General features: G+C 45.3%; 4 protein-coding genes across 4 annotated transcripts in view; all 4 read left to right on the forward strand.

The window, feature by feature from the left end:
• LOC119461993 (excitatory amino acid transporter) overlaps nucleotides 1–16640 on the forward strand; it is a 41064-nt gene extending 24424 nt beyond the window's left edge. Inside the window, exons 4-9 of the mRNA XM_049672380.1 lie at nucleotides 247–561; nucleotides 10617–10803; nucleotides 12184–12417; nucleotides 13563–13757; nucleotides 15351–15485; nucleotides 16484–16640. Coding sequence (XP_049528337.1) covers nucleotides 247–561; nucleotides 10617–10803; nucleotides 12184–12417; nucleotides 13563–13757; nucleotides 15351–15485; nucleotides 16484–16640 — 1223 coding nt within the window. The remainder of the gene's footprint in view (nucleotides 1–246; nucleotides 562–10616; nucleotides 10804–12183; nucleotides 12418–13562; nucleotides 13758–15350; nucleotides 15486–16483) is intronic.
• Nucleotides 16641–29654: 13014 nt separating this feature from the next.
• On the forward strand, nucleotides 29655–45305 carry LOC119461994 (Down syndrome cell adhesion molecule-like protein Dscam2). The gene is made up of 12 exons (XM_049672382.1): nucleotides 29655–29748; nucleotides 29876–30172; nucleotides 32741–33022; nucleotides 36818–36931; nucleotides 37813–38005; nucleotides 38751–38899; nucleotides 38996–39127; nucleotides 40145–40309; nucleotides 40910–40980; nucleotides 42219–42456; nucleotides 43467–43565; nucleotides 45091–45305. The coding sequence occupies exons 1-12, from the start codon at nucleotides 29655–29657 to the stop codon at nucleotides 45303–45305; spliced, it is 2049 nt and encodes a 682-aa protein (XP_049528339.1).
• An 852-nt stretch (nucleotides 45306–46157) lies between these two features.
• Nucleotides 46158–48578, forward strand: LOC119460776 (uncharacterized). Its single transcript, XM_037721862.2, has 3 exons — nucleotides 46158–46332; nucleotides 47172–47359; nucleotides 47950–48578. The coding sequence occupies exons 1-3, from the start codon at nucleotides 46158–46160 to the stop codon at nucleotides 48019–48021; spliced, it is 435 nt and encodes a 144-aa protein (XP_037577790.1). The 3' UTR covers nucleotides 48022–48578.
• A 22990-nt stretch (nucleotides 48579–71568) lies between these two features.
• The window catches only part of LOC125947515 (MAM domain-containing glycosylphosphatidylinositol anchor protein 2-like), an 11364-nt gene continuing 10843 nt past the window's right edge, over nucleotides 71569–72089 (forward strand). Inside the window, exon 1 of the mRNA XM_049672383.1 lies at nucleotides 71569–71638. Coding sequence (XP_049528340.1) covers nucleotides 71569–71638 — 70 coding nt within the window. The remainder of the gene's footprint in view (nucleotides 71639–72089) is intronic.

Genomic DNA, 72089 nt, shown 5'->3' on the forward strand with positions numbered 1-72089 from the left:
TGATTGTGAGGCACGCCGAAGTGAGAGACTCCGGATTAATTTTGACCACCTGGGGTTCTTTAACGTGCACCCAATGCACAGTACACGGGCTTTTTTTTTTTTTTTTTTTTTTGCATTCCGCCCCCATCGAAATACGGCCGCCGTGGCCGGGATGTCGTCCCTCGACCTCGTGCTTATCAGCGCAACACAAAATCCACTAAGCTTCCACGGCGAGTCGCTAGCTCATTGCGATGAATGACATTTCAGGCGCGTGGACGCGCCGACACATCTCGTACATGGCGTTTCCGGGCGAGATCTTCCTGCGGCTGGCCGGCGTGGTGGTGATCCCGTTGCTGACAAGCATGCTGGTGGCCAGCATTGCCACCGCGGGGCTGGCCGCCGCGCGCCGTGTGGGCCTCCTGGCGTTCACCTTCTACGTCGTCAGCAAGGCAATGGCCATGGCCGTCGCATACGCGCTCGCCGTCTCCCTGAACCCGGGCAACCCTGCGCGCCGCATCGACGTCACCGACGTGAGGCCCACCCGCGGCAGGACGCACTACGTAAACATTGTCTTTGACGCCTGCAGGTTCGTAGGCTGTCGTCTGCTGCCGTAGACACGAGAGGCAGCGCGAAGGTCAATTTGCTCGCTGCCGCTAGCGCGCTTTCTCACTCCCGCGGTTTGACGAGTTTCATGTTTACCTGTGCGCGCGTAACACCGTGCTCGCTTGTTTAGTCAGTAAGCGAATATTTATAACTTTATACGGCAGATAAAACTACTATCCTTACTCCGTATAGCTGTCTACTAATTTGCTATCGCAATCGATGCTTCGCCTTTCGGGCAAAACTTTTTTTCTGAATTCATCTGCGAAGCTTTCCTTATGGGTTTTCCGTATGGGTTTTCTTCGTAGCTTCGTGCTGCAGGCAGGTGCAGGATGTTGCACCCAACATATTTCAGGTTTAGTTCGGGTTCAGGCTCAGCCTACTGAATATTTTCGGTTCGGTAAAGGTTCAGCTCCGGAGCAAAAACATAACGTTCGGTTCGAACAGGTATGAACAGGCTCGTACGGGTTCATAACGGGTTCAGCGTTAAGGAGAACCGGGAAAGTTTTCAGAAACGACGTTTCTGAGTCTCACCCGCCAATTTATTTAAGCAAAAAGCAGTTCATTTCTGCTCTTACTTGAGGAAGACCGATGTAACTCTGGTGTCTTGGATATTACACACCAAATCCAATACACTGTGACTGCAGGCGCACCGGCGTAATGTCATTTCTTTTCCTATACCCCCAGTAGCCAAAGCGCTGAAAGCACATTTAATTTCATTGTTGCTCCTGTAAGCTGGCGTACATCTACGGGCGCCTCGTCCATTTAGGTTGTAGGACCAGTGAGGGAATAATATGACTAATGAATAATATGACTAATATTAGTAGTGCCAATTTTCAAATCTGGCGTCCGCTCTGATCCCCTAAACTATAGACCCATTTCATTGACATGCACCTTCTCAAAGCTCCTTGAACATGTCATCCACACCCAGATCATTAATTATCTTGAAGATCACAACATCATATTTAAATATCAGCACGGTTTTCGCAAGGGATTCTCTTGCGACACTCAGCTTTCTGGATTTACTAACGACTTATTTACTTTAATAGACGCCGGGATTCAAGTCGACGCTTTGTTTCTCGATTTTTCTAAGGCATTTGATCGGGTCCCCCACCATAGATTACTACTCAAGTTATCGCATCTCAATATTAACCCTCAGGTTCTAGCATGGATTAAAGACTTCCTCTCATCTCGCGTTCAGTTCACCGCTGTTAATGGTTCTAACTCTTCAATGGCTCAAGTCACATCTGGTGTACCCCAGGGGAGCGTGCTTGGTCCCCTGCTCTTTCTAATATTTATTAATGATTTACCTAACTGTGTATCGTCCAAAATTAGACTGTTCGCTGACGACTGTGTTGTGTACAGAGCCATTAAAAGTGAAACTGACCACCAATATTTACAAACTGATCTCGATTCAATTAACACTTGGTGTTCATCGTGGCAAATGACTCTAAACCACTCTAAGACAAAGCTCGTCTCCTTTACAAGAAACTCTTGCCGCATTCCAACCAAATACACCATTAATGACGTAGCAGTTGAGGCAGCTTCTACTTACAAATATTTAGGTGTTCACCTACTGTCTGACTTAACCTGGAACTATCACATTGATCTGATTCTAGCAGCTGCTAGCCGTTCTCTTGGCTTATTAAAACGTAACCTTCGACATGCTCCTGCGCCTGTGCGTAAACTTGCTTATATCACCTTAATCCGACCTAAAATCGAATACGCTTCAGCCATATGGGACCCGGATCAAGCCTACATCATAGATAACATCGAATCCCTGCAAAACCGTGCTGCTCGTTTCATTTTTTCAGATTACTCACGTTTCACTAGCGTCACGGCGTTAAAAGCTCGTGCTGGTCTTGTTAACCTCTCCCATCGTCGCAAACTTGCTCGCTTAACTCTTTTTCACAAAATTTACCATCATCCGTTGCTTCATGACGATTTCTTTCAATCACCATCGGCCTTCTTTCCCCGCCGTGACCATCCTTTCAAGATCAAACGCATCATTTGCCGCACTTCATCTTTTGCGAACTCATTCATACCCAAAACCATTATTGAGTGGAACCAACTGCCTGGTACAATCGCAACTGAAATAAACACATCGAAATTTCAAGAACTTCTAAAAAATGAATGTGATAAGTAACTTTTCTTCTAGTTCTGTTCTGTTTACCGCAATGTTTGATTTTTCTTTTTTGTGTGTGTGTCTGTGTGTGTGTGTGTGTTCTGTTTATTATGTTGCGTTTTCTCATTATGGTTCCTTGATTGTTGCTGTGCTTCCACATTTTATTCTTCTTGCCTATTACTTCTCTAGATTGCCATACAATTTTTTTCACCCCCTATGTAATACCCTCGTTGTGAGGGCCTTTAGGGGTTTCTTGAAATAAATAAATAAATAAATAAATAAATAAATAAATAAATAAACAAATAAATAAATAAATAAATAAATAAATAAATAAATAAATAAATAAATAAATAAATAAATAAATAAATAAAATAAATAAATATAGTAAGGTTTGGTAACGACACAAGTCTTTGTGACAGGCATTGCTCTTAGAAGGATGTCTTGCTGTGCACAGCCTGCAACCGAGCTCTAACGACGCGACCATGCAAATTCCGTTATGTCAAAGGGCTGCGACTTAGACGTTATCACATTCTTTTATATACAGGGTGTTTCAGCGAACACTTTCAAAATTTCTTTAAGGTTGTCTGTGGCAGATATCCCAATTCTAGTTCATGAGCTGGTCTACTCGAGGAGGCGGACATTACTTCCACAAAAAATTTAAATGCATAATCGACTAATCAACAAAAATTCACTAATTAAGTTTTTAACTAATTACCTGATGGCCCATATTGCAATTTACAAATTGTAGCCGTGGAGTTCGCAAGGCGGATGCACCTGGAATTAATTCTCCGGATGACACCAGCTTCGAGATATTAATTCCCGAACTTTGCGGAGAAATGCATTGGCGTTCCAGTTAATTTTGTGCTTCAATGGATAAAGCGACGTTTTATTAACAAGCTAACTGGAACTCCAATGCATTTCACCGCAAAGTTCGGGAATTATTATGTCGAAGCTGGTGTCATCCGGAGAATTAATTCCAGGTGGATCCGCCTCGCGAACTCCACGGCTACAATTTGTAAATTGCAATATGGGCCATCAGGTAATTAGTTAAAAACTTAATTAGTGATTTTTTGGTAATTATTCGATTATGCAATTCAATTTCTTGTGTAAGTAATGTCCGCCTCCTCGAGTAGACCAGCTCATGAACTAGAATTGTGCTATCTGCTACAGGCAACCTTAAAGAATTTTTGAAAGTGTTCGCTGAAACACCCTGTATATGTGTGTGTGTTTGAACGCGCCTTTCACGTTGCGAGCTTTGCAAGATTTTGTAGTTAGCTGTATAGTAGAAGGAGATCAATTATTTTATGCTCATGTACACTCCAACCAGCCTTGGTTGCACAAAAATTTACATTAGTGTCAGAACTAAGCTGGGGTGACGTTATCCGAGTCACGCCTGTACCGTGAGAGTCGTTTGTCGATTACGGAAGATTTGGGGCTTTTTCTAACTCATCCCGTCTGACGTGCCCCAGCAGACGGTCCACAGCAGATAGTTAAATTTTACTCCAAGGTCACTAAAATTGTCGCTACATAACTTTAGCTAATTTTAAGAAGACACTAAAGCAAAACAATAAATCAGCTTAGACTGATAAAGTATTCTTTGAAAACTCTGCTGTCGGTAATTACACCGAAATAGGTCAATTATTAGAAGAGAAAACGAAGGTCAAAGTTTTTTTGTTTTTTTTCGCGCGGAAACCACAACGTCAGCATTTCAGTCTGACGTCACGGCTTCTAAAGTAACTTTTCGTATTAGGGCCACGTTGGCTCAGTAAATGTTAGCGAAACTTGCCATATTCAGTCTTGGGCTCCTTTAGAACACAACGTAGTCAATCTTTACCCCTAAAAAATTAACTGAGACCTAGAAAACGCTGTCAAAATCGATGACGTAATGGTGAGCTGGTGCCGGAACTTCAAGGTGGCATCGCCACTCGCCTCTGTGTTTTTCGTTTCTTTCTGGCTTACCAAGCGGCTTCTCGCGTTAAGAGTGGTGTTTTCGGTATTGTGGAAGGGTAATCTACTGATACAGAAGAAATAATTTTTCCCTTTAGTGGGCTTTTAAGTAACGTAGGCGTTTTGGAACACTATAATATATGCTAACGTGGAGTAAGTTATCTGCCAACACGTTTCACCTTTGCCTAGTGTCCATGCAAGTTAGTAATAAGTAATGGACTGACCAGCAAAATGTAGAGGACTTTTGTTTCACTGATATCGTTTACCTTCAGATTGTGAGGCTACAAATCCAGCCTGATTCCAATGAACACGAGTTATCTGAAGTTCCCAGCACGAAAAGGCACTTGGCCCACATTACGCCAGCACATTTTCTAGTCCTCGGCACTCCTGAAGGGAAAGCTAAATTCTGCGACACGCACTTGACCGCATGTTGACATAGGCAATGACAATTACGTGACATATATACAGGTCAGGTCCTGCACCTACGCTCTTTGATATAGATGAAAGCTCCGTGTGATAATGATTTGTCCAAAATCAATGAGAAAAAGAAGTGGTCTGTTCAGACTAGCGTGAACGATTCCAACCGTTCCGACATCTACGCCCTTGTAAAGTCGATCGGTCTTATTGTTCACCTACCGCTTTCTAAATCTCACCGTAAAATATGTTGCAATAGGTATAGTCAAACTTATTTGCCCCTACACCTGCAAATGTTCACCAATCGAACGCATGTATAGTGAACGTGCTCAACCCACAGCGTTATCTGACCCATTCAAACAGCTTTTGTAAGGACTTGAAAAAAAAAATTGTCAGCGCAATGTGAATCCGGTGAAGGCCACCGCGCTGTGAAGCAGTGTGACTACCACCAATGAAAAAACAACTTTTCTTTCATTATGGTCACAGAGATCACGCATCATACTGCCAATTTCGGCCGCTTAAATGTATATAGCTTTTGAATAATAAAAGTGCATGCTAAGGAAAGCGATTTTCAAAACATTTCTAACCTCAAGGTCGCTGAAATGTCGCAAGTTGTGCGGTCACGTCGATAAAAAAATCGCCGGTCACCTAATAGAAAAATTTGTCGTTAGGCAGACAAGTCGCTATGTTGAGTCAAGTCCATTAAGTTGTAAAACAAACAAAAGCACATAGTTAAATAAAACTACTCTCATACAACATGTACAAGTAGCAATGAGCAGACTTTTACAGACACAGGTAGCTCGGGAAGCCAGAAAACGATGCAAGACCGAGAGACAGGAGACGCCGAGTTAAGTGCAATGCTGGTGGAACACGTCTCCCAAAGATGCCCTGCGACACCAGAACTCACCCTATGCCCTCAAATTTCTTAATCCCGTAACTCTGTGTAGTGCTTAGCCTCGCTCTACTGCGTTTCCCTTCTGCTCGCACCTATTTTGTTATTATACATCATCAAGGATTACCTGTCCTATGCACTATATACATGACCTTTCCGCAAGTATACTGTAAAGCGGTTTGTAGAAACCGTCGCTAGGGCAGTTCTTCGACTTTGATCCAAATTAGAGGCTTGTTATGAGCGAAGTATTTGTTATAGACAAATCAAAGAACATGACGTCACAAAGGTGAAGCGGCAGAGCCCATAGTGCTGGTTTAGGCAAAATGTTCAAGTCCCACATGCATTTTTTTTTATATGGACAGACAAGAAAGCAGAGAACCAGTGTACGTACATTACAGAGAAACTGCTATTCAGAAATATAGCTTACGCAACGCCGGAGCCCACTGCTGTGAGTCTTCCCATTTCCCAGATATTATATTGCGCTTTAACAGTGTTTGAATAGTGGGTTCGTAGGGACTATATATTACTGGCCACACTGTACCTCAAGCACAATCACTCTGTGGACCTCCATCCTACAGAGCACACTCAAGTATATTATTTGCATAATCCGTCTACACTAACCGTACTGTGCATTTAAGTTATCTAAGACGAAGTTGTATACGTTTTAATTGTTTCCTTCATCACATTATTTATATTTATGTCAGTGAGTCGGTATTTTGATCTTATCAGCTATCATTGCATAATTTATTTTTGCTCCCTTTTTTTTGTGCTTTCCTTGAATCACCCCTTCACGCAATACTCCTTCGGGAGCCTGTGCGATAACTGAATAAATAGATCGATCTAGCGGTCAGGTCTTCTGCATTTGTCGGTGTTCAGCTGTATCTTTGCTCATGCGGCGTTAGTCTTCTCGTTTGAGTATAGGACCTGTGTCGCACACAATCCCTAAGCGGACGTTCTAATCTCATTGGGATTGTTAGTTGGTTTTGGCGCGCAAGACACACGCAAGGTGCACCGTTCGCCAACAGTCTTGTTTCTTCATTGAGCAGCAGTCCGAAACTATAAGCACTTACGAATAACGCCGACGACTCCAGCACACACATCTAATATAGAGCCATTAAATGTCAACAGATATTGCTGTAAAAGAACTATTCCTACCCTCTTTTTGCCCATGCCTCTGCTAGTCTAATCACGAGAGCTTAGATCTGGGCCAGTTGGAACAGATGCATGGTTGAACATACAACAAACAATGAAAATACACCGATCTACAATTGTACACAAGCAACAATACTTTTATTGGCCCCATACGTATGACGTCCGAATGATGGTATTGTAGTGAAGAAGCCGAGACAGACGCAAGCAGCACTGGGGAACTGTCATCGATATAGGTCTCGAGTGCAGATCGCGAGCTGCTGGTACCGAGGCTGTTGTTCTGTGGATGCTGCGCTGGTTTTTCGCCTGCCGCATCCCGTCAATAAATGCTAGGGGTGTGCGAATAGCGATTTCTGAGACAGAATCCAACACGAATCGAATTGTGCCAGAAGCGAATCGAATCGAATATCCAATAGATTTTGAATAATGGAGAGCCGTCGTCATAACACAAAACGATGTTTACATCTCAGTATTCTTCAAGTTAGCCCGTTTCTGTCATTACATAACACGTTATGAAGCCTTGTTTATTAAAAGCACAAATGGAGCATTAGGAGCAAACAAGTAGTTTCTTCGCATGCACAGGGCTCTTCAGTGAGTGCGAATGATCGCCGTATAGTCTGCAAGGTATGGCTACCTAAGCGACGTAGCCTGGTCTATCACGCAAGTTCTCATGTTTTATGTCTATACTATACCCACGGGGGTGAACATTTAACGTATTTCTGCTGCAGTTTTATGTTTATATCGATGCAGTTTGATGCTTTGAAATATTCGAAAGTATTCCAACATATCCACATTTACAAACAGTGACAATCGAATAGGACACTATTCGATTCGCTATTCACAAGTTCCGAATATTGATAAGGGGTGTTATTAAATCCACTTATGAATATCAATCAATGCTATTTCTTTCTCGGTTAAAGGGGTACTGACATATTTTCGACTATTCACTTTTTAGTCCGACAGTGAGCGTTCTAGAGCTCTAAACTCATATTTCTCGAAACTCATCAAACAAGCCTCAGAGCGCCGTACATAATGTAATATAACAGCTTTTCCACGGCCAGTTTCGGTTTCATTTCCCAGGAGAATACTGTGTCGTGACGTCACGACAATGTATGTGGTCACGTGGGAGCAGGACATTGCGACATTTTGATGCTCGTTCCGGCTCCCTCTGTCGCCTCGCATGCTCGTTGTGAGCACCGATGTAGCAGCATAGCGGACGCCCAAGCGCAGCGGAGAGAGTGTCCACATGCTGTGACGTGACGTCATGATACAGTATCCTACTCAAAAAGAAACCGAAAGTGGTTGTAGAAAAGCTATTATAATAAATGATTAACGGTAATCTAAGGTTTGTCAATGTCTTTTATAGGGTTTGTAGATGTAAGACTTTCATTTAACGCAAGAAATGAATAGTCTGAAATATCATGTTAAAGCATGTTTAAAGATGGACCGATGACATGTATGCATCTTTGTTCTTTTCAATACGATATGCTTCGACAATGACTGTAGATGGGTGCATTTTCTTTTCGTTACTGGTTGTATGCTTCTCTTCGTAAGTGTGATAATAAGTTTCTGTCTCCAATAAAAAGTTTACTTGTGAGCCAGCGACCAATGTGCGTCTTTTCATTCTGCTTTTGCGTCTGTGTGAAGGTGCGCTGTTATCCGTTACGTACACCCTCACCAGGTGCTGGAGCTTGTCGATAACTAGTGATGTAGACGATAATGGGAAAGTACGTTTAAACTAAGCGCAACCACGAGCAAACGGCAGGGCAGTTAGTAATGCGAAGTGCCTTGCTGCGAAGGCCGCGCACGTTGTATTCGAAATGCCCCCGGCAGAGAATAGGGACAGCTCCGTGGCGCCATCCATCGTTGAATGAAAGAACTAGAAAAGGGCGCGAGCAGCCTCCGAGCTTTCGGAGCTAGTTCGTCCGAAGGTCCGTTCGCATCAGCCAGACTAGCCAGACTATCACGGAGGTCAAGGCGCTTACATTCAAAGTTGGGGGTTGCTTTCAAAGTTGCGGGATATAGACACGGATGTTGTGGCGAAGATGCATTCTCAGTGCGCATTTATTCACAGCTAGAAACGCGCTGTCCGAATAGTTTTGAGAAACAGTGTCCACGTATAGGGCTCACCTTACACGTAATCTTTTTCGCAGAAACACGGTGCCGGGGAATTTAATGGAAGCGCTTATATTCACAGTAAGTACATGTATTGGTTATGCGGCAAACGCAAGAAAAAAAAATCTGTCAGTGTGTGTACTCATAACGCCAATGCATATTTATTTCTCTCTCTCTCTCTCTCTTTGCCTACAGCCGTACACTGTTGTCGAGATAAACAGCACGGGAAAAGAAACCAGTAAGCCCCATTGTTCGTTCATATACTAGCGAGGATGCATGCATGATAGAAACGCGTTACCTTTGATTGAAAAGGCGTCTATTGTGACAGGCGTTGTGTGTCCAGTAGCAATATACTATCGATATCAAAGTCATTCGTAAAGAGCAACATACCATCAAATCTAGACCCTACAGCGTCATGCTAAAATCGCAGTACTATCTGCAAGGAAGGTTCGGATCTGAAGGCGGAAATTCTAGAGCGGCCGTCATGTGCGCTTACAGTGAAGCACTGATTTGCAAAAGCAAACATTTCTCATTCATTCGATCACGGTGCCTCTGCCAATTTTGTATCATAGAAATACGCGGCGTCCGTGACATCATGTTAACAGCCTCGTGACTACCCAAGATGGAAGGTCACTGAGAAAGAGGCAGGTACAAAGTGTATGCGTCAAAACGGCGCTTTGTTTATAAGTGGTGCTCAAATCCAGCCCACAACGACCACTTGTTTGAAGTAACAGTGAAGTTTGAAGTTCAGTGAAATGATCATGAGTAATGTTCATTCACAATATGTGCATACTTAGGTAGGCTGGATACGTGGATGATATCCACCTTCGAGAGCACTGTTTTGACGTGGAATGCACTCAAGCTTTGAAAAAAAAAAAAAAAAAGTCATCTTTGATACTTCCTACCAGGATCAGTTGGTAAGTGAGGGCCGGAGTTGAATGCATTACGAAGATGGTATGGGGGCATTCTATTATTTTCGCATTCACATTCTTCTCCCAACCAACATCCTCGTATCGCTCTGAGGAAACGAAATCCAATGTAGAAACTGATAATAGAAAATTTGCGCAACCGCACATCTCGTGCGCAGTATAACGCAAACTTAAGTTTCGTTTGCAGGGCGCGTGCATGTCGTTGCAATTCCTCACCTTAATGAGGCAGAAGGCACACAATAAATATCAAGGCTTATTCGATCGTTGAGGACAGGTAAAAAGACACAAAATCGAAAGTCACCTAGCCCGACAGGTGTCAGAGGGACCTTCTCTACCGTACAGGCAGCAGCACTGGCTTCGCAGTCGAGAGCGCCTTTTTCTGCTACACTGTCCGTGGACAGTTTATATGTATTATCAGTTTATGTCCACAGAATAGATAAAACGTTCTTTTTTTTTTCAATGGCAGACATCAGCTTGGAGAGCCAGACGCCTGTGATACGACGCACGAACATCCCGAACTACATGGGCATGACCATAGTCAGCGTGCTGCTGGGCGCAGTCCTGGCCATCCTCTGTGAGAGCTGCCGCGGATTCATCGAGCTATTCGTGGCCGTCAACGACGTCATGCTTAACCTCGGACAGCTCATCATGTGGTACGGAGTGTAACGGAGCACATACACTAAACTAGCACGCATGCCACGGTTGTGCAAGCCGAAGAGCACCGAATATGGACGTTTTTAAAGCAATTATATAGTATGGTGCCAGAAACATGCTCCGCTTGTCACAGGTGTATGTTAATCCCGCAACTGCGTACTAAGTATACATACAATTACGGAGCTGAAGATAAGCGTCTCCTATTGGCCTGATAGAACATTTCGTAGCCCCGCTTATATGAATGGTACAGTAGCACATAGAATGTATCCCGCCCACCGATTGAAAACGATGCAGTAGCTCTTACACGAATGAATGTATTCAAGCTCACACCTGCAAAAAGCATTCGTGCCTACAACAAGCAGCGAACACCGCTAATTGTTCACTGACTGCTGCATGATGGCAGGCAGGAAACCAAATGACGTAAATTCACGTTATGGATGACGCTGACGCTGAACATGAATGTTGACAATTGAGACCACCTGACTATTGCGACATGTCTCCAACTTGCTCTGCTAGAAGTAGCTTATGGTGACAGTACTGATGACAAAGGGGACGCCCAACGACGTGCGTTTGTGCGTCATTCTTTCTGTTGCGTCTCGTCCTTGTGTGCGCTGTACGTGGTATAGGTCGCATCACCAACTCGCCCAAGCCGCCATTATAACCGATTCAAGCATATATGAGCGCGCAAACCATCTCATGACTGTCGAACGCAGCATCGTTACACAACTCTGTTCAAGCTGTTAAGGCTCAAGACAAAGAACATTTGCGACCCTCTTCCATTGCTAAAATGTCAGTTTCATCATGAGTACGTGCCCGCGTTTCTGGAGAAAAAGTAATACCATGTGCATCCTTCATGGAACACGCCTTGCTATCCTGTTGAGTGTTAGGTGTGTGTACGCAAGCGTAAATGGTTCGGAAATTTTCCTTTTTTAACTCGAAATGCTTTTTAGGCATTAATAACAGAGCTTGCAAAATCGATTACGTTAACTGTTAGTATAGGCGAGCACCACAGGGTAATATGACATACGACCACACTGCTTCATCCACTATTTTGTCGCTTTCCTAAGGCTTTGTCCTTAACAGGAGGAAAATGTGCACCATGCACTTAAGCTAAACGCCTAATCAGCCTTCTTTCATGGACAGGAAGAGTGCGAGGCATCTGCTGTCTACTCGTGGGGAACAAATCCAGCTGGTGCAAAACAAAACACACGCCGATAGAACTGGCACGCCACATTTTCCCATAATTTCTGGCTTTCACCTGTAACATTTTTCTTATATCACCTGGCAAAGATGATCGCACCTCATGGGAGGCCCGAGGTGCTGGGGAGCCAGCTCTCATAATATAGCTGACCGAATGGTTTCCCACGCTGTTTCTACAGGTACTTCCCCATCGGTATTTGCTTCCTGCTGACGTCGCAGACGCTGCGCTCCCACGAGTTCGTGTCCGAGACGCGCCAGCTCGAGACCTACTTTCTCAGCCTCGTCCTGGCGTTGGCCATTCACGGCATGCTGACACTTCCAGCGCTGCTGGTACTGTTCAGCCGCACGCACTACCGGAGCCTCTTCTCAAACATCGGGCTCACGCTGGTCACTGCCTTCGGGACGAGTTCCAGGTTGGCAGGAACGCCGCCCACGCACGGGCATGGTTATACCCAGTAAACCACAAATGTTTATGCGATGTAAGAATTAAGTCCAACACCGACCTCTGCTACACGTCATAAGTATACTCGTAGGTACATTTTCGCCAGAGAAATCCAGGACGTCTAGAATATGTTGCTGACTTGAGAAAAAGGCAGCCTATATGTTTTATCACATCACCTCTAATTTATGTTGACATATAGACCTTTTTAAGTCCACAGGTGAATAATTGTCCGCCAAAATGCTTTATTTTCCCGTTTCCCTGTGACAGCATTATATTTTATCATTTGTTCAAATTATACTTCGAAATTATCATGTTTGCAGCTCGTACGTGTGCATCTACTTCGAGTATTTTATCACACAATTTACTTCTAAAGCGATGGCTTATGCCACTTACGCCTGGTAGGAGGTCTAGAAGAATTAGTAGACGGCACTTCTTCGTGCGCATGCACGTGCGCGTACATGTGCATTCCATGTGTCTGTTATTACTGTGCGGGCGTTCTGCCCATTGCATGTATCACACACCGTGGATAAAAATTGGACGGAATGTCTAATAGATTTGTCTTAAGTACAGCCAAGAACAACTCGTGGATAGTATAGCGACTTCATGACTGCATTCATGGCGTTCATGTTGGCGTATTGTCCCAAAAACATCGCGACGGTCTCCTTTCAGCCACCAGTCCGGCGAATACCCGTTAGTAGCGACACCGCAACCCTTCAATAATTAACAGTGTCTAATCTGTCCTTCGATGAATTCCCATATTTGCATCCTCGTGCGCTTCGACTTATTTTCGAGCCCATCGTGTGAAACGCCACGCCGCCCATAGACCAATTTAGTCATTGCGATTCAATAACGGTCCTTGGCGAATCCAGCGATGAGGAGTAATAGTTCTAGAAGCACCCATTCATCCTATCATTAAGTTTAACTAGACGCCGGGAGTGCTTGATTACGAAGCTATATTATGTGAATCGCTGCGCAGCGTCACTGGAAAAACGTGACTACAATAGGTACAGGGGTCGCGCTACTTACCAATCTGCATAGTCGTGTATTAGCGTTGAGCCGAGGCGAGTCCGTGAATAGGGGTTGGCCGCCTCAAATTACCGATGTTGTGGGTTGCAGCAATATGACGCTGACCAGTACGGTGTCATCTCTGGAAGGCAAGGTGGGCCTCCACCCACTGGTCGTGCGCCTCGTCGCACCGTTGGGGGCCACGTTCAACAAGGACGGTACGGCCATCTACATGGCCATCAATACCGTATTCTTCGCACAGCGAAGCGGATACCACATAACGTTCTTCGACGTTCTCGCCACAAGGTAGGCGGGAGAGATGAAATCGTGGACATTTGCGTTTCCTGTGCTCCACCCATGCTAATTTCGCACGCATAGCACTCGTTGCCCAGCATTCAAGTGTACGAGGAACGTAGCTTCTATAGCAAAGCTTTGGTTCGTTTTCACTTAAACCGCTCTGAAGGGTAACGCGGCTTGCTCGGGGCTACAATGTACAAAGCTGATGAGATTTAGTTGAAATGAGACAAGATACGAAAATTTTAGCATAAACACTAAAGGCTGACCGATTGCATGTTCAAGACGTGTGCATACATTATGGACAGCAGTGGCTTGGTACGCCAGAAGACGACCTAGGAGCGAAATACGAATGGCAAGACTGCATATAGATTACGACACCACCGCTACGTGACGTCAGATGTTTGACAGAGCTAACTGTTTATGGATAAAAATGAAACGCATCCACCCAAAAAGAAAAGAATTCGATCTTGCAACTTTCTCAGACTTTTCACGCACGAATAGTTCTGAAATATGTAGGGGTAAGCGTATATTCGAAGTCTAGAATAACAATCAAATATTACACACACACACTAATTGTATTCGAAAATAAACTATACGGTATTTTCTAATTTCGAAGCTAACCAATTATTTCGCAGCAATTGACTGTTTTAATCAGGTTACTGTTCTCCGTCTGCTAAGCAAAATATCGCAAATTAGCAGAAGTGAAACAAGGACAAATGTTTTGTAATCAACGCACAAAGAAAATGGGTAATGCAAGCTTTGTTTTCGGTTTCGGGGCAGGAGCTTATATGAGAAACTGCGATTCTGGCTTTTATTTTGTTTCATCCAGTCAAGTCACGCAGCAATTTTATTTCTTACACCACAGCCAGTCATGTTTTCCTTGAAACGAGTCGTCTTGCATTTGTCCACGGCACACAAGTCCTTCAGTATTTTTTTTCTTTTATTATTCCACAGCCTACGATATTTTTTAACCACCATTTTCATTTATTTAACGTTCTTGAAAATCTAGTCATACTGCAGCTACTCATTCTTGTAAAGCTTGTTTGCAACCCGGCTCTAACGATGCTGAGAGGCTATTCGTGCAGTTATTTCCTGATAATTGACTCTTATTTTTTTTGCGAGTCAGCACAAGCATGGCGCCTAATTATACCGAAATAAATATTTCTGCTTTAACTATATATGTGTCTGCATTTGACGTCCCCGATACCGACTTCGTTCATTCACCGTTGTTCGGGCGTGAAATTTTCTCCGCTAGATACATTAGCCAGCAGTGTGCAAATTTTAACATGTCTGAAACAGTTGCGCAAATATAATCTGCACAAATGGTTTGATGTACAGTTTCTATTTAGCATTCCTATATGCTCCGCTATTCGTCGTGTATGTCCTCGTCGTAATACATAGTGGCTTATTGAGCTTGTTGGCAGCACATTAAGCAAAGGCAGTCACGCAGCCAAGCTAGACACTGTGGTATTTTGAAACTATAGAAATGGGCAGTGCTTTCGTGAACGAATTACATATACTTGACGGGACGTGTAGGTCCACGTCGTGATCACAAAGTCTAACGTAATTTTTGCCATGGCATTTCTTTCCTAATGTTGCCAGCACCGTGACCCTGATCATGAGCAGCGCCACTGCAGCCATGCCTGGCCAGAACGAGACGTGCATCGTTCTTACGACGCGCCTCCTGGGTCTGTCTTCGCAAAGCGTCGGCGTCCTCGTGCTCAGCGACTGGATCACGTAAACACCTGCTTATAATGCAGAGTGGCGAATTACAGCGCCAGCCTTTGGCAGACGATTCTTCTTGTCAACTAACCGACTACAAATCTGGCGTTGTAGGTGCCACATAGATACAAGCCTTATATATCGTTACGGGGAGATGATAGGTGGCGCATAACAGTATCTTCCATCAAATGTAGGTGAGCAGAGCACAGATATATAACAGCACTTGCTCAAATAAATGACCACGCTTGTAGACAGAGCTTCATGCTAAGTATAGTAGAGTCAAATCTAACGCTAGATTGTGCGTCCATCGCCACTGTGTGGCAGCCGAGCCGGTATGGGAATAACGCGTAACACGTGGATTGGTCTAAACTTTCGTTTCCGGGCTTCAGACAACTTCTTCAAAGCCAAATTTTTTTATCGCAGCTTATTTTGTAGGCAATTTGTATGCTCAGAGCCGAGATTTATTTATGCGCGGGAAATATATGTGACAGGACGAATTAGTTGTGAATGTTAAACACTAAACCGATCAAAACGATTGTTTTGTAGCTTAACACAACTGAGCGAGAAAGAGCCATAACATAAACGGAAATGTACTTTCTTAACGGAGCCGTGAAAAATCACAAATATTACGAGCTCGGGACATGATTTCCAGTTTCGATAAAACATTACAGCGCCATGTTTTTTTCTACTAATCTTATTATGGAACTATACGTTTGTAAAGTGAGAAGCGCATTTAACAGCATCAAGGTGTCACAAAAATATAACTGGGAATTAAAGAAACAACTGCGACAAAAGCAGGAGGTAATCACTCAGTGCTGGGAACTAACCATGTGTGTAAGGGAATACTCCCGACGATGTGTTAAATGGTAACAAGAGAACGCATGCGCGGAGCACCAGCGCTCGTTCAATTGGACGCGATCCCGTGAACCCTTGCGATGCGGACAAAGTATCGTCACACATAAATGTTGTTGTTTTTCTCCTTTATAACGCCTTCAACTTCTCTTCGAGCGCAGAGACCGACTGGCGACTGTGGTGAACGTGTTGGGAGACGCGGTATGCTGCTGCATCATAGACGAACGATGCAAGAACGTTCTCCCTGGGACCAGCGAAAAGTTCAGCATGGTCCCCACCAAGAACTCCCGGCACGAGAGGGCCGGCAGTTCGCCCTGACTGAAGGGTCCTATGCTATGCCCGCAGATGGCCCGTGTAATCGAGCTCACATGCGCAGGAAGAAAATATGAAAAGAAGCACGCTTAATGGATCTTCCGTTTTATATTTACATTAAAGGATAAATGCAACCAAATGTTTTCATCGATTCTTGTTCTTTAGGAAAGCCCGGTTTTAAAGGTGTGCTCGAAATCATGCTGGCTCTATGATTGGCGCTGGTAGCCACGCTGTGTTCTGAGCTAGAATTTTAATTCAAGAAAGAGATAGCGCTCCATGCGTTGCTCGAGCTAGATAATTCGAGCTACGAATGAGAAAATTCAAAGCTGAAAGCGTCAATTCAGCTTTTAACTTTGAATTAAACAACTATACCTAGTATGGTATGATTGGTAAACCACCACTATGCTCTGCCATATTTTAGGTGGCAAAAAAACACTCATCTCTACCAAGCCTTTGCTAATTATAATCAATTTATGTTCATTTTACGTTGATTTTTCATACATACTGGTGATACTTTTCAGCTTCCACCGATATCCTGAACGCTTTATTATGATTATTTATTTCTTACGGAAAATGGAATTGATAACACAAGAAATCTCAAACAAACAAGCAATGAACCAGCTTCGCTTTTCCGGAAGCCCACGACCGCAGCTCCAAACAAGTGCCGAGAAAGCAACAAAGCTGCAACGTCATCGCAGTCGTCATGCGGTGCTGGGAAACCGAGCGCACAATTTAGCTGCTGGTTCGTGTTAAAAGTTCCGCTTATAAAAAAAAGTATTGAGGGACAACGAAAACAAAATGCACTCAAAGTTTAGTGTTAGTCGCTCATGGACGACAACCTACCAATGACCTTAACGTGGTTCTGGTTGCGCCCATGTGTGTGATGAAGATATCGCATATGTAAATGTAAGGGGGAAATCCCGACGCACCGGTATCGTGCTGTTCAGTCTACTACTCCGTTTGCAGCGATTCTCCTAGTGGGAACCAGATGGCGCCGCATCATCAAACTTCAGAAGCCCTAGCCCTAGTTGTTAAAATACACATATTAGAGCTGAGAAGCGCGGCTGGCAGGAAAACAACGGTCCTATTAAATGGATATCGTGTCCAAGAGAAATCAGCGACGTTTTCTTCGGACAATTCTGGTGCTTTTTGTGTTTTCGCACAGTACAAGTGAGTGTTAATTTTTGATGCTCCGGTTGACGCATACTCTGGGGCCTGAGGCTTTATTATAACACTGCAGGTATATTTGGAGGCAGAATGAAGATCTCAGCGCCTGTAAAAGAAAAAAGAAAAAAAAAGGGGGGGGGGGGTGAGCATAATTATTTGTTATGAAATACATGTAGTTATGGAGTGTTGATGAACAAATGAGTAAAGCAAACTGCAGGTATAATATTCCGAATGGCTCCAATGCATGCAAGCCGATGGAAACAACGCAAAAGAGAACGCTGTGTAGCTTTGCTTGGAAAACAGTTGGCATTCGCGTTTTTCGCTTTCTGACAGCTGTGCTATCCCTACGGCTGCACCCGTTCGCCTTTCCGGAAAAGACTATCGTCGGAACCCAAGTGTCCGCGACCTGCACCACAGTAGAAGCAGCGCAAAACGTACGTTTCCGCTGGTTCAAGAACGGAAGGTTGCTCACAGGCTCGGAACGAGACGGTCGGATACGTTTGAGAACCTTCCCCGATGTCTCTACGTTAGTCATCGGGCCGCTTGAAGAGAACGACAGCGGAAACTACACTTGTACCGGCACGGCGGACCTCAAATCCGACTCCTACACGCAGATTCTACGCGTATTAGGTGAGTCACGTTCATGTGGAACGTCGCCAAAACATTGCAGAAGGAGCTGTTCATTGCTCACAATAACTGTCTGGTTAAGCGTTTCGTGTTTCTTCACAAAACAATGCAGATTTCTTGCGCGGAAAACACTGGTGATGCATTGCACGCCTTTCTAAACTCTGCGGCCGCACTGCGGCACTAGGATAAAACAGGGGTCTTCAAGTTTTTTGATCGTGAAGAGGCAGAAGGTATCTTGCAACTCAATGTGCAAGTTCCAATCAAAAGTACTTGCGTACAATTAAGTATTTTCCATATTACAAGTATAAATTCATAACGCTCAGCTCCGTTTGTAGTATATACTACATATTACAAGGTGAATTGGACCACAACTTGGTGGTTGAAGCATAGATAAAAAAATATGGCATGACTGAGTGACTTTGTGTGCGATGCCGACAGGTTAATTGCTAATGTTTCGTTAAGAGGCCCGAAAACCGGTACATGTGGGCCTGTCAGGCTCATGACTCGTCATGCCTTCCGCGTTCCATGGCAAGAATTGGAGCATTCAAGTCAACATTTCGAGTTATCTGGGCAATGAAACGACCGCCTGTTTGCTCCATCTCACAGTAATGTGGCACTGCAGTGGAAGTTTTGAGGCACGCACTAAACTGCGCTCGAGAATGAGTAGACGACGCATGCGACGCCGAGGTACTTGCGACACAGACGTTTCTCCAACACCGCCACCGCACAATCGCGCTCCAGTTTCGCTGATGCCAGCTGTAGTTCATACTCCAGCGGCCGATTAATGTTAAGAAAGTTTAGAGAAGGTCGAAGAAACGCACACCCGTGCTGCAAGTTCCGCTGCTTCCCACCATAGTAGTCACATGACTAGTACGCACATATGCGTATGTGCGAGCTCGAAAATTCTATTTTGTAGTCAAGCTTACTTTGAAGTGAGGAGACTTTCCTGCCCTTGCAGTTCCGCCTAAATGGATCCACGAGCCGAGCGACGTCAACGTGCGAGAAGGCGACAATGTCACCGTCAGGTGCAGTGCGTCGGGCCGGCCAACTCCTGTGGTAAAGTGGAAACGCAAGGGTACGTGAGTTGAAAACAATACGCGAAAAACAATATCTAACATCTGTGCGATCTTCATTATGCAGCACGTTTAACCTACCAAGATTGATAAAGGTGGCTCAAATGTCCGACATGAAGCTGCGTTTGTGGCTACAACTGCGATTGTTGCCTTAGCCAACGCCCTGTTAAATGCAAGCTCTGCGACACATTTATAAATGCATGCAAATACCGGACAAATGCAAAGGCGACGAAAGACAGAGCTGTGACTGGTATTAGATCATCATTAGACAAACTCGAATGGTTGTTGTACCTTTCTGTCTGCTCCGCTTTTTCGAAGTTTTGTAAATAATTCTGAAGAAGCAAACTTTCAAGTATCCTAATTGCTAGTTTAGATTGTCAGATATTTTGCCTTTTTGACCGCATGCATTACCTAATAGTGCTAGACCAGTTACACGGTAGCACAACAGGCAGACGCAGCAGAACGTCATCTCACAAGTGGAACAATGCACCGGTTTGTGCAACAGCCGTATGTCTAGCAACGCGCCAAACTTCTGTGACATCAAAACTCTGTTTCAGTGGCGTTTCGCATATGCGTCATTTAGGAGACAAAGGAGGACAAGGCCACGCCAACACTTCTCACGGAGGGACTCTCAAGATCTCAAGAACAACCAAGCTGGCCAGTGGAGTCTACATCTGTACCGCCGACAACGGCCTACCACAGGTTCTGGAACGGGAAATACGTATTACCATATTCGGTAAGTAATCAAGAAACACCGTTTGGCATAAATCCATCAGCTCCACAAACCAGCGTTTGGAGTGGAATAAGCAGCAAAATGCTTCCCTTACTTGTGTGTTGGCATTAACAGCGGCGATATGTGTGGTTGGGCAGATAAACGCACAATTGTTTTTTTGGATATGAAGGACACAAATGACAACAGCAGATAAAATGAAGTAGTAGACTACATTAGAATTGTTTGACATACACTATACAAAGCCGGGAGGAATTCGTTATTTTTTCATTGGCTGGGTGCAATGTGCACTTTACGCACATACCAATATGGGCGGTTTACACAACAAATCGCCCGCGCAACCTTTACGTGGCAGTGCCAGAGATGGCGCCAGCAGTCCGTGCTGAGCCTTCCACTGCTCCACTGTCATCGCAGTGTAATGATACGCACGTTGAAATCGTCACTACTACTACACCAGAACAGACGCACGATGCTCTGCTTCGTGATCGTTACAACGCTCACCTTCCTACAAGAAACCAGCCCCGCAAGTGGCCAACAAACTTCCGGTAAGCTAACCGAGATACAGAAATAGTCAACGAGTCTTGTGTTCTGACTCTTGCGTCAATATACACGCAGGGCGTTCGAAAGGAATGTTTCGCCTTCAGCCATTCTCTTTTCCGAGCGATCCCACTGAAGGTAATAAAGTAACAGTTACATGTGCCTTAGTCACCGGAGGCATAACGTCGGGAGTCGAGTTCTCTTGGTACAAAGATGGAAAGGCCCTAGCACTCGACGACCGCGTCAAGATTCGGTCATTTCCGGACATGTCGACGCTGGTGGTGGATTCTCTGAAGCAAGAGGATTCTGGAAACTACACATGCATGGGAAGGCTCGGAGGCCGCAAGGACTCGCACACGGAACAGCTCAGAGTTCTTGGTGAGTGATGTAATTCCACGCTCTATTGCATGCATCAGAGGCGACATCATTCTAAATGTCAATACCGCGAGCCCAGCAGTAAGTAGGAAGCAGACTTGACCATGTCGCCGCCTAGTTTCGTTAACAGGTGCGCTCGTAAGCTGGAAAATGTGTGCTGTTGATTTGTAAGGTTGACGGGGACATGCATTAAACAGTAATTACAAGGTCACCCGTACGATTTTAAAACATCGGTTAGCAGGTGCTTTGGTTGCTTAAACATGTCTATTTAATAATGGGTGCTTATTAAGATGTGGCACCGTGCTCTACGCTGGTTGTCATTATGACCTACTAAAAAAAAAAAAAAAGAAAGACCCCCGCTATAAGCGATCAAGGAAGGATTAAAGATTGTGCTATTTAAGGAGATTACTAGTGCAAGTTTGGCACTGCATATATTGTAGTGTCTGACCAATAGCAAATCACTAATCGCCAGTTAGACCATTTCTTAGAATTCTGTATAAATTTGTGATATCAGTTACATACGCAAGGCAACTAAAGTTAAGCGGTGTACTTTTAGCGATACAGGCCACCTAATGATACAAGATGAGAAACTCGACAGCAAACTGGCAGCCAGAAGGAAGAAGGAAAAGATAGCAATTATTCGAGGGTAAAACTTAATTTCAGCACCGACACAGGTATAAATATCCTGGAGGTACTCTAGGTAAACATATTTCTTTTTTAACAGCCGATGTTTCTGATGAAGCTCTCCTGAGTGCTTACTGGAAATAAAAATAAGAGTATGTAAGAGGAGTCCATAGATTTTCTCTAGAAACTCCTAATACGACAAAAATGTGGACAGATCCGAGTACCCAGAAACAAATAGAGCTACTTGCTATGATGGTGCCTCATGTATTCAGGCGATTAAACATGCAGGACATGCGTTGTCCTGATAAGCATGTGACACGAGACGAATATGGCGGCCTTTTTTTATTTTCTTTTTTTTTTCCTAAAAAGAGCATTTTAGCATAGCGGAGACGCAGTACAATATATTTATCTCGATATACCTAAATACAAGTACACGTCCGGGAACAGCAGAGCAGGTGGCGACATTAAGTGAGGCTGTGATCAAACACAACGCTTCAAAAGAGCGTTTGTACTGCACGACTCTTGTCTTTCAACAAGAAAGACCTGCGCGATAGTTATATCGAAGCCGAAGACCTGCGCGATAGTTATATAGAAGCCGACGCGCTTAAGGCAGCAGATAAGCGGAACGCAGTGGATCATTAAGTTATGCAATACAAGTTACGAGCTCTCTGGCTGAACACGGCATCACATGTTTCCGCCCACCAAGCTGGATGCCGCCGGAGACTTCTCGTATTCCGGTGCACCAACAAGGATAGTTCGTCTGCGCTAAGGCAAAACAATAACACAAACTCGAAAGAATCTCCTTGCGATAACCGGAAGAAAGGGGCATAACGATAGGCTGCATACGACGAAGCCTCTTGCAACACTAAGACGACACACCCGTTACCTCCCATGGGGACCGGCAAAGTATGGTAAAAGCTGCTTCTAACGAGGACAGTGAATACGCTTCACTCAATTGGTATTGCATTAGCAATCAGGATTTAAAAACGTTCAAGACTACGGATTGAAAAGCACTAAGTTGTCTCTAGAATAGCGTCTCGCAGACTTAGCTTGCCAGAAATATATGCTGTATATTAAAAAAGGTAAACATTAAACAAGTACAGACAAGTACAGAACAGAAAGCAGCATTGCTGCAAACGTCCGCGTAAGTTTTCATGAGTCGGAGGGTTCCTATAGTATATATTTTCTTTCATGTTGACAGAATAAAATTTTGTATTTATACTCGAGTGTATTTAATGTTGTTGAAAAGTACAGAAAAATGCTATGACCACGCGAATAATTGCCGCAGCAATTCTACGCTCTTCGACTAATACTACGACCCTGTTGTTCATTTCAGTTCCGGTGAAATGGCTGCGAGAACTTCACGACGTTTCAGTGAAGGAGAACGAGAACACAACGCTTCGCTGTGAGGCAACAGGCATACCGAAACCAAGCATCAAATGGGAGAAAGAAGGTGATATTACGTGCCTTAGCGTCTTCCATGCACCCACACCGTGCACCCCACATTTCAGGCTAACTGGAGAAGGCAGGAAACAAACTTCTCGCTATTTCTGCGCTCTGTAAATGTTTGCCGTCGGTGCACTTCAAGCGGTAGCGTAACGATCAGCTGCTTACCTGACAAACGCTAAATGCATGACTATGAGCAGCGCAAGAACAAGGTGACAGCAAGAGGCAACGTTTCGACAAGAGGACTTGTCTTCTTCAAGGTCACTTGTCGAAACTATGGCTCTTGCTCTCACCTTGTTCGCGTGCTGCACATCGTCTTGAAGTTTCCATCTCCCGCATTCCCCGTGTTTTCCCTGAAATGCATGACTAGGAACACGCAGTCACTTCTTTTTTTTTCTACCTTTTGTATTCGTCAAACAACCCTAAATGCCTGTTCCAATTTCAGGTGTCCTGCTCAGCGCGTCAGGCTCCAAGCTCGAGCTCTCCAAAGCATCAAAAGGCGACTCGGGCCTCTACAAATGCACGGCGGATAACGGACTGCGGGAGCCACTCGCTAAAGAAGTTCGTGTCACCGTTTACGGTACGATCAAAAATGGCATGAAACGGCACGGATTGGCAGTTTAGGATACGATTCCGACCTCGGCACCCGAATGCCTCCCGTTGCCATATTCGAAATTCGCTAAATCCCCACCGCACGACTGTAGCGTCTTTCCAGCGCTCTACCACAGATGGCGACTCTTGTAAGCGACACGGCTCGATCCACTTTGGCAGACATGTTTTTTTCGCGCCATACAGAACGCCTCGGCACAGGTCTCTCAGCTGTGTGGGAAGCTTCCAAGGATTAACTGCGACACAACAATGAGCTTACATCGAGTGTTTTTACCGAATATCCTCGCTGCTCTGGTTTGCATCGTTCGCTGCGGAACAGTAGGTAAGTTTTACAAGCTCATGTTAAGCGTTGCATTGTATACCGACGCTGAAAGCGGCTTTTTTGTAAACCTCAGTGACTCTAGCGTCACTGAGGCGTAAGCTTTGGTACTGAGCACTTCCTACTTCCTGCAGTGTTGGTACTTACGTGTTATCTAAAGTGAACATACTAACCGCTACAATGGTTTGTACATAAATCATATATCTCAACCGTAAATGTAAGTGCTGGCTACTTTACTCTAGGAATGTATATTACAAGCGAGCACGCCTGTAGTGATCGGGCCACACGCACTGATCAGAAGCAACATGATAGCAGGTGCTCTTCAATACAATGTAACACACCTAACCAGAACAAATGCAAGCTTCACCAGAAATATTCCAATGAAAGAGTTCCAATGTCTCGCCGGCTGCAGGACAACTTACTGCATGAGAAGCCCGCTCCTCAGTGTGGTCACCAAATATCGGCGCCACTTTCACCTTTTAGCGGCAGGTTCTTGCTCCACTCGTAAGAGAATTAGATAACTTATTCGGGAATGACTGTACCACTCACAGCGCGAAAGAAACTCTGATATCGACAGACTGGCACTGTTCTGCACGCGCGTGCGCGTGTCGCGAGGTTGTAGCCCCAACAAAAACATTTGCCTTTTTCAGAATTCAAACTACAGCCTTTCCGCTTTCCCTCGGATGCTGTTGAAGGAAAAATAGTTACCGTGACTTGCACAACCACCGCAGCCGTATCCGGCGTCCAGTACAGGTGGTTCAAGGGCAACCAACAGATATCCGAGGGCAGCAAAATAAGGCTGAGAAGCTACCCCGAACTCTCAGCACTCATCGTTGGTCCATTGGAAGAGAGTGACAGCGGCAACTACACTTGCCGTGGAGTGTACAATGGCAAGAGAGATTCCTTTTCCGATGCGCTCCATGTTTTGGGTAAGATGCCAACTTACAGCTATCACCAGAAGCAATATATTTAAACAATCTCGACCAATAGGAGTGTAAGATGAGTGACAAAAGGCTTGTTTACTAATGTTTTTCACTACAGTTCCTCCTAAGTGGATCGAGGCGCCTGAAGATACGATCAAAGTGATGGAAGGAACAAACCTGACAATTCCTTGTCGAGCGAAAGGAAAACCTGAACCAACTGTGACTGTTGTAAAACAAGGTAGGATATACTGAAGCGCTATAGGCATCTGTTACTAAAACGCTTGTCCTTGTCTATTCGAGTTTGCGTTTCGTGTGCTAGTCTGAAATGTTTTACACCTTAGCTTACTAACAAATGCTGTTACAACAGATAGTACGCTACATCAAAAAGCAACATTTTAGGAGCATGATTTCAATAGATATTTTTTTTAATAAAGGACTAATGAACATTCACGACAACCAGAGAGGCGCGCAACATTCCAACTTCTAAAGACAATATGTCAGCAAAACCGCAATCTATGAAGAGCATGAAATGCATGCACTAGCGGCATATATTCTATGATTTAACAGTTACGGATTCATGCTGGCGTTGCATCTCTTTGGTTTGCTTGCGCAGTGTGCTTGGGATGCTATATTAGAAAGTCCCGAATATTAAAACTTGTAACAAAAATGGCACAAAGAAAGAATACCAAGACGTACATTTATGTAAATTTAATTATTTCTTATTTAGTTATACTGCCGATCCAGTGAAAGATAATTGCAGGAAAGGAACATGTACTATATGCATTATATATGTATATTACAGCAAGAACATGTAAAATGCATGTAAATGCAATATGTAAAATGCAATGAAAACGCAAAGAAAAAGAAAACAAGAGAACAAAATAACATGCAGATATTATTTAAATGTAGCAATAATGCAATAGAAAGTAATAAAAATACCATAATTGGAACACATTACGCAACCATGACTAGCAATGAACTACAAAAGACTGAACAAGGTCAAGATGAGTCCTACTGGTGCAGTGCACGTAGCTCGTTGTCGACTGCGGCTGCAAATCAGTTCAATGAACTAGTGTTAGCAGCTGTGTTGTCCAGGTTGTTCCAGTCTCTTATTACTGTATGGAAATATCGAAACACGAGCATTTGAGGCAGTTTGTATGACATGTATATTCCGTAAGTGTCTGTCGCGCTTGTGGCGTGTAGTTCTTCGTGTCTGTAACGGAAATGTATCTAGTTGTGTCAATTTTTATCTGGTTGTGAAAAGGATGGTACAGAAATTCGACTAACTTGACTCTGTATTGAAGAGTGACAATGCCTGCTTTATTTAGTAATTGGGTCGGTGAGTCTCTTAGCTTGTATTTGATAAAAATAGATCTCATTGCATTCCTTTGTATTCCTTCTAGTATGGTAATGTTATGCTTAGTGAAATATGCCAATAGATATTAGCATATTCGAGGTCTGAACGAACAAGTGTATTGCAGGCCAAGACTTCAGTTTCGGATAGCGCAAGCCTACATTGTCTTTCGACGTAAAAAAAAAAATATCGTTGTAGAGTTCTTGACGCGATGTTTATTACGTGAGTATCTCATCTAAGATCATGATAAATTAGTAAGCAGAGGTTGTTAGGCTGAAGAACTCGGTTAAGTAGAACGTGCTTGACAGTATACGAAATATTCAGATGTGTTTTTTCTTTCTAGTTATCTTAGTGAAGCAGATTTATTAGTATTAAGGGTCATTTTCCATTCTTATCACCATTTCAAAACAAAGTCTAATGCCGCGTTTAAGTTTACGTGGCAAATGGGCAAATTAATCAATTGGTATAGCACACAACCGAGTGCGAAATGGTATGTGAAATTGGTAGACATTTAAGCAAATGAAAAGTCTATGATTCTCAGCCCCCCCGTCCCCATTTCTTTTGCAGGCAATGATCCTGTTACGTCACCTAACACACTTCAGATAAACAAGTCAGCAAGAGAGCACTCTGGCCTCTACATATGCAAAGCCGAGAACGCGTTAAACCAGCCACTTATAAAGCAGTTTCGGGTGATGGTATACGGTAAGCGCCTTACCGACTGTCTGCTCTAACTTGTTTTCTTTCATATCACAGCTGACAACGATTAAACAAAGCATTGTGCAAATCGGGCATCAGGCGTTTTTGGATATCCCGCGAGCGTTTAGGGGAGCCCTGTTCGTGCCAGGACTAGTTCAGAGATGGCGCCAGAGTCTTTGATTACACCGTCCTACTAGCGCCCATTCCGCCTAACGAAACGGCCACCACATAGGCTGTACACAACGTACACACTATGGACGTTTGGATGCTACGACCGGCTATTATTTATTTCGGGATTACTATTCTGGCTCTGGAAGTCTCGCCACGGCAACACCACAGTTCTAAAGATCCACAAGGTAAGCTCTCTATCCAATGCGAGTATCAGCGTCATGCCTGGCTTCCCCATTTTACCCCGCCGAGTGCACCACATAACGCGCCGACCAGTTCGGAGTCACAAGAAAGATTTGTCTAATCGGCTTCCTGTACCCCTGCAGGCTCTCTGCGGCTGCAACCATTCTTCTTCCCCAGCAAAGTTGTCGTTGGAAATACTGTTACCATTACATGCACGACGATTAGCAGCACTGCGAATGTCAACTTTCGATGGCTCAAAGACGGGAAAGAATTGGCCAAGAGCGCCAAGGTGAAGATCGTATACCACTCCTTGTTCAGCACACTTGTCGTTGGCCCAACTACGACAGAAGACAGCGGAAACTACACCTGTGTCGGAAACATGGGCCAGGAGCTGGACAGCCACTCACAGCAACTCAATATCCTAGGTACGTAGCTGACCTTGTACAGCCCATTTTATGTGATTGCATCGGTCTCCAGACGTAAGTTATTACGGTAAGCATAAAGTGAAAGGAAGCAGGAAAAGCGTAGGCGGGACTGAGCCGATGATTACGATTTTTGACCTAGAGCTACTGGCGATTTCTTCGAGCTCGTCCCGTAAGTATGCTGTGATGCCACGCACCACAACTTCGCTTTGGGCTCTCTGTGGTTCAATTTTTACAGTGCCACATGATTTATGTACGCGAATAAATTTATCACCGTTACTTTATTTAACACCCCCAATCACTACCAACGATTCCTGTTTGTGACGAGTTCTGCACATATCGTCTTCAAACTGTGAGAGTAAACGTGACTATTATTTTCATGCTGCTATATGCTATATCCCGATATTAACACTGCGACCACTACACGGTGACAGCTCAGCAGCAGTAGAAACTTGAACGATACCATAGCTATCCTTTCCTGCTTTCGTGCCACAAAACGGACGGTTCCTATGCTTAGCTACCGCTCTTGTTCTTATTTATTGAAAACGCTAACGGCTACCAGACAGCCCTTGTTAAAGAGCGGTATTTGTGGACACGCAGCACCGCCACGGTGGATTGTCGAGCCAACGGACATCAGGCTCCATCTGGGCGGCAACACGACTCTAGCCTGTGAAGCTTCTGGCAATCCCATGCCTTCTGTGAAATGGAAGCTCATCGGAAAAAGCGGTTGAGTGGCAACAGTTCCCTTACTGTATAGTCCGGTTCATCGTCAAAACAAGATGTATGCGAACATGGCGTAAGATCAGTATAAATATTTGTCCTTGGAATTGCTTTGCGAAACTAACAGATGAAGCTGTGCTTCCTAGAGAATGTATTTTCCGTGGATGAAGAACAAAATTGCACCTCAATTCTATAATGCATTCCCTTGATGACGGTTTGTGAGGATGTACTAAGCGCGAAAATATGAGAAGCCCTGAGTGCGAAAAAAAAACACAAAATTAGTAACGGAAGATGAAAGCAGCAAGGCAAAATAAGTTTCCATATCGACGCACCAGTTTGCATCTCTCAACGCCTTATGAAATGGCACAACAAACTGCTGCGGAAACTAACTTCGTGAAACTAAATCCTTCTCTTTCATCCCATTTGCAGGCGATCCGAAGGAAACCAAGGCGCCGGGAAGAAATCAACTCCAGATAAGGAATGCCTCCAAGGCGGACGCAGGGTCGTACGAGTGCAGCGCAGACAATGAAGTGCCGGAGGCGCTCACTAAAACAGTTTTAATATCGATCTACGGTGAGAGAAAGTTAAAAGGGTCTTACTAGCTGCAATGTGCTTTCGGAAACTTTACAATATGCAAAGCGCGCCTTCGCTACCGTGGTTCTTCCAAGTGCGGCTAATGCGAAATTACCCATGCCCTTCTCTTTAGCGCAAAGAACAAAAACGTTTCACTACGATAAACACGTACCGGAAAACCGTGCAGCAGTTATTTTAAGAACTATTACATGAGTTCAGCTTCTACAACAGCTTTTCAGACAAAAAAGCGCTGTTTGCGCCATGCGTATTTCGAGCGTCATACGCGACAGGCACCGCTACTTGACCAAAACGACCATCGAGGGCGCCACAGACCCTTCAGATGATCCAGAGCGACGACCAACCCGAGACTGTATGATACATGTAGGTTCCCCTTCCTATTGTTGACCCTCCAATCTCCAAGTGTGCTGCGTGGCCTTGTCTTCAGTCGAGTGTTTGAACGATTACTCTGCAGCCATGAAGACGTTGAAAAGAAGCGGCGGCAACAGCAAGGCACACCATGGGATGGACGTAAATCTTCTATCCGCGATACTGCTTCTACTGTGTTTTGGTAAGTAACGCGCCGCATCTGACTCTCGTAAGAAGTCCGCTTCAAATCATGCCCTAACCATCCAGCTGCCTTGTTGTCAAGACGTGCTCGTCTACGGTACTGTACGCATGTACTGTTGTTCTTGCAGGATTTGGTCGCACCGTCAAAGTGCAACCCTTCTCCTTTCCTGCCAATCTTGTCGAAGGGTCGAGGGTTAGTGCAACGTGTTCCCTACTAAGAGTGTCCGAAGGAACGCGGTTCATGTGGTCGAGGAACGGAAAGGTACTAGGACGAGACTCAGAGGGTCGAATTAAAACGAGGACAGAGACGGACTTCTCCATGATCACTATTGACCCGGCACGACAAGAAGATAGTGGCAACTACAGCTGCACTGCAATTTCCAAGGGGAAGTCTGACACGCATTCTGCTAACCTTGTAATATACGGTAAGTATTGTATCACTTCTCCACGCCAAAGTCAGCTATGATAGTAACACGACTATGCGTTTAACGACAAAACAACGTAATGCATTTACATGCTACTTATATGCAAAAAACTGTCTGACGTCAATAACTTTGAAAACGATACAACATATTATTTCCCTTCATGAAGCGTTAAAGACAAGGACGGGTTACCATAAAAGACCGAAGCATCGAAGCATATCGAATGTCTGGACATATACGTTACGGTTAAGTGCAGGTCTAACGTAGCTCACACAGTAGCTATCATGTGATGAACGGTGACTTTTGCATGACGCAATACAAGTTTTTCTTTGTCGAAATGTATTAACCTATTTATATAAGGCTGATTGCTACTCCTTGGCATCGAAATAAATGTGAGAAGCAGAAAGTGCGCAAATGTAATTTCTTACTGTTCCAGCTGCTCCGAAATGGACACAGCGACCATCCAACGTGATGATTACCGAAGGAAATAACGTCTCTGTCCTGTGTGCGGCATCAGGAAACCCCGTGCCTGATGTGGTTCTGCGAAAAACGGAAGGTAAGGGGCCTTAATCATGCGAGTACGCACCTTTTCCACAACATCCGATAAAGCTGTACATACATGGTGTTGTTCATTTAAAACATACAAAAACGTAGCCGTTCTTACAGACGAGTTCCTAGGCAAGGTGGACATACTTTGCCGTTAATAACGCGAGCTTCTGAAGAATAATTAGAAAAATCAATTGTTTTTTTTTATTAGCGCTTAGGGGCACTTGATTAAATGGTGAATGTGAAGGCAGTTACATTTTATTGCACCCTCATGTTTTAAACATCTTGGAATTTGCATCTAATTCGAGATATTCATAAACGAATTTCAACGGTAAATACAGGCAATATTAAAACCAAGCGCGGCCGGGAGTGGCAGAAAAGGCGGCCCCGCTATCATGTCAAACAGAAACGCACCGTGAGGCATCGAAGTCTGATACTGAACATCTCGGCTAGTCGCGGCAGCTACTGATACGGTACGCTTTGCCTGGCAAGCATGTGCGGTTGTGTCGGGTCAAGATTCGCCGCCGCATCATCATCATCAGCCTATATTTGTCCACTGCAGGACGAAGCGCAGTCGAGGACGGCATAAAACTAGGTGGGGTGATGAAGTTAGGAAATTTGCATTTGCAAGTTGAAATCAGCTAGCGCCGCGGCATGCTATCATTCAAACTTCACACCACACTTATTTACGGGGCGTTGGCGTCTGACGCGCAGCGGGAGGCGCTCGGTCTCGATATTGCCTCCATTGAGCGTTGGAATTCAACGATGAATATCTCGAACGAGGTGCGATTTTCAAGATATCAACAAAAATGGGTGCGCATTAAAATGCATCTTCCTCCAAATTTGCCATTTAGACAATTGCCCCGAAGGCACTAATAAAAAAACGCTAATTAACAAATTTATTTGTAAATTAGTCTTCTGAAGCTCGCGTTATTAGCGGCAGAGCATGTCTACCTCGCCTAGGAGCTCGTCTGCAAAAAACGCCACGTTCGCTGCGCTCATAATTAGTTTATTGAACAAAATATGTATGGTCTAAAACAATCACCCTGTATCAAGTAATCCTTTATTTCAAAAGCTATGCCACAACTTAGCGCTGCGAATTCCTTATCCTACTAAGATAGTTTTCGTATGTTTGTCACATAATTAGGACTCGAGAATAATGATGTTATAGGTTTCAACGGAAAGGTAGTGAACTATGGGCGTACGCTAAGTGATTGTAAACAGTATCAAGGGTCTCTGACTGGGCGTCTCCAAGAGAACTGCCATGTGTAATTAGGTACAAAAATATTACTGCGCACTCACCAATCAATGCACCGTTATAAGGTTTCAAACCATGTAAGCAAGTCGCAGCAGCTCTGCAAGAGCTTTCGAAATAGCACATACGCGTCAAACGTGATGCTATACTACGTATTTCGCAGTAATAGTCAACAGACACAGTGCTTTCAGTGAAGTGACCTCGCCGTGATGCTTGTCCTGCTCTCTATCTACCTCTCTTTCACAGGCAATGGACAAGCAAAGGCAGAAGGGAAAGGAAAGGCGACAATGGCGATAACAAAATCTACGAAAATGGACGATGGAACGTACACCTGCGCAGCTTCAAACGGTTTTGGCGCCGACATACACGAAAAGTTTTTCGTTAAAGTATATGGTAAGAAAAACACTAAGACAAGAGGAAAAGAAGATATTTCAGCAATTTGAAACAGTTTGGAGAAATGCTTAAAGTTGAAGAGAGAACCTGCGTTTATCGTTAACTTTACGCGCGTGCACAACCATGGCAATCGCTAGCAAATCCGCACGCTTCGGTCGCTGTAAGACAGAGGGCGTTAGGCATCTGCTGTCGTACGTTTTCCCCAGGATAACAACACGCTCGCGCACAACTCACAACTTAACGATGCAGCTTCTACTCGCTGCCGTAACGACGTTCATCGTCCTTGGTTCATCTTTTACTGGTGAGTAATCTTCATGTATTAACCTAACAATTTTATTGCGGTATGAGAAATCACAAGTCTCTCTTATTGCTTACAGAAAAAATCGACGTGGTGCCATTTTACATAAAGGAGAGAGTGATGCTCGGAGACACGGTGAAAATTGTCTGCTACACAAGCACAGTGCAAGCACCTTTGTCGTTCAAATGGATAAAGGACGGCAAGATTCTGGTCCCTAATGATAATGTCCAAATCAAAACGCAAGCTGACCTATCGACGATAATTCTTGGACCCGTAGAGCAGACGCACGCAGGAAACTACACCTGTCAAGTCCTGTCACCAACGTCTAGTGGATCGTACACAGCACCGCTCGTGATATACGGTAAGGTGGTCATTTCACGAAAGCCTACTACATAATATTTGGGAGAACTATTTCGCTGTGTATTGCGATACGCATTCCTCATTCTGACCAATGCTTTGCAAGGTTATTTTCCAGCATTAAGCACCAAAGGTAACTAAAAGCTATGAACATACCAAACTGCTTGCTTAAGACCGTTCCCCAGCAGAGAGTCGAGAGAGAGATAGAGAGACAAATATAAGGCAGAGACGTTAACCAGTCAGGAGTCCGGTTGGCTACCCTACGCTGGGGAAAGAGAGGAGAATAGAAAGAAGGGAGAGAGAGAGAGTGCGGAAGTGGAATTAAAGAGACGTGCACGGACAGCACTACAGAGTCAAAGGCGCTCGCACAAGCCAGACGTTCTCGAAAAGCACAAAATAGACTTCACGGCCTTCTGAGCCGATGATCGGTGGGGACGGTGTTCAAGTATTGTCTGTTACCTCAGAACACGAGCATCTAGTTTCCTGAATTCGTTGGACATAGATTGTCTTAGGTTTCAACCAAATTATGGACACGGCTACAATTACGAATCGTACATCACCAAAATGTGACAAATTATTGATTTGAGAAAACGAATAAATTCCATAACGGCAAAGCATTATATCATGATGTCAAAGTATGAATTTGGTTGTTATACAACGCTCTGTCTTTTTATGATGCTACGAGGTCCTTCTCACAACAGCTCTGTGCCTCTGAGCATGTTACCATTCTGTGTACTACCGTTAACAAATGAAATGTAAACACCAGGATTAAACGTGAACACAAGAATTCAGTGGTTTTGTTGATGCATTGCTTATAAGAGCTCAGTTATTTATCCTAGTTTTACATCCAAAAAAGCACACTAATTACCTAAAGTAGTCTTGACTACTTTCTTTGTTCGCGCTTGAATTATTTCGTTCACATTTAATTCGTTAATGATAGTATGCTTCATTGGATCATTCCATGACGTATATTGCAGCTTCTACGTGCGGTGTGTAAGCCGTACTTGACGTCCTGATTTGTTGTCGTACCCATCAACCCCTGTAATACTTGATTTAGGATCCTGGATAGATTCAAGGACATGGTTACGGAATGTTTCAAAACCCTTACATTCGTCTAGTGTAAAGGTAAAGGCGAAAAAAAAAAGTACAATACATTTAGGAGCGTTATCATCAACCGTAGTCTGTTCTTCCCGTTGATCTGATCCATTCACACTGTTTTCAGTTAACTTTAAGACAGCGAACTCTCGTCCATATGTGGCACAACAGTTTACAACATGAATGAATGGCTATTTTCGCAGCGCCACCTGGCTGGCTTATAGAACCACGCGACCAGCGCGTTGCAAGAGGCTCGAACCTGACAATTTCTTGCGTTGCATCTGGACAACCAACGCCAAAAACGACGTGGAAGCATATGAGTGGTAACGTGTGCTCTTCTATCTATCAATACTGGATAATACTGGATATGATACGCTGAGTACAGACCAAGTTTGTGATCGAGAAACCTACATCACTTCTTTTTTCTGTGACAGGGTCCCGAATGAACTCGCTTAAAACTTCGCCTGACGGAAGACTACATCTCACAAACATCCAGAAAGAAGACCAAGGCACCTACTCCTGTACTGCAAGCAACGAAGTTGGGAGTCCACTGGAGAAAACCATAACTATATCCGTTACCGGTAACACGCCCATAGAAACACCAAAGTCATAAATACGCCATAGAGCTGTGCTTTGAAGCCACGATACAATTTGTAATTCAACTACTGTGAAAGCGACATTAGTACACGAAAATAACACGCAACACTGGCTATAAACTGTAACAATAATGAAAATTCAAGCCAGGTCAATAATTCAACGGCGTGAATGCGACCATAATCATTCATGAATCCTCGAACCAATAGAAGTGAAACAAAAGGTATCATCCTGTTTAATGCAACTATGAATTCCCTAAAAAAAGGTTCGTTTTTCTCGTATCAGGCAACGTTCGTGCATATACGTTAGTATTGTTATCAAAGCATTAGTAAAGAACACAACAATAATCCTGCTAGACGCAATCGTTAATGAATAAATCTCCCTAGCGATGCCAAGCATTGCAGTAAACTACATATAACTTAAAAAATGAAATTCACCTTGCATCTGTCTCACGATAAGCCACCATCGATGTCGATATGCCGACCGCTCTCTTTCGTCAAGCACTAGTCTTTGCTCATACGCTGCTACCAAACTTCCTACTTCCGAAACGGTTTTGTGCTTGCAGCGACCTCTGGCCAAAACACGACGTCTTCGCCTAGAAATGCCGTTTTCAACATGCTACCAACGCGAGTGGAAATCTTACACGAGTTTGGTGATCAAGAAGCTACGCAAAAGTCACGCGGGAAACTACACAGTATCGGCTTATAAATAAAGAGCCAATGGGTTTTATTCAGCGTCATACTATTCTTTCCGTCTAGCAGCGCCGGGTACCACTTTAAATGCCACTAAAATGAACAGAAACGTCGGCTCTAGAAGACACTAGCAATGTTTCAAGGATTACTCGATAGATGGCAGTGAGACCGTATTCTGCGAAAGAGCGTCGGCGAAAAACCAGAACGCGTATGGGACACCTGTCTTCTCTAAAGCTGGCACTATACTTACGATGCGTTTTGAAACGTTCGTGGCGTTCTTCGTTCACATGTGTCTCCAAGATGTCCTGTCAACAGGTAAGATTCTTTTGACCTTTATTACGGTCAAAATCACTGAAATCATAGCACAATCCAAGAGCTTCAATACAACGCACTTTAATCGCTGCTGTTCCTATTCCAGACCCTCCTGAAATTCAACCTATAGTGTTTCCAAAAAACCTAAAAGAAGGGGCCAAGTTCAGGGCTTTCTGCTCCGTCACTGGAGTCCCCCCTTTCACTTTCAAATGGCGCAAGAATAATCATAACCTTCCAGAAGACGACACAGTGTTGACAGAGAACGCCCAGGACTATAGCAGTCTGGTGATCAAGAAGCTACGCAAAAGTCACGCGGGAAACTACACATGCACTGCCATGAATAGAGGCGGAGCCACGAGATACACAGCGGAACTGATTGTGAACGGTAAGTAGCGCTTCGTCACGCAGAAGTTCATGTATACCTTCATTACAAAACCGGCGAGGCTCCTTAACACCCACAGATGCAGAAAGCGATGAAGACGCAGGTATCTTCTCACGTCATTTGATGTAGGTTACGTTCTTTGTAAAACTGCGAGAAACTGATATATTCCACACAGGGAAGGCAGTGAGATTTATCGGTTGCTTTATTATCATCGTTTGTTCATTTTCTTGCAATCCGAGAGAAGCGTCGAGGGAACATTATGGAATGTATGCCATACAAATCGTATCAAGAATCACTGGGCATTACTAAACGTTTTCTGCAGGAAAAAGGAAAAGAAAACATAAGGCCAGAGTTTAAAGGCTCTGTGCTTCAAGTTTCAATTACTAACAGTAAGGTTTCAATATACGGCTACTATACATCAGGCACACCTAAAGACAATATCCATTGCTTCAACATGCCTGAAATATACCTACACCAGATGAATTTTCTTCTACACAACGAATCCAAAATTGACGCGGCAAGATGCGCAGCAGCCTTAAAGTTCGGGCCGAATATCGGCGAATGCTTTTCCCTCTTTTAGCACAGTTGCACATGAAGCGTGCATGGTTGTAAAGCTAACTGACACATTAAACCATGTAGGTGTGTTTATCTGAACGCTGCAATAGCCAACACACCCTGTACAAAATGAGGCATGCCTCTCCGGTTGTTTTTTACATGCGTGAAGCCCCGCCAGCATGGACTGTCGAGCCAAGCAGCGGCATGGTCCTGCTGGGGGATAAACTGGAAATCGGATGCCAGAGCCACGGTTACCCAGAACCAACAGTGGCGTGGGCCAAACGTAAGTTTGCAAGACGCGGCTTTTCGCAACGGCGGGCTGTACTGAACTACGTATGACCATTTCAGGTGGCGTCTCAGGTGGCACACTTGTCTCTGGAACCACAAACGGAACGCTGCTCATACAAAATGCCACCAGGTCCGACGGCGGTACATACGTCTGCACTGCAGTGAACAGCTACGGAGAACGACTCGAGAAGGAAATCACCGTCAGAGTGATCGGTAACGCACCATACAAGTCGTCTGCGAACTTCCCTTTAGGCGTGCAGTGCTTTCTGTTGTTTGTTAAAGACAAGAGTGTTAAACTCCTTCCTCGCATCCTACTTTTCAGATTCAAAGCGAACATCGATGAGTTCTTCTCTGATGCCATGGGAAAGCACACTGCGCGTTAAATATTCAATAAAACCCGAGAGGAGTCTTTCAACATTGTGATATCGTCGGCGTCGTCAATCTTTATAATGTTTAAAGAATATAAAGCGCTTTCTTGTACGTCACAGATATTAATGGGAGCACAATATGACCATGAGCAGAAAAATATAAATGAAGAATACATTGGCAGTAGAAAATATTACTTTTACCAGTTGTTGCATCACTATCATCGGTCGGCCAAAAAGAAGAAAAAAAAAAACGGAGCTCACTCAAACTCGCTCAAAAAATATGTATTTTTCCGTAAAGCTCACTACGACTCAGACTCGCAATAATTCTGCTCAACCGGGCCCTCACTAGGACTCACCAAAATTCTACTCCACCTGGCTCACTCAAACTGACTCGCGGGGCGGTCTCACTCTGAGTGAGTCGACTCATGAGTAAAGTTTGCCGACCTATGATCGATGAAGCGAAAACATATTCCAGTTACTATGAAGGACCACATCCCATGATGCATAGTCATCACCCTTTCATCAGTGACTTCGTTTGATTATCTTTCAAAAGTGCCCGCCCGGTTCGAGGAGAAGTTCAAGGTGCAGACCGTTCGGCGAGGAGAAGCGGCTACCCTACAATGCCAAGCCATCGGGGATTCACCACTGGAGATCACTTGGTCCCAAGACAAGAAGCGGCTCATATTCGCTCCAGTGACAAGGTAAGGCTGGGAATACGCATCAGGAACATAATCCTTCGTCAGTAAAGGACGGGTGTGGTGGACGTTTCCAGCAATAACAGCAAGTTTCTAACGAATGTTTACGCTGACAAACTGAAATCACCCGTCCTATAGAAATGCGTCAAGAACCAACACTGCCCCAAAACACGGCGCTCAGAAATAGTGAGCGGCACATACATTGTATTAATTCTGTTCACACACATATATTACAAATAAGCCGCACATGCCAAGGCGTTTCAGAAATGTGTCGCCGTATTCTGCATCCAACAACCAAAATTATTACGAAGCTATCACATCACCATGTTCGCAAGGAGTAAACTGCCGTTTTAACAATATTCAGCAGCAGCAGCTTACTTAAAAGTTATATCAAGGGCAAGAGCTCGCCCTTGATATAACGCCAACTCATCAATTTCTATCATCCCCTGGCAGCCTCGATGCGTTTCGTGCCACTTAGCAGCCATCAAATTACTCTACGGTGCTAAGCAGTAATTTGTTCTACGCATTACAAGGCTTGCCCAGTTTCATCTTTTTGTTTTTTACTCCCTACAAGAATATCATTTACTCTCGTTTCATGTATAATGTTAGGGATATCTTGCTACTGCAGTCATGGTAGTAGTGTTATAATGGCTGCATATATAGCAGCGCCCACACCACGCCCACACCACGGTTATAGGAGCGCCCTCCCACGGTTTCAGGCGGCCTACTCACCCACCGGCTTAACACGCAGGTACGAAAAGTTCGAGTCGAACACGGAGAACGGCGTGACTTCAGAGCTGGCGATTCCGACGACAGACAGGAGCGACGCGGCCCTCTACACCTGCGTCGCAAAGAACGAGTACGGCAGCGACGAGAGGAACATCAAGCTGCTCGTCGTCGGTGAGCTACGGTCATTCTTCCGGATGAAACAGAAGAAGCAACGCAAGCGCAACCATGTAGTGAAACATGCTGCTATTCTTGCCTTCATTTTCACAGAGGTCCCCGCTCAACCGCTGGACCTTCGTATCCTGGAAGTCTGGAGCCGCAAGGTGAACGTCATTTGGTCGGAGCCGTACAGCGGGAACAGCCCCATCAGCAGCTACATCGTACACTACTGGAGGGACAGGGGTATGTGGGCCTTCTTTTCCGCATAACTACAGGTATACAGTGTAAACTAAAAAGAAAATTAATACGAAAGAAAAGAAAATCACCTCGTAAAACATTTTCCCCCGTATAGAACCACCTGCATCTCGCCAACAGCAGAAAGAACACGAATTGCGAAAAATAATTCCTGCGCACTTCCGTCGCAACCGGCTAGAAAAGCCTCTCACTGAGAGCGGACATCGACGACAGCGACATGTATTCGCACGTGGAAAATGCCATAACTGCGAAAAAGCCATAACTTGCGTAAGAGCTACTTCACTCGTTAACAACAATAGAGGTGTGAAAAATATGATGGACAGCTCTTGCTCATATTCATTCTTCAGTAGTGAAGGACTTGCACTTAATTTCTTCTTGCTGCTGATTGTGACAAATAAAAAGACGCAAGCGCTGTAGTCAACCATAATTTTCCTGTAGATGTTGACGACGAAGTATCTCCGTCTACTAAACTGCAGTTTTATGCCTGGCAATAGACGCACCTAGCCAGTTGCGATGAAACGGGCCGTACGGTGGACGTTCTGGTACTACGACGATTAATTTCGGCACAAAATTTTGCATCCTCAGAGGGGGCCAGAATTACGACCACAGGGAAAGTTTATGGAAAACGTAGAGGAGAGACCAGTAAACAACCCCGAGCCTAGCCTCATCCCAGCTCAGAATGAAGCTCAGTCTCCCCATGTTTCACTGCTACTTTCCGGAATACCGATTTGCATGGTTACAGCCATGCGCATAAATACAATTGCTCTCCTCCGCCCCGTGGCTGCAGAACACTCGTGCAAGTCTTACGTAAAGTGTAGAATGAACACGAGGGTCCATCGCTGTCTCCGGTCGCTACTCACCAATGATAAATTCGTATGCAGACGCGGTCTTTGTATTCAAATTCGCGCTCATCGAAATGAACGGATGTTCGTACACCCAATGGTAAATCGTGCAACTCCCGTTCACACAAAAGAACTCTCGCGCGCCTTCCGCTTGCCGCCGCAGACGGGGCGCATCGCCTCATGGAGCAGACCGTGCCGAGCAGCCAGAGTTCGGCCATGATCAGCGAGCTTCACCCGGGCGCCTCATATTCTCTCACCGTGACCGCCGAGAACGAAGTGGGTCAGGGTCCCCCCTCGGACCCAGTACGCTTCCTCACCGCCGAAGAAGGTGAGTCAGCAAGCAGCCCGCCTTGCATGCAATATGCATCACGTAAGCCCCCGCACAAAAGCGAATCTCATTGCGTTCAGGACGTTACACACACATACCGCATGATGGCTTACGCTTAAGGTGGTGCCGACGAGTTCGCACCTGCTTGCGAGCTGGTGCCGACCTTGCTTGTCCCTGAAGGCTACCAGTACCGCTGCCAACAGCTCTTGTAACCTCGACGATGACTTAAGCGATCGGCGTGCTGCTTTCTGCTATGAGCCGTATAAGTCCAGAGCGTCAGATGTGTTGCGAGGAAGGTCACCGTAATGAATGAAGACGCTGCCCGTAGCGTTTAAAATACTGACCAACGTTACTCCCACTCACGATTTACGGAAGGGCTTTCGCATAACTTGTAGCCGTGGCGCTTTCACGGAACGTGACGGTCAAGAGGAAGTTGGTAAAACACAAAACAAGGCGAAGAAATGCTCTAGATGGAAATGGGATGTTCGAAAATATACGCAAGCAAATATTACCACCAGTTTCCTTGTCTTTTTATCTTTGAAAGCTCAACATGACAACTCGGTAACCTGTGTCATATGTTCTTGTTTTTGCCGCATCCAGAGCCCGGCGGATCACCAACCGACGTCTGGGCAGCTGCCAAGGGACCTACTTCTATCGCCGTTTCGTGGAAGGTACTTTTTTTATGTCCAGTTCATGCCGCTGACTAGCGCACCACTTTCTCTTTGAGACCATGAACATGCGCCAACCTGTTGACCAATCTAGTTATACTGGCAACGTAAATCGCGGGAAAATAACAGAACGCTCCCTGTCGACTAAATATAAATCAATAAAACACGGACCTCAAGAACTACGCCCGTCTTGTGCATACGTGAGCAAGCCTATGTGTTGGTCTGTAAGTGCATGTGCATAAGTATGCGTGCGCGTAGGAGCGCACGCTTTCCACAGATTGCATTTCACCGCGGAAATACATGCCTGTTTTTAACGGGATAGCGTTAAGGGCACCGTGTCGCAGAAAATCCGGCGTCGGTGTAGGCGTGGGCGCGCCGACGTCGGAGAAAATAATACCGAACCACCCCGACCGCGCAGGCTCTCCGCGTGGCGCAAGGCGATAGTGAAGAAAATTTAAATTTTTCAAGGTAAAATCCGTCAGAAAAATCTTGAAGTACGACTTAACCACAACCTACAGATATGATAGCGTCGGATTGTAATTTGAATGTAAGAGAAAACATAATTATGTTACGAGGAAACTCAAACACAAACCCCTTTTCCAGCATTTCTACCATACCAAGCGCGGCGCGTCCGGGTAGGTTACTTGCAAAACACACACACACACACACACACACACACACACACACACACACACACACACACACACACACACACACACACACACACACACACACACACACACACACACACACACACACACACACACACACACACACACACACACACACACACACACACACACACACACACACACACACACACACACACACACACACACACACACACACACACACACACACACACACACACACACACACACATCCAGATGGGGATCGCCTTTTCGGCAGCGTAAAACGGCAGCGGCGCGCAGAGGCGAAGGTGGAGAAAAAAGAAAGCTGCAGTTGCCGGGAAGTCTTACACGCATTCAGGGATCTTTGAATGTTATCGCGTTGCACTCTTAAATGCGAAGCTTAAGCGTCCTCCAATTTTTCTTTCTGGCGTCTGTTCTCGCGCCGTAAAAAAAAATGTATCGTAAACCACACCAACTTACCGAGCACCAAGTCCTTTAAAACTACATAGTCACTTACGCATTGTTCCCTCGTATTGTCAACTCTGGCAAGACGCTCACACAACCATGATGCAAGTTTTCAGCGTTTTCCGCATTGCTCGACATTTGTAGCCCCCTCCTCGAGACACGTGGAACGGTGTGCTCAAGGGCTACTACGTGGGATACCGGGCGGCCGAGTCCAGCCAGCCGTACTCGTTCAAGACGGTCGAGACAGTGGTCAACGGATCCCAGGAAGTCACGCTCGTGGGTCTTTCAAAGTCCTCGCGGTACAGCGTGATCGTGAAGGCCTTCAACGCCATTGGAAGCGGACCTCCATCCGAAGCGCTGCTCGTCCGCACATTGGATGGCGGTTAGTATACAGCGCAAAACGTTTGTCGACACAAGTTCATTTTAACCGTTTGCAACGTAGGAAAATAAAAAAATAACGCTTTCACATTACAGGCAGGTCTCAGACAGTTTTTTTTTCTTTTAGGGTCACTCCGTCGGTTGCAAACAACTCGTACCTTATTGACCAAGCTTCTTCTCAAACCTAAGTTGTGCCATGCGCACGTTAGGTCTCGTTCATAAAGTGGTTTGTATGCCATTCTATTGCTTGCATCAAGCGAGAGGATTTCCAATCGAGTTTTTATTCCAAAATGAACCGTCGGCAAATAAGGCCAGCGTTTAACTTCATTTATATCATTGACAGGTGAAAAAAACAAAAAACAAAAAACACGCGTGCTTAAAATGAGCCAATTAAGCCTCGCGAGTCCCTTGAGTTACCGCTCTTGTTGAGTTAAATGTAGACAAAAATGCTAAGTCGAAGAAATCTAAAATTTTGTATTGGCGCATATGCAAATTAGGACTGTACCTAAGGATTAGCCAAGCAGCTCCGCGGTAATACGAGTGTCTTCGACGACTCTATCGACGTCGTGAACGCTGCCCCGCCCCGTGTCGCTTTAATTCTTTGAAGTTTCAGTGAGCTATGAGATTGGCCCTATACTGTGTGAACGAAGCATTTACTTATTCGGATAGCTTTGCCTCAAAGTTCACCGGTTAACAATAAGCGAACTCACTAAGACGAGCAAATGGTTTACATTTTTTCCTAAGTTCCTTTCACAGTACGTTTTTGCGAAACGCTGTCATGCTGCAGTACGACCATATAGAACACCTCATCGTCTCGCTCAGCATACTCCACTGAAGCATGGTTAAACACTGAAAACGGCTTCCGCAATCCTGCCGCTGGGTTCGGTTCATCTTTGGCTCGGCATGTGTATAACGAAACCATAGCGCTTTACAACTTGCAGTGAAGGGATCGTCGTTCATGAAGCTGGTATTTACGCCGCACTTATGTTTACGTGCCACCATTCATTCTTGCAGATGTGCCATTCGCCCCTGCGCTGACCCTGATCTCAAGCACCGACTCTGCCTTCAAGGTTAAGTGGACCCACTCGAAGGCCACCGCTGCTCCCGTAACAGGTACTGTCGTCGGAAACATATCTACGGGAAACATAGCACGGAAGAGTGGATCGAGTTACTGATCGATCGATTGATTGATTAATTGATTGAGTGAGTGAGTGTGATCGATCAAACGTGTTTTATCGTCCTTGATTGCGAGGGACGCCGTGATGGAGAACTTGCAATCACGGCGTCCATCATTATTTTTGCTACATGGAACGTCTTAAAGTGAAATTCCAGTGCGTGAGCGTTTTCGCATTCGCGCCTAAAGGTATGCTGCAGCCAAGGCCGGGACCTCATGTTGAGCAGCAGAAGTTAACCGCTACACCGCGCGACCAGTAACACTGATCAATCACCAAATATGATGAGGGCTATTGGCACAAACTTCATAAACTATAGTAATATTGCATTTGTGGCTCATTAAATTTTAAATTGCTAATGCTACAAATAAGCACGGCATAACCTATTCAGGCAAGCCACGGCATCTACATCAAAGTTCTGCGGTGAAACATCTCAGTAAAGACGCCAACCTTCTGCCACGAGACTTTCACTGGCATTTACCGAAATAAATAAAAAATATGTTCCGGTTTGACACAAAAACCAATATCCATCAAAACTTCTAACTGCTGCGAGAGCGGCAAACGTGGATAGACAGAATTGCTACAGACGAGCCTGCGGCACGTTACTTGACATTATTGGCCCACTATGGGCGAATAGTGGTCATAACTCAGACACGCCAGCAGTCACGAAGTCCTCAAAAAATGTATTGTTCCTGTGGATATGACATATTTAACATAATGAGTGCTGAGTAACAGTTGACGTTCTTAACAGCCGGCTTTTTGGTCGCAAGGGGATATAAGGCGGTGGTTTACCAACGCAGAAATAACTTTGAGTTTCAAAGTGCACTAGAAACGAATATAAAGTTCAGCTGTTTAAATTATGCTTCTGCAATGCAAAACTGCCACTCTTATCATGAGTGGAGGCTTGGTAAACCAGAAATAGGCACAATAACGAACAAGTGGCGAGGCCGCCTTGAAGTTCCCGCTCGTTCTCACCCAGACGTCACGGATTTTGGCAGCGTCTACTCGGGTCTACTTCATTGTTTATCCGTAAAAAAAAAAAAAAAAAGACTGTACATCTTATCTCAGATGAAATCAAAGGCCTTGGAAGGTTCGATAACATTTTCTGAGCCAAAACACCGGAAATACGCGAAAATATCTTGAAATCCGTGACGCCATACTGACGTATCGGTGTTGAAGTTTCGGTGCAAAATTCAATAAAACTACTTTTTGTCTTCATTTTCTCCAACAGCAGTTAAACCTATTTAGTGAAATGAATGAACACACTATTTTGACAGACTACTTTACCGGTCTAAACTGATGGAGTGTGGCTCCTTATAGAGTCCCTTTCAAGTGAGCTGCAAGCGAGAACGCGGGGTGCCTGCTTAAGCAACTAAAAACAAAACAAACCATAGCATAAGTACAGAGCGCTTGGCGCTAACTTTACGAGTACAATTTTAAGCAGCGAATTCTTCATCCCTCACCAGGTTACACTCTGCACTACAAGAAGAACGCTGGCCCCTGGCACCACATCCCGGTCGTGGCTTCGGACGACACGAGCTACACGCTCACAGATCTGGACGGTGGTGCGACATACAAGGTGTACCTTACCGCGTCCAACCAGTTTGGACGCGGGTCTGGTAGCGAAGCCATAATCATCAACACAACTAACGAAGGTAAGCGCTTCCCTAACATAACCTAACCTAACTGTCGCGGCGCATCATTTAACGTGGCTCTCGATCATCCATCTCCATTCGAGGAAACGGCAATGCAATTCCTAGAAACATGCGCCTTTGCTGTATTGGTCACAGAGCTAAATATACTGGCGTGATACACGCAACCGCCAGGAGCTTGCGACCAAGGAAGCTTTGCATTGCTTGCGTATATACAGTCTTGAAATGAGCATTTGCAATCACTAACGTCAAAAATATTGTGTTGTGGGGAAAAATGCGAGCGCGAACGTTACACTTATACGGATAGCTTACAAAACAGCTTACAAGAAAGGGAAAGACAAAATCTTCAGCCACATTTAAAAACGAGAATCCGACATTTGAGGCCGATTCGTCCACTCTTGATGGCCGCAGAGACGGCGTCTTGGCTAGAAATTTTGTCTCTTCCTGATTGTTTCACCGGGCCAGACAGATTTTTGTTGAAGATGTTTACTTTTAAGGTTTGCAAGACACAAAGAAACCATCAGCTACAAAACGTGTGGACCTGTGGTTTTGTTTTGTTTATTTTTCAATAGGTGTAGTATCGGCTACGAAAGTTTTCAGGGCACTGGTTTAAAGTAAAAAAAAAAAAAAAAGCACAAGACAAACTTCATGACACATGCAGCCCGTAGACTTGCGGGATGTTTAGCCAAGTAATCGGCTACTCAACTTCCAGCGCAGATTGTAATGTTGAATCGAAGGCTGCCGTGCCCAGGCTACAGGTAAATTTTAACCCTTCTTTCTCGTCGACTTTGCGCCCCACAAAGTTTTGAAACCAATATTTTGAGCTTAAGCGGCACTCTGCGACAGTTCCTTTGCACTGAACATCGGACGACATAGGCGAGATGGCTTGCCATAACGTGTACTATTGCGACGCAGGTCATGACCGGGCTTGGGTCTTCTACAAGGATCCCTCCCTGCTGGTTCCCGCCGCGTCCTTTCTCATCGCTGTCCTTGTCGTCATCACCGTCGTCACCGTCTGCATCAAAAAGACCAAAGCGCACAAGAACTTTGAAAAATGTGAGCATTTCGTGAGCACCGCCACCATCCTCGCTAACATTGATGTGAGGTAGCATGAATAGTGGTGAGAAGAAGGCAAAACAAAGCAAACAGCGGAAGGATCCGAAGGACTGAATTGTTCGTGTTAGAAGTAAACAAATTTGGCAAGAAGTAAATAAGGCAAACCTGCAGTGTAAGCGAAGAAAAGCCAGAGCTAGCAAACTGTGCATGAGATTTTCAACTCAAAAAGGGTGCGATATGGCGTGCCGAAGTAGACGAACACACAGAAAAATAAAAAGAGTTAATCGTAGCTGATGCTAAGAAGGTGCACAAAACGAAAATTATTTTCACTACGTCACGGCCATTATAGCAGCTATAAATAAATACACAGAAGCAACGATGCTAAATTCCCAGCGTTAATGACCCGAGATTGAGAAAACAGGGACGATGTGTTTGCGCTTGTTTCTGGGCACGCCACACTAAATTAAACTATCGCTTATCAATGCTAAAAAATGACTAAACATGGCTCACAGAGGGCCAGTGATCAATGCCGGCTTATGTGGTGCGTCTTCCTGGCACGCGCCGTTTCTTTTTTCGGTCGCAACTCAGGTCCAACTAAAGACTTTAACGAAAGGAAGAATGACGTATATTCCTCAGGCTACATGTGTAATTAATGACCGCCTTTAGTCACTAGGTACTCAGTTTATTACATACATTTTGCCGTCTTCTGTTGTAACGAAGTTCCAGTAACCTTCTCCCGGTGAATAAAGTATCAAGCTGAGGACTTCTCCTAACGGGCCACTCCCGCCTTTCCTCCGCCTGTCCCCATCCCTGCTCCTCCTTTCGTGGTTCGGCCGCAGCCCTGGAAGCAGAGAAGCGCCAGAGCTACGGCGAGGTGACGCAGCAGCAGCAGCGCTACATCGACGTCACAGAGAAGCGCAACCGCTCCGACTACGCCACCATCCAGAGCCGGAGGAGCCTCTCCGGGAGCTACAAGATCGAAGAACTACGCTCGGCGGCGCCTAACAGAGGATACAACACTACAGACGTGAGTTGTCTTATTCCGTTACCAGCAAGTGCGTGCCTACGACCTGCGTGAGCATACGAGCCTTCGGATGGGGGGGGGGGGACTTCTGCGCTCGGGAGCACGAGACAGCCTGCTCTATTCTAGGTGCGTGATTGCACGCGTGGGAAGGAGGGTGGTGGTAGGAGTGACAGCATTGGGACACAATCAGCAAAGATGAAGTCCCGCACAAACAATGGAATAACAACCGCGATGTTAGGAACAGACGGAAGGAAGCACAGATGGAAGCCCTGGACGGCTGCATTTCAAAAATGACATATAAAGGTTATAAGCGTGTAGGAAAACATTGAAATATTACTGGTTCCGGCTGAGTGAACGACGCTGCGAAAGCGGTCGGTTTTCTGCGTCAAGAAATATGGTGCTTGGAGAAATAGGAATAATGATAACGTGAGACCGTCTTACTTATTTTTATTTATTCGAGTAAAAACAATTGTAAACATCGTTTTGTCAAGTTGAATCAATAAAATTTATCTCAATGACAAACTCATAAAAACATAATAGGGTATTTCATACAAAAATGTGCTTGTAAAAAATTTGTAACCTCTCTCTTGCAGGCCAAGGACAGGCGGCGCTCGTCCCTTCGCAAAAGCAGCGCTTCCTCCCACGTCTACGACAGCGCGGCGTGATTCAACCAGAGACAACGCCCGAGAAACTGCTGTTGACATCTCCTAAAACTGTTGAATTTGCTCTTATCCGTTGTTCTAGTCACGCGCCAGCCGTACAAGCACGTTACGACCCCTATTCTGTACTTACAATTTTTTTTCTCACCACTGCCCCTCAGAATATCCCTTGAATAACTTTCTCCCCAAGACAAGCCAGGTGTGTCCCGCGTGTGTACAGAGGAAGCTTGACATCCCAGTCTCTATGAGAGATGTGGCATCTCAGCGACCTACAAGCGCATCATGCAGAAGTCGAGCTGTTGCGAGTCATATGAGCGGTACACTAGAGCAGTAAGGACAGCAGTCTTGAGGCACATGGGGATGAAATCACTGATTTCTCTCGAAAACAACTCAGTATGAGCAGAAGATTGACGCAAATGTGCTGCGTCACCAAGTCTATACTAATACTCGATGTGTGGAGGAAGCGAAACTGACGTCACAGGCCGCCAAGCAATAGAGAGCCTGCGCAAGGTGTCCCTATCGCAAGAATACTTTCAACTCTCGTTTCAGGCACCAAGAGGGTGTCCAATCGGTATTATTTACCGTTCTAGTCATATTTAGTATGATCAGTGTTACCAAATGTTTGTATAATAATGAGGCTTTACAATTCCTTACATGAGTAATATTCCCTGTTTCGTGTAGTGCATGTCCGGTTACTTACATTCATCTGCGTTCTGATGGCACGTGTGGACGACATTCGGCGCTTATTGCAAATGTTTTCTCGCGTATAAGTTACCCCTGCTGTAGCCACGAGTGGCATGTCTCAGGGCTTCAACTATGCTTATTGAGAAAGAGCTTTAGTCGAAAGAAAGAGGCTTTCCGACAGATTGCAACATTAGGTTTTGTTTGCCGAGTCGTCGCTCAAAAACGGCTAGCAAGTTTGAAGCCACACAAACACACAGTCAGGGCCCCGAAGATAGCACGGTGCAAAGATAAAGACTACGTGAATATGTTTCCTAACAGTCAGCGTTTGTGAAATCTGATTCAAGTGATTTCTCTCGTGAGTGTGTACGCTGCGAAGCGCGTATTTGTTTGTTATTATAGTCGCAACAACTGAAGGGTCGGCGCGTAGGAATATGTAATAGTTCACACGCAATGAAAGCGTTTCAATATTCTTAAAGGACACATTTTCGCAATCCCGTTAAACCACACGTATGGCCTCTTATGTCCTCCAACTCCGCCGTGCTCTTGCCAACTCAATTCCCTCTTGCTCAACAAGCAATGTACGTGTTCCTCGATGTATATTTATTTATGCAATTCACAAAGAGTGCTAAAGGCTCTGTTGGAGCCGTTCTGGTAGTACAGGGCAGGAATGAATCAAATGCTCAACTATACAGTAACATGTGTTTTTTGATACATATGACAGGCATAACTGTTTAGTTCGAACCAACATTGCCAAATTATCTCATCTTGCAGGGTACCACAGCGTTATGAGGATGAAGATACCAGAGAAATAACGTGTGCCAATTATACCTAGCATACTATTATCAGCATAAAATGTGGCTCAAGTTAATTTGCGTCGTTACGGTTAGTTCTCTCAGCGACATATAAAAGTGGTATTCTTGAGATTCGTACCTGAAATCGAAGGATCGTTGTAATAAGAGGCAACGTCACTCATACATAAAATCTCCGAACAAACATATTTATAATTTGCGTTTTTTTTGTTTTTTTTTTTTGTAAACAAAGTGCACGACAGCCAGGTAGGGGCTGTTTGGACGATACTGATGAATCTCATTTCCACATGCAGTATGAAGCCTACTATTTTTCCCGAATTGAATGAGCATATGATGCTGAATGCTGGTTTCCAGCAAGTAACATTCTATTTTCACAGTGCAACTGTCGTCACGACAAACCACACAACGTTGCACCCTTCACTGCAATTACGAAAAAACATAGTTCGGTTGTCTATTTTCCTATTTTTCATGTCCAGAAATACGACAGGTAGGAAGTATAATTCGGTACATTGACCTTTCTTCATACTTGCAGGAAAATTAGATCCTTAAATATGCCGATGTGCACCACAGAATGGTTACAGGTAGCGCGAATTTTACACAGACACGGCAACAAACAATAACGAGCACTAGATTTTACTCCAAATAACTTTGAGGCAAGAAGCATTTCCATATAACAGGGAAAAACATGAGAAATGTTTCTTGCAACGAGTCCTGAGGATTTATAATTCCACACGTCAGCCATTCCTGTCCTGCGCACCATCCAGAAATCTCAATTACTTCTGTAAGCGAGTAAGCAATCTAGCATACGTGTTTGTTTGTTCCTGCGTCTCTGTCAACTTCGCTCTACCTGTAACCATGGAATTGCACCAAGTAGCGTGACCGCATTTTTGGTGTACTATAGTTCCGTTTTCGCGCCACGTTACTTCGCTGCTATTCGTGTGTGCAGAATGAAGCCATACAGAGCCATTCGTACAGCTTACAGCGAGAGTCACAAACGCATCACTCACACTGGTTGTTCGCAAGCGTGTACGTCGTTGTGACAACTGTTTTCAATAAGTGTGCGGTAGTTTGTCTGAGACTATGTATTAAACTACATAACACTGCTGTTTGTTTCCCACCGCCCGAGAACGCCGAAACGACATTCAAGACATGAGCAACGTATGTACAGTTGAGTGTAATAAAAACATCAAATGAACCCGGTACGTTTGCATATTTTTACTGATGTGTTGATATACCTTGAAAATACAACCGCAATACCACTAATAAAACGCCATGATATAGTTTGAATACACAACTTATGTCACGGATGCAAGTCAAGAGATTAAACAGAGTACTAGGAGGCTAAATATACAAAGGAATGCCATATTTTTAGCGTTAAATCTAGCAATGTCAACCTTTCAAACTATGCCGAACATGGTGTATTATGGGATAAAGTGCATCCTGTCAGCGTACCCTTGGAAAACGTCATTAGGGCAGCTATGACCAACAGTTAGTCTTGAACTTCTACCGCTGGATTACCCCTCACGACGCCGCATCTTATCTAAGCGGGTGGTGGTGGAATACGCGTACTTATTTAAAAAAGAGGGGGGGGGGGACTGGGGGGAGGGAAAGTAAAGAAAGGAAAAGAAAGAAAACACGTGTAGCGAAAAAGTGGCGCAGCCAAACTGTCACCCTGTAGAGGGTGCTTCGTCGTAGAAAGAGTCCCCATGAGGTGAAGCCCAACGAGCGAAATTCGGACGTGCATCCGATACAACAACAGCAACGCGATTAAGTTAGTAAACTAAAGCAAGAATTTATTTCGAATGGTATATTAAAGCTGTTTTGCGTGTAAAAAATGCTGCTAAATATATACAAATATACAGTGCTCCACAACAGGATTAGCCGGACCCGTTTGTATCAAGAACGAAAAGCATAGGATAAAAGGCTCGTCTTGCCCACACATTATCTGGTCAACACCCCCCCCCCCCCCCCCCCCCCCCAAAACACACTTCTATAAACTCAGAAATTCTATCAGCATGCAGTAAAAGCGAACGTGCAAACTGGTAACTTAAGCACACCTAGCTATTATACCAGCAACCATCACAACGGCAGTCATGCTGCCGTCCAAACGAGCCTGTACTGATGCAAACAACATACCGCAAAAACCAATATTTCAGATACGCACGACGGTTGCTATTTATAAGCATAAAAGTTCTTACTTAACTATGCTCCACCAGCTGAATAAAATAACATAATTAATACAGAATACCAACAGCGAGCGATACGACCAGATGAGAACGCTTTTATCAATATGCATGCACGTGAACTTGTTACTGCTTAAAAAAAAGAGGAAGTAATAAAAAGAACACATTTATTTTTTTTAATACCGGTCCGTCACGGTACAGAAGAAAATCAGGTAGTCTGGGCTACAAAAAGATCAGCCCCCAGCTATTCGCTTAAAGCTCTAATAAATTATGCGTATACTCAATATTCAATCGATAATGTCAGAAACGTAATTTGCGCATTACTACAGCGAAACAAAACCAACTGGTAAACGAAAACGTCCCACACTGTCGCAAAGGATGTCGCCGACCTCGGCGCGCTACGCGGAAGGTCATTCACGTGTTCCGACACGCTCCAAGTAAGGCCAGTGGGCCACGGCCCCATAGCGCGCCAGCGTCGATGTTTTGAAAGGACTGCAACCCCAGTTCCCTCGTTTCCCCTTCCAAACCACCCAGTCTCGCTTTATTTGTTTAATTCCCGACTCCCACCGGTGGTTGCCATGGTTACCGCCGGTGAGCCACCGGCGGTGGAGCGCCACGTCATGGTCCACGTCATATTTCGGAAGCGGAAGCTCGCGGAGCCACACCCTATTATCGATTTTTCGACCAGCTGCGATAGCAGCGTCCGTTTCAGGTTTTTCTCTCGTTTTCAATTCATAGTTGTCAATTTTGCTTTTGTACTTGTGTTTTTCTTGGTACGGCCACAAATCAAATAACTAGACAATGTTTTACTGACTTAAGCAGTTCATTCAACTAGTGAAAAAATGATCGCCTTCAAGTTATTGTTTCCTTTTCGAAACGTACGCCTAAAAGCGACACAGGAGCCACACAGCGGATATTTGTAAGCTAAGAGAATATGAATAATGTTTCGTCCATCCACTGCTGACAGCGGTATAAGCGATAAGACAACATGTTCATAAACTAAAACTCCGAAAATATGCCAGTTTGTTTAAGAACGCGAATGTAACTGGAAATGGAAGTGTAAGCTAAGTAACACTTTCTTTTTTTTTTAATATCGGACGGAAACAGCACAGTATGGGAAATTAGTGTGACTATAAGAAGCAAATGATTTCCACAGAGATTTCTCGACTGTTATCTCCGAGATAATAATTTCTGATTTCACTGTGATTTTAGCCGAGTCGATCTCTAACGCCTGGTGGCGATATTTGGTGACGCGAAAAACCAAGCGCGCGCCATCTGTCGACTGAAAGCGAAGGTGTACAGCCGACTGGTGGCGGGTCGATCGGGGGCGCAACCGAAACCGAAACTCGGCACGCTTGCACCGTTGGTGCGGCTTTTCATCGGGGTCACATGTGTTTCCGCCAGTCAAGGAGTGTAATAAATGTTTTCAATTAGCATTGTAGTTGCTGCATACCTAGGTAAGATGTGATGTGCCTGAAATGGAAGGTGGTATAACGGTGCAAAGTGCCGACATTTCATGCTACATCCATAAATGCGCTGCACGCTGACAAAAGCTACACATTGGAGGAAAAATTCGTAACAATGGATTCCCCATCCCTCGGTTCCCAAATAACTTTTACCTTCTCTAACCCTCGTTCGCGAAAAGAAAAAGACGAAAAATATGTACGTCGCTCACTTCTATTTCGGTTGTTCTAGTATCACATGCTTTTCCCGTTCCCTCACGTAAACATACTGAGCCTTACATTTCTCATTTAACCGAGAAAAGCAAGGTCGCGTTGTCCCGAAAAATCTTTCTCCCCTTGCCTTTGTAACAATGGAAATTACAACCAAGCAAATCGTTTGCGCATTATCTGTCATGCATGAACGTCGCAAGATCAAGATCGATTTACATTTACTCTAATTAAAGAAGAGCGCTTAAAAACATTTTTTAATATAGTGGCGTAACTTAAATTATTACTAGTGAGAACAAGGGATGAACAAGCTGCAAGATTTGTGTTTACGGTTTTAGGAGAAGCTCCCGCGCCAATCATATTATTTTATACGAAATTATACTTCAAATCGTTTATGAACAAAATATCCTGATTAAGCCTCTTGCTCCTTCTCAAAACACAGATACACAATTTTATGATACCAGTGTGTAACATAGCTTGCAAATGAGAAAGCGACAAAGCCAGTTAGCCCTCTTCTAGCGAACAAGTAAAATATCGCGAAATAGACATGGAGAGGATAAAAACACAGAAATAAGTTTTTAGGAAGCAATAAAACCGCAAGTGGTAGAGAATGGAACAACAACTACCATGTGACACACTAAGTGACATTTAAGGTAGTGCGTAAACGAGAACCTAATCAAACAAAAGAACACTAGCTACGCTGTATGGAAACATTAAATACCATCGTCTACCATTCCTAATAAATGGGCAGCAAATGACAATACACTAAGCAAACCACTGTAAAAACGGTGTTAAACCACACCGTAAAAAAGCGTGCAACAGGAATGCATTATAAATGCTACTAACCCACTTCTATCTGCTGACCTCTGCTGCATGCCTGAAGGCTGCAATGGTGCGAAAAACCAGTTGAAAACCCGACAGAAAGAAAACCAGAGGAAGGGGACGTTTAAGTCTCGCAATACTTATAGTTCACAAAATGACGTCAGGGTGGCGCTAGCTTCCCTGGCGTTAGCAGCAAAGAACACAGTCAGATCTCCAGGATGCGGCAGCGACGCCATTGGTACAACCCGCTCATACAGCGTTAAGACGCGTATACATGTGTGGTACGCCTGACGCTAGCCCCTAGCACTCCGCCGAATTATGGAATACACAGTAGCGACCTTGGGATTCCTCGCCGTCATGAGTGTACCTCAAGGATACCACTGTTCACGAGCAGGTAAGAGCGATCGCATAAACGTCGCGGCTGTACATGGATGGCAGGCTCATAACAACAGTGCCGCCAAAGTTAGTAGCTTGCAATACGTTGAACTGTTTTCCGTGAAGAGTATCGTAGAAAAGCGCCAAGAAAATATCGTAGGAAGGACTCGCATCGCTACTAGACATTACAAACGTTTCCATTACCCTCCGCCCTGAGGCGGAGGGTATGACCCAGAAGCAAATTACGCTCACTTTTCTGTAGCTTAGCGATGCTTTCCGGCGGGTGTACGGGAGCACCTGATAACTTCACAAAAGCAGTTCTTACAGAGGCTCGTGGCAAGAACGATGGTGCCACCGGGACTGGTGCAAGCCCTTCAAAGAGCGTTTCTTAAGCAGCTCTCAGTGCTCCTGCGTACCAACTGGAAAGCGTCATAAGAAGCGCATGCTTTCGGGTAAGGGCACAGTCCCTCTATGTCCGCTGACAACGTCGAACCATTTACATCTGCCCAGTTCCTCCCAAGATATCGCCGTTCTCGTTTCCAAACAACGCAAGTGTGGGTCAAAGAGGAACAGCGATCTGCACCGCCACGGAAGGCGACCGGCCGCTCACTTTTCGGTGGCTGAAGAAACGGACGCCGGCTAGAGGCCAAAGACGGCTCCGTGACCGACAACGTCGACTTCTCCGTGTTGAAGATAGAATCGCTGGAGGTGGACAGCTCCGGGAACTACACGTGCGTCGTGACCAACCTCGTCGGCTCGGCGTCCCAATCTGCCGCGCTCACCGTTCACGGTAGGAAACAGTTTACGTTCGCGCTTGGTTCTACGGCCGCACAGGGCTCCGTCCGCTTGTCAATGCGACCATTCAATTTTCTAGCACCACCGCGATGGATTCAGGAGCCTACGAGTGCAGTCGCGACGTGGGGCGAGACAGTGTGGATACCCTGCCAAGCATCTGGCCACCCAGCGCCGACGATTCTTTGGACGAGAAACGGTACGTGCAAGAAGCATACCAGCGCTAACACACTGAATGCATTAGAATTCTACCGATGTAAGTCGTGGCATGCAGTCATTTAGACGCACCGAAAATTTTCAACGATGGCATATTGTGCTTCGAGGTTGCCAGGCCAGTTAGCTTTGTCAAGAACGGCGACTGCCTGTAGCGTTGTAAAGGAGCTCAAAAAATAGTAGTAAGTAGTAGTGACATCACTGAAAACAACGTTTAAAATAAAAGCGAGACGGTTGGGGTTGACATGACAGAATTCACGGGTTCCAGAAGAGTATTTCATCAGGGACAGTGTGGTCAAGTACGGCGGCTACCTATGACCCAGCCAAGGAGAGAAAATAGCTGTAGGCAGTAGTGACATTAGCAGGAAACAAAAATGACATATACTCATAAAACACGTTAAGCGAAAATGACGTAAATGCAGTATTCACAATTCCCACGTTGAAAAATACGAAGACCAGTCAACAACATTGGATCACACACTTATTTAGAAGCGACATGTTCACATGTACACGTATAACTTGTATCAGCCAATCAGCGACTCTCAGGAAGGTCGCAATTGTATTCAGTTACGAAGCATATGATGCGCTTAATATTCAATGCCGATCTGTACAATGTGAAACAATGCAACACTCGTGACTAGATTCGTCGCCCTAGAGGCAGCAAATATTTAATAGGTTTAATAGAATAAATATGCGGTAGTCACACATTCGTTGCTTTAGGTCGTCCTTCTCAACAGAGAACAAAATAGGCTGTCAAATGTCACATGTGTCATCTCACATTAAGTGCGATACCTGATAACGGGACAAAAAAAGGCCGTAAACTTAGGTATTGTGTGCATAGAACAGACAAATAGTGTGAAGAAGTAACACGCATATAATTTTTGTTTTCTTGGGATTGCGCACGTAATGTGCTGCTGTGAATAGGGACAGATTAGTAATGTAGGCTGACAGAAAAAAAAAGAAAATTAAAATAATGTAAAAAAAAGAAAATAATTTTGCCCGTTCAATCCACCTAAGTACCGCAGGCTGCCTAAAATTTACTAATTTTTACCTTTAAACATTTCCTCTCTTTCCTCTTTCAAAGGTCAAGCTATGGCGGAGCTACAACATTCAAGCAACGGAACGCTGATCTTGACGTCTACAGACAAGAGTGACAGCGGCGAATACAAATGCGAAGCCAGTAACGGGATAGGGCAGCCTCTTCCAGAAGACGGTTACCGTGACAGTCAAGAGTAAGTTCTCCCACCCCATACGAGGTGAACAACATAGCAGCAAACATAGCGCAAATGAATGCAGCATTCTAAATGTGTGTTGATCTGTCAGTGATCATCCATCACACCTCAATGTTTCTAACAGGGTCATGCCAGTATATTTGCGTGCGGATACATCTTCTTTCGGAACAAGTTTGAAATACATGTTCCGGGCTTCACCACACGTTTCATGTCACGATACGGGCCTTGGTTTCTAAGACACATTGAGCATGAAAACAACTGAACAGGCAACCTAGGTACGACGTGCGACGGGCTTCCTACGGTTTTTGCCAGTCCATACTGTATTATCCAAAACAGACGAAGTGTGGCGCTAGGTGTCTGGGGACTTGCGACGATGCTATACATAAGCGACCCGAACGCTTCACCATTACACGGGGCTTTCATCGAAGATACGTGCGTGCTTCCAGCCACTCGGCCATGCGATACTCCGTACGTCATGACTGGTCTCATGTGCGCGTAGCGATTAAATGTTAGCGCTGTGCGGGTGGAATGAAACTGCCGAGTATGCTCCGAGGCAGCCTCTCAGCAGTCGTGGTCACTACGCTCATCGGAATTGCTTCGGCTAAGCCTACCGGTGAGTGAAAGCAAGAGCTCCTTTCGCACGGCGCTGCTGTTTTGCGTACGTCGTCTGACCAATCCACGAATCTTTCTGTGCCTACTTTCAGTGCCGCCTAGAGTTACTCCTTTCACATTTGCTCCCATGCTAGTAGCTGGGCAAAGAGCAACAGTGACATGTTCGACTTACGAAGGCACACAACCTCTGACGTTCGTTTGGCTAAAAGACGGTGCCGTAATATCCAAAAGCGAGAACCTGGAAAGGAGCGAAGGAGAAGGGTACTCAATGCTCAACATAAGCCCTTTGTCCTTGCAACACAGTGGTAACTACACGTGTGTAGTCAGCAACGCCGCCGGGTCGGACTCAACATCCAGTTCACTCGTAGTCCATGGTGAGTACAGGGGCAAAATGAACCACTTATGTTCACGTATACTAGAATGTCATAAAACAGCGATCACCTTATGCTAATGATGACAATTCTTTTTATTAGCTCCCCCAAAGTGGATACACGCACCAAAAGATGAAGTCGTTAGCGTAGGAGAAAGCGTCGCCATGCACTGCGCGGCAGCGGGCCACCCCCCTCCTACGATAACGTGGCGTAAGGACGGTAGGTTCATTGCGACTGGTGCCTTAAGAATTTCATTGTTTTGCGGTTCTCCGAGCATGTGGCTTGAAGCGCGAACTGAAGAAACACATGTACAACTCTGTCAAAAAAAAATAAGGTTCACTGCCTTAAAAGAGCAAACATGTGTGTTCAGAAACAGAGTAAAGAGCTAATTTCACACGATGTCATACCAGCTAAAAAGTTAATGTAAACTTTCTGGACTCCATTATGGAATAAGCACATACAACAATGTTCAAAATATGAATTTTAAATAAAACTGGCTTCACAACAGATTTGATAACTACGGTCATAATTTGAAAACGTTACAGTCTGTTTCGCGCATGTCTTAAAAACAGTGTATCTGTCATTACAGGGCGCCTCATACAGGGGGACACCACGTCAACTAAGATAACCAAGAACGGAACTCTACTATTATCAAAAATACAACGGGAAGATTCGGGGAAATACCTCTGTGAAGCAAGCAACACTGTCGGAGACTCCTTGAAAGCTCAAGTTACCATCGTCGTAAAATGTATGCCACGTTCAATACCACTTCTTTATTTAAACTCCCTGAAGTGTATTTCGGCACACGATCAGCGTGCTCCATTTCCAGCACCAAAATGTTATTGCTCAAGTGCTCGAGATAAGCTAGTGGAATTTGTTAGAATGCTCCACTCGCACACATATAAATCCGTGGAATTACGTGGCCGGGGCAAATTTAGGACTGTATCTGTCATACTGAACCTTCTTCACATGTGCTCACGTGTGCGTGGTCCGTGACTTACACGTAATATACTCAGATTTTGAGACGTATTTACCAACTTCAACAAGCAGATTCGCTGTAAACACAATTGCGGCTTCGCGCTTGCTGTGGCTCTGCGTAGTCCACAGAACTCACGACGTGCGGCGCTAGGAGTCCATCGTCGAGCATGCGTACGTTTACACCAGCGATGCGTCCGTCGCCAGCCATTGCTGTACGACTTCTCGTCACTTCGCTTCGCCAGCCGCGGTAGGCCTGGACAAATGTGTACCGTGCGGCACACATGCGGCTTTCAACGAAATGCGTACATATCTGTTCTGCTCACGTGCTGGACGTTCATCAGCAAGGTTCAGGGCAACCCAAGTAAGTTTTTCAATAAGCAGCTCTCGAGCCGATTGTCGCCTACGGTAGAGGATGGCGTCAAACGAAATGTGATTTCTTTTGCACGCTGCAGGTCCGCCGAAGGTAGTGCCATTTGTTATGCCGAAAAACTTGCTCGTCGGAGAAAGGATCAGCATCGCTTGCTCCGCCGCGTCGGAACCAAGCCGCTTACGTTCACGTGGACTAAGGACGACTGCTACTTTGCATAGGGGAAGTGCTCTACGGATTACAGATAGTTCCGACTATTCGACGCTGAGCATAGAAAATTTGAAGACTAAGCGACGCCGGCAACTATACATGTGTTGTGAGCAACTCCGGAGGAACTGTCTCGCACTCGGATGTCCTGCACGTCAAAGGTAAGCTCTGTTCACTTGTGAGTACAACGAAATCCTTCTTCTCGCTTATGCACGCAGTCAGGAAATAGGCATTTACAACAGTGATGTACTTCAACACGCTGGAAAGTTGGGCTTGTTGGAGATTCATGACAACAGGTAAAACGCGAGGAAGAGAAGAGGGACCAAAGTAGGCGCACATAGCGCCTTGTGTGTCTATTCCAGTTTGCCTTGTCTTCCTCGCGCCGTACCTATTGATGGAACAGTAATTTGTGCGCTCTTGTCACCGGAGGTCGGTTATGTTGTCAACGGGCATCTGAAGAAGCACTATCACAACACATAATGCTTTCACCACTCTTTCAAGATACCAGCAGGATACCTCGGTTCTGCTAGGTTGCATACCGTGAAGTGTATATCTAGAAATAAAGTATAAAGAATGCAAGTGAGACAGTTTTGTATGTAATTGAAAAATGGCGCTAAAGTTTCGTTAAATTCCTTTCTCAAAGGTTATTAGAGCAAACATTTAGCAGGAGAAGCGATAACCTGCTTAAAAGAATCGAATCAAATTATGGAGTTTCACGTCCCGAAGCAACACATGGGCTGCTTATGTTCATATTACGACTTCACTATGCCTGTATCGCTTGTGTATACTTTATGAACATATCTGTACAACTTATGCATCAACCCCTATGTAATACCCTTTCATTAGGGGCATTTAAGGTAATACAATGAAATGATATGAAACGTGCTATGAGGGACGCCATAGTGAGAGGCTCCGGATTAATTTCGACTGCCAGGGGTTTTAACGTCAATATGCGCTTTAATCTAAGCGCACGAGTGCTTTTGCATCCCACACTAGTCAGAAGCCTTGTGCTCAATACCAGAACACCATATCCGTTGCGCGATCACGGCAGGTCAGCCAGCTTCCTTGGCTTATGGTTAGCCCAATACTTTGCAGCATCGTACAAACATGAATGTGTTGAACTATAGAAGTCTGAAAGCACTGAACAATCACAACCGTTACAGCTGCCCCTTCCTGGACAGTGGAACCAATAGACGTCACTGTGACAGCCGGTGACGTCATCACACTGGACTGCAACGGAACTGGATTTCCACCCCCAAGAATTTCATGGATGAGAGAAGGTGCATAGCTTAAAATACCTGGAAATAGCGACGCAGTTTTAATGTTAAATTTGGTAAATGTAAATCTGCATCGTATGCAGGAGGATCAGCCACTGAGAGCTACGGAGGCAGCGTCATCCGGATAGCGTCAGCCTCCAAGAAAGACGAAGGCGACTACAAGTGCCACATCTCAAACGGCGTAGGAGACGACCTCTACAAAACAGTCAGGGTGACAGTCAAATGTATGCACCTGAACACAATGCTCGCCAGTATCCTCGCACACCGCGGGTAACGCGTGCGCCCAAATTTGTGCATTCGTCCGACCATCGCATTCGCGGTCGCGAACGTGAATCGCAAGTGTAGTGATCACAACGGTCGACGTGTGGCGCTAGGAGTCCACCAATCTTACAGCAGGTATTTTCACGAAGCCTACACCCGGGATGAGTGTTTCACTTTGTCACTTCACTCCGCCAGTGCGCGAGACATCGTCGACCGCTTACACGTCACAGCAAACGCTGATCGAGACTCAGAGGAATATACTGTAGTTGGAGACGCAAGGATGAATATGGATGGTTTGATGATCAGCATTTTTGTGCTTTCAAGTGCATCCATGGGCGTATCGGGTAAGAGAGCTCTCATTCTTTTTATAAACATTTCCATCTCTAGAAATCACGCACCGACAGTCCTAGGCGTACAAAACGCAACCAAGTTGTTTCGCTTTTTCCAGTGTCTACAAAGATCTCGCCATTCATATTTTCGAAGAACCTGCTCGTCGGGGAAAGGACTAGCGTAATGTGTGCAACAACGTCCGGAGACCAACCGCTCACGTTTGCTTGGTTGAAGGACGGGAAGCCATTGCACCAAAGCGCGAAGATCAACATTGCAAGTAGCCCGCAATTCTCGACGCTGAGTATACAAAAACTTACCCTGGGAGATGCTGGAAACTACACATGCGCCGTCAGCAACGTTCAAGGAACGGTGTCGTACACGGACACACTGGAAGTGAAAGGTGAGAATTAGATCTTATACTCAGCAATGGATAATCGAATCGACCATATAGTGAAGCTTCTCCGCGTCGCGATGGAGGTATAGTAACGGTATAGCGTGATGGCAAAGAATTATGTGGCTTAAATGCCGCAACAAGTGACGGAACGGGTGGTTTATAGAGTCAGGAGTAAATGTGGAACGTTGCCGCACAGTCAAAACAAAGTATACCCGTGATGCTTTGGAGCACCTTGATGGCAGATTCTTTAGACTACTGTAGTCGCATGTACGAGATTACGATAAGGCCAGTTTATGAACAAACCCCTAAGAAGACCTCATTCTGCAACGAACCCTAGTGGCGCTGGAGACTGCTACATAATGGTTCTTTTTACGGAGAATCATGCACGTATGTAGGCACATAAACCCGCGAACACGCAAGATCTGTGTCCTGTGAGGTGTTCGAACGCAACCAAATGCCGCAGCGTTCTTTGCATGCAGTGCATGCTAACTGCTTACCTACTGCCAGTTACCATAAAGTATTATTTAAGTCTAAAACGCCTACTGCTGATACCGCCACGCACCAAACGTTAAACTAGGTTAACAATTAATACGTACACGCAGCGCCCCCAACATGGCTCGTCGAGCCAGTAGACGTCCACGTCACGTACGGCCAGGCAGTGACCATACATTGCCAAGCCTGAAGGATTTCCACCGCCCACAGCCACCTGGTTGAGGAAAGGTATGATAGCGGTTGGGTCGTGATTATGATATTTAGCCCAAGCAGTCGAGCCTGAGCTAAGGATGCGTTTTTCGTTACAGGCGAGACCGCGACGAAGTTTCCGGCTGATACTATCAACATAGCGTCGGTTTCGAAGAGAGACGAAGGTTCCTACACATGTCGACTCGAGAACGGTGTCGGAGGACCACTGGAGAAGACAGTGCAGCTTACCGTCAAACGTACGAGAGCGCGAGTCTGTTCGCAAATTTGGTCTTCATATTCCAGTTTCGGTTCCCGCGCACGAGTCAGAACTATCTCGATGCGAGACGGAGAGGTGGCGCCAGTGGTTCCGCGTTTTACAGCATACACCTCTCAACAACCCTGCTTATGAGGTCGGCCATAGATGCTAGCCGATGGCTAACCTGTGCTGCAAGCACTCACACGCGATCGCTTCGTACAGAGAGAAAAGAGGAATCATGACTACGCTTTTTAAGGTTGCTCTTTCCGTTGGTCTCGTATTCGCCTCCCAAGCGTCTGCTACGCACAGTTCCGGTGAGTGAAACAACAGCTTTCCCAAAAATTTCTGAAAATTCGCCAAGCCAACCAAACGCGTCACTGAGAGATTTTCTTCTCCGCAGCGCCTCCCAGGATTCTCCCTTTTGCCTTTCCACGAACACTGACCATCGGTGAAACGACAAGCGTCACCTGCACTACTGCGGCCGGTGATGAGTCTTTCAAGTACCTTTGGCTCAAAGATGGTTCTGCCGTTCATCCTGGCGAGAACGTGAAAATAGTCACTTCGCCGGATATCTCAGGTGTTGAAGATCGACAAGCTGACGCTAGGCGATGCTGGAAACTACACCTGCGTGGTCAGTAACGGCGGTGGAACCGTGTCCCATGCCAGCACATTGGAAATCAAAGGTAACGCCTCCGTCCCTGCCTATGCTCGTGCTGGTCCTAGTCCTTTTCCGCGTGCGCATACTGTATATATGCTACGGTGACGCAGCACAATAGGAGAATCGGAGGGTAAACTTCAACAGCCGAAAAAAAAAAACATTATTTCGGTATTTCGGGCCACAGAGGGCTTGCAAAATTCCTCAATCAAGCAGAATGTCGAGGCCAATATATCTTAACAAAAGCAATGTGTCGTATATTTCAGGAAAACTTTACTGTCATTTCGGCGATTTGAGTGAGACAAATGAAACCTTTACAGTTGTCCGTTGCACATGGGAACCGACGTCAACCATACGTCAAATACAACAAGGTATCTGATTTGAGCTTTGAGATATGGTTTATTTCACGACATCAGTACATCAGTGCACAACAGAACGTACCGAAATCATGAGCACAGCGGGAAAAAAAGCAGCATTTTAGCAGGCTGACTAGCACCGCCTCCACCTGGTTACAAAGGCAGCAATGAAAACAGGTTTGGAACAATGTACGAGATAGAAGGGGCAGGATATGCTTGTGCGGACAAAATTCTGAGAGGGATATACGCGAGCACGCACCTATATGTCACCTGCTAATCCGCGTAGCGAATTGCAGAACATGTCTGTTTGTTCTGAAGGAGAAACGAGCAGGGCGAGCTGAGGTTCTGCACCCCCCGCCCCCCCCCCCCCCCCCCCCCCCCCTCCCCCCCAAAAAAAAAATTTAAAAAAACATGTAGTACGTCAAACGACAACTTTTCATTCTGTTGGTGAAGTTTCAGTCATGAGCCTGACATATATCACCTACGCACTTCAATTACAAGCTTCGGGCAACGCCATTACTCTTTGCCGATATTTATTGCGAATATCAACCTACAATTCCTGAAATATTATGACATTGTCGTCTAAAAAAAAGTTCTGCTCGTGATTTAACTTTGTGGTAACACGTGGTAACTGACATTTAAGTCAATGCAATGATGTGCGGGAAAAGTAATTTGCGGGCGCAAGTGTAATTGCAAGGCAGTCTTCTGGTGCGTTGGTTATATTCCTGTTTACACACTACTCACTCAAATTATATTAATTGACTTTACATGTGATGCCAAGTTCGATGGAGTTCTGAGGACTAACGTGCATCGCATGAGTAAAGGAGATCAATATTAGACGCCAGCGTCATACTTAATGTCAATAAATATATGTGCCAAAGAAAGCACCAAGGCAGCAAAAACTTCCAGCAGTATTCTTGTTCCGTAACTATTTCTCTCTTTGGTCCTTGTACTTGAAGCTCCTCCAGTTTGGAAAACGGAGCCCCACGACACAACTGTAAGCGCTGGTCATCACGTCAGCTTCGTATGCGATGGGACGGGACATCCGCCCCCCACAGTCACATGGAGCATAAGAGGTAAACACCAGTTGTTAGTGCATCAAGATGCAATTTTAAATCACGCGTATGCATAATTGCATTCCAGGTAACGCAAGACCACTGGACACATCCGTTGGCAACCTCACGTTATCAACGGTCACCAGGGAACACCAAGCGTCCTACACGTGCGAGATTTCCAATGGGATAGGCGAACCACTCCGGAAGACAGTGACGCTTTTCGTGAAATGTAACCACTTTCGTGCATTCTACATCCACGCGCCCCGTTCATTGCCGTCAAATTCAGATTCGGTTGTGTGAAAACCATGGGGGCAGCGTTACAGTGCGACTTCTTTCCGTTATGTGGCGCCAGGGGTCCTTTGTACGATACATATCAACCCCTGTACGAAGCGAGGGTAACGCTAACGCCATAGCACTAATGTCGACCGAAGAGGTATACGGCAAAGGCGCTCGCAGTGCGACTGAGACTGCTCGCTCTGTTGTTCACGTGGAGTACGCCTTTCCTCGATGTATTTACCCGCGATCATCATGAAGCCAGCGTTACTGTGGGCACTGCTACTCCAGAGTACGCTTTGGACACAACTACAGACAGCATGTGAGTTCTCCTCCTCTCACTGAATTTAATAGGGGCATGATGTGCGATGTAGTCAGCGCTTAGTCCACAAACGTGTTTACTGTATTGTAGTATTCTGCTTTACAGCGCCTCCGTCCATAGCACCTTTCCAATTTCCCAAGAACCTAGAAGTCCAGCAACGGATAAGCGTTATGTGCACCATATCAGTCGGAGAGCGGCCCCTTCAATTCGCCTGGCTCAAAGACGGCTCCGCACTGGCCAGCGGTTCCAAGAACGTCCGTATTGTCGACAATGCTGAGTATTCCACTCTGCACATAGATGTTTTAACGTTGGACAGTGCCGGAAACTACACTTGCTCGGTGACCAACAATGCCGGCTACGCATCCTACACGGCTCCGCTCCTAGTTCACGGTAGGTCGCTTTTCACGATTCCAAGGCTAGTCAGATTTCTGGCACGCTGATTTATATATTATACTAAGCAGAATCATTGTTGGATGCGTTGTTGTATAGGTAAATAAATTGGCCGGTATGTATTATTATAGTATATTGATGTTTGCTCACTGCATTTTACCTGCGGTGTCACGTTCTCAACCTGAAACAGGCTTGTGAGCTAGCGCTGCTGAAAATTAAACTAAAGATAGTATTCTAACCCCATACCAGGTATTTTTTTTTAGTTTCCTCTTACCACAGTCGCTTCGAATTAACACCGGTTAATTTATGTACATAATATAGTTTACCTTCACAAAGGTCATTAGGCGTTAATCTATGAAGAGCAGTTATTTTTCCTACACGCAAAGGAGTGTTATTTTTTCGCATCACATACCTACAAAAGGCATTCAATTCGATTTAATCAATTTGTGAACCTAAGGTACTGCTGTCAAGCATACGTTTGATCACGGTATTTTGACAGATTGTATGTGGCATATCACAGCAACCGTGACGACATACATTTATAAAGGTTTGCCACCAGTCGTGCATATAGTCTGTATAGACCACAATCAGCAGCAGCTAAAACTTACAGAAGCCTGGCGCGTCACTTTCTTAAACATTCATTTGAGCCTGAAATTCGCAATTACAACGCAGCTCCACCAAGGTGGCTGAATGAACCGCACGATGTCACTGCCACTGCCGAGACCAATGTGACAATAACATGCTCGGCGGACGGTTTTCCTGTGCCCACCGTCACGTGGCATAAATCAGGTACGTGCTGCTGTGTACTTCTCTTTCAGTCCTAATTTTGATCTTGCAAAACAATGCGCTCAATACAGAACTATCTCTACGTGCAGATGATGGAACGACAGTAACAAGAGCCCAACACGACGAACGAGGAACGTCCAACATCCTTATCCAGAACGCAAGCAAGCACCATCAAGGAAGATACATCTGTCGCGTCTCGAATGGCGTTGGACGCGAGCTCTCGAAGACGGTCATGGTAAAAATCAAACGTATGTAATCGTCCACTACATTCCCTGCCGTTTGAATCACTGCGCTTTCTAGGCCGCGGAAGGACCAGTTTCGTTTTGGGAAGGGCAGCCACCATAGTACGCGTTCACACCGAAACGTGGCGCGATGTGCCTGTTGGTCGACAGTTCGGTCGTAAGCACAGGGAACAAGGTACAATACACTCGCCATTCTTTACGTACGCGTCAGGCCTTCTGCCGGCTGACGCGACAGTGCTTCCCGTCTGCGGTCACCGTCCACCGGATGCCAAGTGTGATGTACTGGTTTCATCGGCACTGAAGAGCGATGGTACAGGCTATACGGCATATGACGATCGTATGCGTCGCTTTACTTGGCTGCGCAGCATCAAATATGAAAGGTAAGCGATAAACTATTCTGTCTTCTACATGAGATGCAAACCTCTGTACATATCCGAAAGCACTTGAGGTTACTTGAGGTTGCTCCGTGATAACATCATATTAGGCGAACTGTTGTTTAAGGTTTAGCGTAATATGAACGCTACACGCATCCCTCTTGGATAACACTTGCAAGTCACCCGATAAGAGTTTACTGTGACAGTGTGCAACTATTCTTAAGCTATCACTAAGCCTTCGGATAATCAGCCCGAGTCGTGCAATGTTGTATCTTTCTGGTTTCCAACTTTACGCCTTCTAATTCGGTGCCGCACATTTTTCAATACAGCGCCCAAGATTCAACCTTTCTCGTTCCCAGCGACGCTGAACGTGGGCGAAAGGAGCGGGACAATGTGCACCGTATCGGCAGGAGACCAGCCACTCACATTTGCCTGGTTCAAAGACGGTTCCGCGCTGGTGACGAACGATAATGTTAAGTTGGCGAGCAACGCTGACTTTTCAAGTCTTAATTTCGTATCGCTCGAAGTGAAGCACACAGGAAACTATACCTGCTCCGTGAAAAACAGCGTGGAATCTGCTTCGTTTACGGCTTTTCTCGCAGTCCACTGTAAGTTCATGGTTGCTTTTCACGAGAGTTCTACAATCACTTACAATCCAATATAGGGTACCGATAAAAGCATAATTCTAAATTTTCTTCCAGCACCACCTTCGTGGTCGGAAGCGCCTAGTGACAAAGCGCTCACTGCTGGAGAAACTGGTAGCTTGACGTGCAAAGCACAAGGATTTCCCAGCCCGACCATTCGGTGGTTCAAAACAGGTAAGACACTGCATTTTTATTTTGTCTTGATATATAAACATAAAATTCATAAATGCAGATGCACCGCACGAAATTAGGATGTGAACGAAATCAATGCTTGCAGGCAATTGAGTCTACTAAGAATGTTCCACAGGGTCAAAGGTGACTCACACACGCTTAAACGCTAACAAGTGTATAAGCGTACCTTCTACAAAGCTACATATTAGAGCGCTTCACAACCTCAAGACCGGGAACTCTTAGGTTCACAAACGGTGGGAACTCTGACAAGCCGCCGCCGAATATGGCTATTTTTCATTCCCACACTGCACCCTCCCACAGTAGATCATTATGCCAGAATTGACGTTTACTAAAAGAAAGTATCTAAAACGTATTGTGCATATCATCTTTGGAAACAGATGCCGTTGCTGACGTTCCATTGGACCACGACGACGGCACTTTCGAGATCGTGGCCGCCAAGAAGGAACACCAGGGGACCTACAAGTGCGTCGCAGACAACGGCATAGGAACTCCAATATCAAGAACAGTGCGCCTGGAAGTTAAATGTAGGTAAAGCAGCGAGCAGCTCAGCAAATGCTGATTAAAAACGAGGAAGAAAAGTCACAATTTGAATCGAGCTCATTCTCTACGCGTCCGAGGCCATAGTTCCCGGTTTTTTCGATGAGTGGCGCTAGGCACCCACGATAGACGTACGTCAGCACACATATGCGACCGTATACATGCCGCCCTGTACCGACGCCATAGCCTCCTTGCCACCATAGCCGACGCAGACCACAACTCGTAGCCCGCACGACAACGTGAGAAAGACCGACCTACGCGCCAGCAATGAGTCGTCAGTGTGCCGAAATCTTCACAGCCTATGCCTGTACGTTTTTCCTGACCGTCTTGATCATACGTAACAGCATTGCAGGTAACTTTCTAGTATACGTCTCAATACCCCAATCCAATTCTGTTTATAGCCGCCCCACACACCCGCTAATAACAGCATGCACGGCACTTCAATATGCAAACGGTGAACTTCCATTTCCGTAACTTCCTCGCTTTCCTTGCATAAAAGCCCAAGCTACAGACTCTGGTATTCCCACGCACGATTCGCGTAGGAGAAAGTGCTAGTGCGTTGTGCGCACTCGTGGGCCGTCGGTCCAACGGAAGTTTAGATGGTTCAAGGAGAAGTCAGATCGGTGGTGCGTGCCTAACGTGAAAGTGAGAACGACAAGAAGGTGTCCGTGCTTACCGTCGAGCCCGCCAACCTCCAAAGCGCCGGCAACTACACCTGCACGGCGGAGAACAATTATGGAACCGATGCCAACTCTGCGACGTTAGTCGTCGAAGGTAAGTCACGTCTCCCGCTGTCGTTGTTGAGGCACTTATTCTTGTTATGTTAATCGCCTCACATAAACAAATTATGTTGTTGAATGCGTTGCACGTGCATCACAGTCGCGTGATATTTCCAGGGGCGTCCCCTATAAGAAATCGTGCCAGTTTCTCTTGCAGAAGAATGTTCTGGCTGTACTTAATCTTATTATAATCTGAACTGTTACTGTTGCTACGGACCAGTATTTACGATGACGAAGAGGCCAGTAGTGTGAAGACGACGACGACGATTTGAGGCTAGCGCGGGCTGTTGCCTCTTGGACAAGTGTGGCGTATTTGTTTGTAAATATACTAGTATATAGCTTCGCGTCTGCGTCCTCCTACGTAACATATTTGGTGGAAGTGCTGGGTAATAAAATGTGGGACGGGGCGGAATCGAAGAATTCGGGCAGGCATCAGGGCGATGGGCCGAGCAAACGGTGTGCAGACCCATGTTAGCGAACTGTTGGCGGACAACTACCTGGATCAGGGAAACTGTGACTGCAGGTGAGGTAACCGTGACTGCAGGTGGAAGCAGTGTAGTAGGCCTTGAGCCTACTGACATGCACGACATCACTGGACGCCAGTGACGTACCAAATTGATCCTGTCAGTTCGACCTCACCCTCTAGTCTGGCATCCAGTGATGTCGTGCATGTCAGTAGGCTCAAGGCCTACTACACTGCTTCCGAGCCCGGCCTTAAGTTGCTCCGGAACGGCGCTTTTGCCACCGGGGGTAGTGCTACGGACCAGTATTTACGATGACGAAGAGGCCAGTAGTGTGAAGACGACAACGACGATTTGAGACTAGCGCGGGCTGTTGCCTCTTGGACAAGTGTGGCGTATTTGTTTGTAAATATACTTGTATATAGCTTCTCTTCTGCGTCCTCCTACGTAACAATATTTACATAATATGAGTGTTTAGCTGGGCAAAGGGAAGTGCGACTATAATCTGAACTGTTAATATTTGTATCAGGACACAATATGAGCGTTTAGCTGTGCAAATGAAAGTGCGACCAGTGACGGTCGCAGTTTCCTCAAATGGTGACGCTCTAAATCACAAGACGTGATCACCTTGAGAGAACGAAGGATCAAAAAGAAAAAACACTAACCAAGAGCACTCTACGACTAAAGACGCCGACAACAATGCCTCTTCCCGCATGAACTGTTGTATTATACTAGCAGTAATTATATTAGCACTGTTGTAGTATATTAGCAGTAATCGTCTAAAGTGAACAAAATAATGAAGTTATTTCGCAAGATACAATGATGCAGACACTAAAACGCTAGTACACTTGATAAACACTGAGATTAAATACATCATTCCAAGCCATTTTCACAAAGGAAATTACTGCTGTGCATTAACTAAGTTCCTTCAACGCGTAGGCCTTGTGTCGTTGTCCACACTTCTTGCATAACATGACAACACTGAATCGCTTATTTTGTCTTTCCTTACAGCCATTCCGCAATGGATAGCAGAACCGAAAGACGCGTCAGTCACTGCTGGACAAGCGCTTCGAATAGAGTGCTCAGCGTCTGGGTTTCCAGTACCTAATGTATCTTGGCGAAAAATAGGTAGGGCGTTGTTGCAGAAAAAACAGTGCGTGGCATTTTGCTGTATAAGCTAAGAGAATTTACTTTGTCGCAGAACCTGGCAAGGACGCCAGCAAGACATCAATAGCCACTGGAAGCGGCTCAACAGCATTGATAGTGCCAAAAACTTCCAAGGATACCGAAGGACAATACATTTGCGAAGCGGACAACAGCATTGGCACGGCGCTGAAGAAAATTGTGTTCGTTAAAGTCAAGCGTAAGAGTCTTAAATATTTCATGTGCCGCCCATGGTGCACGCACGATGACCCAAATGTAATTTTCGGCGACAGCTCAAAATCGTGGAGGCTGAGTTCCAACAATCCCGAAAGCGGAAGGCTAACATGTGGGGGGAAAATAAATGAATGGTAGCTCACGGAGCATAAGGGTAGAAGATATAACCGTGGCTCCTCCTAAGTGACCATCGTCGCGCCAGACCACCAGCGAATTGGTATCTCTGGCATAAAAAATCACTCCCTGCCACCACAATGACCATAAAAGAAACATTTGTCGTCCTAATTACGTATCACAATTTTACTCGCACGTAGGAGTTTTAAAATCATCCCTCGCGTTTCAACATCAATTCTAGTTCACCGTATCGACAAAACGGGGCGCCAGTTGTCTGCGAAAGCGTCGCAGCGAAAAGCGCTCGCAGCGCCACCACCGGTCATGTAACAATTCTCGCAGAGATTGAGCAAAAAGGAGCTGCGATGTCACGGGAAAACAAATCATGAGAACCAGACGTTCATTTCGCGCGCAATGTGCCGGCTCTGAAGGTTTACGCGCCTGCACCAAGACGTAGTAGTAGCCGTAGCAGTACAGACTCAACCATGGAAGCGGGATTCACCTTCCTTTTCTTCGGTGGCGTCCTACTCCGTCTAAACCTCGTCGCTGGTCTCGGTGAGTATCGGTGCCTACTTATGTTCATCTAAATGCATGGTTCAGTGCCCTGGCCAGGATATACGTGATCTGGCATCTTTCTAAGCAGTTCACAAGTAACCATACACTTTGGCCATAGATCGAAAGCCCAAGCACACAACCAACCAAGAAAGAAAATTATATTCGCTTCGTTTCTATTTCTATCAACAGATGCCCCGAAGATACAGCCCTTCTCTTTCAATAACAAAGTACGCATAGGCGGACGAGCGACAGCTACGTGCACGATAGTGACAAATGCAGCGCCCGTCACTATCGCATGGTCGAAAGATGGTGCTCGCCTGAAGGAAACGGACGGCCTGTCCATACAGGAGACAAAGCTCGTTTCTCTCCTCATCATACAGCGCACGGAAACTTCAAGCCGCGGGAATTACACTTGTCGGGCCGCCAACCTGATTGGAGCCGATGAACACAC

The sequence above is a fragment of the Dermacentor silvarum genome, chromosome 8 (assembly GCF_013339745.2).
Source record: "Dermacentor silvarum isolate Dsil-2018 chromosome 8, BIME_Dsil_1.4, whole genome shotgun sequence".
Taxonomy (NCBI): Eukaryota; Metazoa; Arthropoda; class Arachnida; order Ixodida; family Ixodidae; genus Dermacentor; species Dermacentor silvarum.

What these genes read in the sequence shown, in the direction of transcription:
- LOC119461994 (XM_049672382.1), top strand. Translation starts at nt 29,655, where the DNA reads ATGAAGACGTTGAAAAGAAGCGGCGGCAACAGCAAGGCACACCATGGG. An exon ending in CGTCCGCACATTGGATGGCG is followed by an intron (nt 42,457 to 43,466) that starts GTTAGTATACAG and finishes TCATTCTTGCAG; the next exon opens with ATGTGCCATTCGCCCCTGCG. An exon ending in CACCGCTGCTCCCGTAACAG is followed by an intron (nt 43,566 to 45,090) that starts GTACTGTCGTCG and finishes ATCCCTCACCAG; the next exon opens with GTTACACTCTGCACTACAAG.
- LOC119460776 (XM_037721862.2), top strand. Translation starts at nt 46,158, where the DNA reads ATGGCTTGCCATAACGTGTACTATTGCGACGCAGGTCATGACCGGGCT. An exon ending in GCACAAGAACTTTGAAAAAT is followed by an intron (nt 46,333 to 47,171) that starts GTGAGCATTTCG and finishes GTTCGGCCGCAG; the next exon opens with CCCTGGAAGCAGAGAAGCGC. An exon ending in GAGGATACAACACTACAGAC is followed by an intron (nt 47,360 to 47,949) that starts GTGAGTTGTCTT and finishes TCTCTCTTGCAG; the next exon opens with GCCAAGGACAGGCGGCGCTC.